This window comes from Athene noctua, chromosome 1, assembly GCF_965140245.1.
Source record: "Athene noctua chromosome 1, bAthNoc1.hap1.1, whole genome shotgun sequence".
In the NCBI taxonomy this organism is placed as follows: domain Eukaryota; kingdom Metazoa; phylum Chordata; class Aves; order Strigiformes; family Strigidae; genus Athene; species Athene noctua.
This window is the reverse complement of record NC_134037.1, coordinates 125,214,668-125,286,756: the sequence shown is the minus strand read 5'-3', so window position 1 is coordinate 125,286,756 and position 72,089 is coordinate 125,214,668. Positions and strand designations below refer to the sequence as shown.

The following is a 72,089-nucleotide window of genomic DNA, read 5'->3' as shown; positions in this document are numbered from 1 at the left end:
AGAATACATAGTCCAACTAACAGTCTTTCTTGTATTTCCAATGATGCATCTAAATCCTGATCAAGAAAACATTGTTGAGTCATCATTCTCATACTCTTCTCAACTTGTTCTTGCTCTTCTCAGCATTATAGTCACTTGATTGGGATAGACTTAGAATAAGACAATGATTATGAGGGATAGGAAAAGAGCAGCTGATGGAAGTGGAGACGATGGAAGATGGGGCAGAAGGAGACTGTGAAGTAGTAAACCCATGAGACAAGAGCAGAGCAAGGTACATTGAGCACTGGACTGTTTTCAAACACTGCTTTGGGCAACTGCAGCTGACACTGCTAGCTGCGTAGGAACAAGTTGGCAGAAGGATACCCTTCCACAGACGAGAATACTGCAGCAGTTAGGAAATCTCTACCAGGTCATGAATCAAAAAGCCATACTTGTCCCTACATATCTGGGCACTGAACCCCAGCTGGCACCAACCAGCTTCTTGGATTTTGAAAGCAGTAGCTTTCTGGGACTGGGTGGGAAGACAGGAGGTAGAGAAGGAAAGGGAGGGAAACCCAGTGAATGATATTTCAATAGCACAGTATTCTGTACTTAACTGCTCTCTTTGTAGAAGAAAAGCCATCTGTCAGTTTCCTTGGTAGCCTACTGCTCCCCAAATCAATTCTGTTAAATTCCGTGTTAAAATTCCACTGAAGCTATTTTTGGTGTTGCCGATGGGGGGAGAAAGGCCGGGTTTGTTTTGACATGGGAAGAATATAGATACAACTTTTTTATTCTTTTAAAGCTGCCATCATAGCAACATGAGTAGAAAAGTAGATTTAATTCTTATCCTGCACTATTCTAAAGTTTTCTTTGTAAGATAGTCAGATTTCTTAATATCTTAGAAGAAAGGACTAAAAATGCAGCTCTCTGGCCTATTAGAGCCCATAAAGGTTTTTTATGTAGTCAAAAAGACTCTGAAACTACAACCTTCCTCAATGGTACTAGCTGGTCTTTGCTATCCCCTATTGTGGTAGTAACCTCCACAGGATTTCCCCAAGGGGCATAGGGTCTCTTCTTTATGGATTGACTCAGAAGGTTCTCCAGGTGTCCACTGGAAACATTTGAGGTCTGGGCTGGAAAGGCCAAGCACTAGATTATTTGCTGGCTCATCCCAGCAGCTACTCTGCAAAGGCCACACAGCACCCTTCAGCTGAAGACATCCCAAAAGAGACTGTTCTGTCTTAAAAAATAAAAAGAAAGAAAGAAAAAACAATCACCCATACCACCACGCACAAACACCAAACAAAACCACCCACCCAAACATCCCCTGGTGTAAGGCATACAGTCATGGAGTGATACGGCTGACACTGGAGGTCCCAAGGCTATAAAGAACTCACCAATGGGCAGATAAAAATAAATGCAAAACCAGAAACTGGGTGGAAAACTTTTTAAGGGTAACAGAAAATAAAGAACAGTTATCCAACAAATGAAATACACACCACATACGTAGTAAATCTGGATGTAAAGTGGAGGTTCAAGACAGTCAAGAAAAACCAAGGTATAAAAGCTTGTTAGAAAACATGTTCTTCCCAGTGGTGATGATATGTCATAACCACTGTAAACCCTAGCCGGAGCCAACCTTGGAACCCAGAGAAACTATGGAAGGGCAAGCATAATGTCAGAGAAGAAGTAGGCACTAGGAAGTATCAGTGTGATGTTCCTAGCAGTTGTTAAACCACATCACCAGTGCTCTTACGCTTCATTACTGCTTTGAGATGAGTCAACACAGCAGCTATCTATGTATTATGGATTTAAAAGATTCATTCTTCAACCAGCCCGCAGCAGAGTTGAGAAAAATCCACTTGGGAAAAAAATAAAATTTAAAGTCAGAAGAAGAAAAGCTGAAAGGAAGCTTTGGAAAATGAAAATGACACCGACAATAAGATGTGACGAATGGAAGGACGTAAGGTCAAGTGTTAAAGGAAATCTGCAGCCATTTCTCTCAGCCCAACAGTTCACAAGACAGGAAGTCAGCTCAGACTGTAAACAAACTGTCAAGTGCAAGGTTTTTTCATTCTTTTAAAAAGAAAATGAAAAAAGGACACTGTACTTTGAGCTTATGGGTAGCTATCTTCAGAAAAAAAGGGATTAACAGGTCAATGACATATGTAATAAATATCCTTTAAATGCTATACTGGTCTTTCTCCATTTTATCCATGCCAATAAGCTTCTCTTATTCTTACAGACTCAAGCAAGCTTCGTACCCATTTTCTGCTGAGCACCTTAGACAGCTAGTAGATTTACCACTTCGCAGCCCACATACTCATTTTATGGCTGTTAATTTATTACTTTGCAGAATGAGCATTGCCAGGGCATGAAGAACATTTTTAGCATCCTCTTTATAGAAAACGATTGCAAGTGAAAACTTTAAGTAAAATTCAAATATAAAGAACCTGTGTGTCATGGTGCCCTCTCAACAGGTACTTTACTAATTACTTGGCATATTTCTAAGCAGTTTTATGTTGCGACTTGATTATTTGATAACATCTCCCAATATCTTCATTCCTCAGAACTAAAAATAGTAATTGTTTTCATTTACTGCAGTGTCTCTTTTGCCATTTACTTACAACTGTATTGAAAGAGACAAATTAGCCCAACAATATTCACAAAAACTTTAGTTTGTAAACATGAGGAAATAAGCAGTGAAAAGGGTACTTATCTAGAACAGTATGACTTTTTAAAAAATTTCTACTACGTGAACAATTGTGCACCATAATATCCCACAACAAAAAAAATAAGGCTCATCTCAGCTCACTTGAAAAACAGATATAGGACCCATAAGCCCCTTCTTTACAGGTTAATGCCTACTAAAGCCTAGTATGAATCCACTAGACTTTACTGAACTTCTACAAATCTTAAAAACTAATAGACATTCTACCTCATAATTCTCAAAAGAGTAGCAATTGGAGATTTAGGGAAGCTAGATAACAAAAATGAGGACCCAACACATCTCCCTAGACTTGTTTTTCCTCTAAAAATACTATTCTTTCACTCACAGGAGCATCTGTGATTCAGCTTAATCTTAGGAAATTTAAAAATTGCTTGCATAAAATGAAATGACAATGCTTCTCTGTCAATTAGATCCCATTTTTCTGAGCACACTGATCAGAACAAATGGCCAGATGTTTACATGAGCCCCATCTGGTTTGGATTCACTGGCCAAAGAGAAGTAATGTAGGTAGAACAGTATTTCCTTTCATTAACTATAAAGAGCATTATTCATCCAAAATACCTGCCTAATATTTCTCTCAATGTATTTTCTTCATTTTGCTAAAACCATCTTATATTAGCTTGACGTCGTGTGGCCTGTCATCACGGCAATTTTTACCATAGCAACCTATTATCCTACATAGTCACGTGAACTAAAGCTGAATGTGGCACTGTCCCTATGCATATGAAGTTTTAATTTAGGTCAGTATTCAGTGCTGCCAGCTAACAAAAGTGCAGTCACAGGCTGCCTCTCATATCTAGAGCACAGGGAGATGTGCACAGTGTGTACCAAGGCACTTTATATAAGGTGGTGTTTTTGCAGTGCCACAGGGTTGGAAAAACATTATTTATGCATCCCAACTTGAAATTTTGATTACTTTTTTTTCTTAATTGTTGTAATCACACTGCCATTTGTAATGGAAGGATGTGTGGATGAGCCTTATAGGGATGCCAAGGACTTCTATGTATGATAACCAGAAGAGCGAGTTCCTCTCTTGGCACCTAAATAAAAGGCCATGAGCAAAGCCTTTAAAATATACTGCTGAAAACCCCGCTGACTTATTCTACTGCTCAAGGGAAGCAGATAAGTTTTAGATTATAAATCCAACCAAACTTTATCTTGCATGTAAAAAAAAAAAAAAAAAAAAAAATCTAAGTAGTATAAAACAGGAAATTCAAATCTTGCAGAGATTAGGGAAACTTTTTTTCTTTGGCACTTCCTTAAGATGATATGAGCTATCCTGTATTTTAAAGGCTGACATGACAGGAGCTGTGGGACAATATAAGCTCAGCACCAGCAACTAACTCCAACAGGTGAGAAGGCATTTGCCTGAGCTCAACACTGTATTTCCAGTTGCCCCACAGTAGCTCACTGTTTCTAGCTGGATCATCAGTACTGAAAGGATGGCCACAAAACAATCCCTTAGACATAAAAGAGGGTAAAGTGAAACAAGTTAACAAGGACTGAATGGCTAGAAAGTATTTGGAAATTGAAATTATTACACAGGAAAAAAATTACACAACTGTAATATTTTCTTCTGATTTTTGTCATGGAAAAAAAAAAAAAAAAAAAAAAGAATTCCCAGAAATGGTAGAAAGGATTTCATATTATGCCCACAATGCAAAGTATTGTTCCACTGAGTAAAGAGCATCACATTTGAACATGTCTGAGGAGTGGGCAGGAGGCAGGGATGATCATGACAGGTTAGTTAACCTGACCTCAGTGTAAGGTTTTAGAAGATTCTGAGAAGGGAAGAGAGACAGAGAATAAACACAACAATATATAATAGAACATAATTAAGAGAAGAACACATTTCCAGAGGGTCATTTGTAGAATCAAAAGCAGAAGTCTGAAGTACATGATCTCTAAAGACCCCTAAAGAGCTTTCCATTCCTCCTCGGGTCCAGCAAAATCATTTACTTATCTTTCCTATGGCTCCAAGTGGAAAGTGGAGCATTGATTCTGTTTTTTGGGCAAATTCTCAAAAAGCAGTCTCTCACTAGAAAACTCTATAAATTCCTGTTGCTAGGGAACCCTACAAGCTTTTAGTTGTTGTTTTGTTTTTAAGCTTCATTTCCTTTCCAATTTCTCCTTCTCGATCCTTTTAATCACAATACAATCTACAATTAGCAAAGTGGTACAGATGAGTGCTCTCCATTTACAGAAAAAACCTCTTAAAACCTTAGCAGAGATTTCCAATTCACTGTAACAGTGCCTCCTTACTCAGAGCACTCAAGGTGTCAAGCAAGCTTTAGCTGAACTCCAGATAAACCAGAGATGTAAAACAAGTAATATCCAGCTCAGAGCATATGTACTGGGTAAAAGATGTAAAAGCTGAGACATACTAGAAAAATATTTTATAAGTATCATCAGATTTAAATGAAACATTGAGTTACACACAGTGTATGGGAGCGAAGTCAGGAACATTTCAGTCTACTAAAAATTAATCTAAATAAAGAAAATCTTCCAGGAAATGTCCTGCTATTTCTTTCTCACTACATGGATCCACATGCTCCATCCTCCAGGAAACCACCACTACTGCAGTCAGAGCCATATTTTCTACCGAAGCTCTTCCTCATTTCCTGTTCCAGGACCATTTTACAGGTGACCATGTGTAGAAACACACATAGATTTAATTTGTTGGTTTTATTTTCAGCTATCTTTGATACTGACCATAACCATATTCTGTCCCAGCATTTCTTCTGAGTTACATAGTCTTCAGATAAGATTTCAATTTGAATAGTGTCCATTTCCAGTTTTGCCTAAAATCTGTATGCAACAAATTTTATCTCTTAAAAACCCATAGGAGTTTTTTAAAACTGGTTGCCAAGAAAACAAAACCACACTCCTTACAGGTTGTTTGTACCCTCAGAACCTGCTGCTCATGACACTGAGCCAGAAATTGCTGGTACTGAAACTTAAGATCAGACTTCCCAGTTCAAAAGGGCTGAATGTCATCATAACTCTGAAAGTGCCCCTGCGATGACAAACAAATTATATTACTCTTTCTGTAGTTTAGTACTGTGCACAAAATATGCTGCATCTGGAAAACACAAAATCCACCCTTCTGGTTAGCTGTTTTTACAGAAATTGTCGTGCTAGGGAAATTATTTTATGGAATGAATGCTGAATGTTTAACTCAAAAGCAGACTCTTAGCTTTGACTAACAATAACATCTCTCTCCAAGTAGCAAAGACAAGCCCTTTTAGCTCTTTTTAAAAGCTCACACACTGCCACAAATTTAATAAGACAACAAGATCAAAGGACTCTTAATAAGCCATTGAATTTCAGCACTCCTTGAAGCTCAGGAGAGCAAGGCTACATCTACAGAATTGCAGTGTTACTGATTTAGACTTGTCTCCACCAAACAACAATTTGATCATGTCCAAAGGGTATTTTTGCATTGTGCCAATTTGTCTCAATGAAGCCACAAGGAAAAAGGAAAGCACAAGATAAAAAAACATCAAGGAGGAGACAATTTGTGAAAGTGAGAATATAATCAGTAAAAGAACCCTACCGCTGCACACTGAATTGGTTTTTCCCTTGGCCACAGCTATATAGTATTAACAGCTTCAAGAATCCAAAATAAGACTAAATCCATAATTATGGTACATCACCTTCCAGCTCTTGAGAAACACTGCCAGTTTACTTGGACACTCAAACACCTCAGGAGCATAAATCCAATCCTTTGCCCAGCCAGATCACATTCAGATGGCATCAGGTGGCATTTTTGCCAAAATAAATGGATGGGTTTCTCTTGGAGTTCCCAACTTAAGTGGTTAGATACCCTCTATTACTCACTACATCTTCTCATCTGCACGCAGAGCACGCTGAAACAGCCAAGACAGGAAGCTTTAGGAAGACAGACACTGATGTTTTTTAAGGTACAACTTTTGAAAGTACAGATATAGGTTGCATGGATATTTTTAATAGTTTTACAAATGTTAAGAATGCTAAAAAACTGTTCTTCAAAATATACCAGAACTCCCATTAAAGTTTACTTATGGCTTTTGAGGGTAAGAAGTTTTGTACCTCTGTAACAAGCATCATGTCTGTAGAGCAGAGAAGTGTCACAGCACTTCTCTGGTTGGGACTTTCATATTTAAGAAGTATTCATGTAATTCTAACTCATATATTATTAAAATCCACCATATAGGTAATGTAAAGCTTTATCTTTACAGACAATGAAAACTTATTCTACGTAGTTATTATGCTTAAGCGTTTTAATGCCTTTGTTTAGTCTGAGATCTCACAAGCTACCACCCAAGATCAATACCTTCTGGAAAATTAGGATTCCTACCCAGACTTCATGGTAAGATATGGCATGATACAGAACCTCCATGAGACCACAAAAAGCACTATCAACCGTACAACAGTCACTGATGTTTCAGTGAAATGCTTATCGATAAGTAGGCAAACAGGAGTGACTTGATAGTGTATTACTTTAGTGATAATCCACACCCCATATATTTTAACTCACCTTAGGAAAAGGTCTGTAGGAACACAGTTACAATCTTGACTCCACTACAGCCACTGGTAAAGGCTACTAGAGATATTAAGCCCTGGATTTAATCTTTTTAACTGACTGCTTCCTGGCCACCAATATTAGACTTATGAAGGCAAAAATAAGATAAACTGTCAAGTCTCTTTGGAAGCTCACTGCAAAGATTTATTTACTCTCCAGTTTCCTGACCCTTCTGTTACATTCAAGGAAGGTGCCTTTGTTTCACAATGCATCAAAATACTCATGTCTTAAATCCCTGCAGCTTTCACCAATATCTTCCTTCATTTCTCCCAGTTCAGTTTCTGTGTTTCTCTATGTTCACTACCTTTCCTAATTGCAGAATGACAGGCAATATTTAATCATAGAACATCGCTACAGCTGAAATACTAGTACCAGATTTTTGTTCTTATACAGGAAAGAAAAAACACAAATCACATTTTTTTAGAAATATTGTATGTAATTTAAAATTAAATAAGGGCCAGATAATTGCCTGGTAGAAGCACAAACTCCATTTCCTTTGGACTTCGATTTTTCTCCAATTTTCAAAATTACAGCAAATACAGAGAGATGTAAATAGGACATATAATAATGTTTCAGTGTTTCTAGAAATGATAGGCAACCTGATACTAGTGCATTGTGTGATGAAACAAAACTAAACAAAAATCAGAAGAGAGGATTTCTAATGGCTACCTCTAATTTTTTTTCTCTACTCCAAAAGGACAAGAGCTTCAGATTACAACTAGCATTAGATAAAGGACGAACTTGAAGCCATATTAGCTATGCAGGCATCTATTTTCATTGTTCCTTCATATATTTCTGCACTAGCCTGTGCTCTCAAAAGTCAAAGCTACTACATCTGTATGAAACAAACTCCAATTCTAACACAACCTGTATTAGAAATTTTTGTCTCCAGTACTCAATCTTTCAGCCTAATCTCAGTGTGATGCCAAAATAGGAAGCTGTGAAAGGCAAGAACTTCTGTAGTTTCCCAACACCCAAAACTGTTAAGAGCTACTTTAGTCCCAGCACAAGGCTAGAGGACCCCATCTCTTGTTCTACATTTAACCAACTACAATGACTCTTAATCCTTTCTTTCCTACACGGGAAGACTTAATTCACCTGAAGATCCTGGGGATGCCAAACATTCAAAAGTTCTCCCTATCTGGAAGAAAATTTCAGCTGGCTTACAGTGGTTTTGGGGGTGCGGGGTTTCATTGTTTAGGGGAGTTGTGTGGATTTTTTGTTTGATTTTTCTTTTTTGAAATCCAGCCTTACTGATACGAAGGGCATACGTTACATGAATTGTTTTGTCAGCAGTGGAACTAACATCAGCTGACAGTTCTTCTCCCAGCATAGTCCTTGTGCCCTACCAAGAGATACCACATCAGCTAAATACTTCTGATGGCAGATCTGCTAATTTTTAAACCATATCTACCTATTCCTGTTCATATGCAGATTTTTATATGAAAGTATATATGGCATATACATAATGAGAAACATATCAAAACTGTCATTGAATAGCTTTTCTTTGGAATAGGAGGAGGAACATTTGCTTGTCTTGATTTTTTTTAAAACCTGATCATTTCACATATTATGTTTCAGGAAGGGCTCACATTTGAATCAGTGTAACCAAGGAAATGGTAACCTTCGTGAGGACAGAATGAGCGATTGGCATTATTCAGATCTGTTAGAGACAGAGCAATCCTATATAAACATAGTGGGGTTTTGTCCAGTTTCACAGCATCTGCTCATTTAATAAGCATACTCTATCATACTCACACATGTGTTTTTGCTGCAGTAATAGCTCATCATTGCTCAAGACATTGTGATGACAGCACTGTCACACATTTTCCATACTAATAGGAGTCACCAATAGATACCAGATAAAATGAAAAGGTAAGAATAGTATTTTGGATATTTGGTTTTCCCCAAAGGTATATCTTAACAGCTGGAGACAAGAATTACACACGGATACATGAAACAAGTGTGTTCACCAATCTCACAGTAACATGGTTGAGATCAGACAGAAATATAAAATCTGGATCTTCTGTGGATTTTAATTCAATTGTTTGTGATGCCTTTAAAGTATTCTGTCAAAGCCCAGAAGTACAGAAGCTGACAAAAAGAAGATCTGGCAGTTTTACACAAGACAAATCCGAGCTATCAGAAATGCCTGGTATATTACTACATGCAATCAGTGTTCAAATAATTGTTTCTTTCCACAGCTTGTGGTAACCAATATAGCACAGAGCCCAGATGCAAGTCTTAGCTGAACACACAGTGCAGAACTCTGAAAACATTTAGTTACAAGTTTCTGCTCATACACTTGGAAATCAAGTTACATACTGAAACTATCCATATGCCAGCCTAGTCTTCCACTTGGATTAACAGACAGATGATTTTGTATTCCATCGCAGACAGAATCACAGAATCATTTAGGTTGAAAGAGACCTTTAGGATCATCACGTCCAACCATAAACCCAACACTGCCAAGTCCACCACTAAACCATGTCCCTAAGTGCCACGTCTACATGTCTTTTAAATACCCCTAGGGGTGGTGACTCAACCACTGCCCTGGACAGCCTGTTCCAGTGCTTGACCACACTTTCACTGAGGAAATTTTTCCTAATCTCCAACCTAAACCTCCCCTGGCACAACTTGAGGCTGTTTCCTCTTGCCCTATCCCTTATTACTTGGGAGAAGAGACTATCATCCACCCGCCCACCCGCCTACAACCTCATTTCAGCTAATTGTAGAGGGCAATGAGGTCTCCCCTCAGCCTCCTTTTCTCCAGGCTAAAGAACCCCCGTTCCCTCAGCCACTCTTTTAAGACCCTTCTCTAGACCCTTCACCAGCTTCACTGCCTTTCTTTGGACACGCTCCAACACCTCAGTGTCTTTCTTGTAGTGAGGGGCTCAAAACCGAACCCAGTATTTGAGGTGTGGCCCCTCCAGTGCTATTACAGGGGGACGATCCCTTCCCTGTCCCTGCTGGCCACGCTACTTCTGATACAAGCCAGGATGCCATTGGCCTTCTTGGCAACCTGGGCACACTGCTGGCTCCTGTTCAGCCAGCTGTCAACCAACACCTCCAGGTCCTTTTCCATCAGGAAGCTTTCCAGCCACTCTTCCTAATTTAGACAAAGACAAGGTATTTAACAATTTCTACCTTTAGGAATTAGATGTTTGAAATGTACTTTATTAAAAGGAATCATCCTTCAGGAGCACTGGGAAAAGAGGGTGCAGGACAGTCTGAGCAGGATAAGCTATTTTTGCATATCATTTGCTTTGCCACTTATATACTAGAGACAAGTTCTCTATGTTGTTACAAAGCTAAGTGCACAGAACTGTTATCATCCCCCAAACAGAGATGTTACCTTTTTACAAAATACAACTTCACTGCAGCCTGGAAAGTTAATTACGGAAATTAAGAGCTCTGGAAGAAAACAATTTTGTGCTTGTAAATGCCATATGAAAACTCCACTCAAAAAATGCTTATTACTTATTATAGCAGGGATGTTTTCTGTCCCAGACTGGTGGTAGGGAAATGGAGCAGAGGTATGTTCCTAAATGAAGGAAATTGCTCTGTCAGAAAGGTTGCATGGGCCTTACAACAGTGACTCAAAGGAAGAGGTAGCTTCTCCCACCCCCATGCCCCTCCTGCACACCCCACAAGGCACAACATTTACAGTGGGGCACAGACAGTTTGGAAAATCCAACTTCTACATTCTTAAGAGCTTGTAAAATCCTGTTCTACCAGTAACCAGTCATGCCAAGAGGTAGAACTCCTAGAAGAGATCTAATTGTATTTAATTTTGCTCTGGAAACTACTCTCTGCTTTCAAAAGAGTGTGGGCAACCTCATGAAAATCATCTGGACTTCACAGATCATATTGGATCAAGCTGCTTGTTACAGACAGCATTAAATAGCATGGGATCAGGGATGTGTAAAATCAACTACAATAAAGTGACAGTAAATCCCCTGCTAAATAGCTTAACATCAGCCACAACTACAAGTCAAAGCAAGGCAGCTGGGCTAGACTCAGTATAGATTTAATGTCAAACCATTAATATGTTCTCCCCCAGAGATTTGCACAGGATTTTTTTTTTCCCCCAGTGGTAAGGACCAGTAGTGTCACTTCAATTACTCAGAAGACATACAATGGCTTTATGGCTCTAAATGAAACACCAGTGCTGAAGCTAGGCTCAAGTTAAATCCTGCTGCAGGAATAATTTCTCTGCCTTCTCATTAATAAAAATACAACATCATCAGTGTACTCTCTGGACTTAACAACTCTATTTTAAACATAAAGTAAGGCTGCCATTAGATAGTACTCTCCTCTATTTCTACTCACTGTTTTTAACTGAGGGCAAGCATATATTGATCATCAGCCTCTCCTTCCTTCTCTATTTACAGTAACTAACCTCCAGTCAAACACCATGCTTCAATTTATAAGAATGCTCACTCACTAGAAGATTTTCAGCCCCAACAAGAGCTGTGGTGAATATCTGCTTGATCTTGTCTCATATATTTTACTTGAGCCTTTATCCTATCCAGTATATACTTACATGGTGGTCATTATTTTTTCCTCTGAGGTCATTTAACAATCATAACTTCAAAATAACACTGATATATAGAAGGGCTACTGCAGTTCTTTAAAAAGTGGGGAATCAAGATGGATCCCTGCTCCTAACAGAGGTGCAGGCATGCCTAGGGCCCAGAAGAGGGGCACACAGCCCCCAGTTACGTTCCCTTCCTATACAACATGCATGGAAGGTCAGGTGCTTCACAACAGCCAGCACACTCAGGAGGAGGCTGGCATAGACTGTAAGAAAACTTGATGAAATCAAAATACCCTAAACAATATCTTTATGGAGACGCTGCACCTTTTGGGGAGCTGCAAAGACAGATCCAATTCACCTGGCATGCATATTTGCACAGAGATTCAAAAAGCATTTAGGGCACCATGCCTCTCCAAGTCAGGGAAGCAATATGGTAGTGTGGAGAGACTTCACCCACTCTATGTCGTTGCATATATTTCTTTTTAAACTCACCAGAACGCCCAGGGAGGTGATACTTCCCCTCTGTTCAGCACTGGTGAAACATCTTCAGTTCCAGGTCTTGTTCTGAGATACAGACATATCAGAGTGAGGCAGAAGATGGCTACAAATAAGAGGGGTTTGAAGAAACAGACACATGAGAAAAGACTGAGAAAGCTGGGCTTGTTCTGCCTGAAGAAAAGAAGGCTCAGGAGGATCAGTGTGTATATAAGGACGGGGTGGGGGGGCAGACAGCATTGTATCAAGGGAGCCAGACTCTTCTCAGTGCCCAAAGACATGACAAGATGGCCACTGCTTCTTGTTGGAGACACAATTTCCTGTAAAAAAAGGTTTAAGGGTGACAGAACACTGGAACAGGTTGCCTAGTGAGGCTGTGGAATCTCCACCCTTAGAGATGGACAATACCCCAACTGGACACAACCCTGAAAAACATTTAATTGACCTTGCTTGGAGGGAGGGATTGGGCTAGATGATCTACAGAGGTGCCTTCCAACCTCAGCTATTCCGTGATTCCAGTTGTAATCAGTGGGGAGTTACAACTCCCATGCTCTAAGCCACCTTCTCCCTTAATGCAGGAGCCTCGGCTCCCAGGTTAAATGACAATGCCTTTTCCACCCACTCCCCAGTCCATCTGTATTTAACAGCACAGAGGCAAACCCTTTGCTTTAAAGTCAGTTCTGCACTTCCGCTTTACAGAGTCACGTTTCTCTAATTAATGTTGGGGGTCTGTGTTTTGTTTTGGTTTTAAAAAGAAGAGTAACTGATTCTTTGTAACATCTTGTTCCTACGAAACAGAGCAGCACAACAGCAGGACATGGTCTCACAAGCAGATTGATAATACATTTCTGTAAATTAACAAGTTTCTTAATGCTCCATGTGTAAACCTTACAGAAAATAACAAACCAGGTAACATCCATTATTGGAAGCACCTTGCCCACAGCAGTAATTTTCAGCTTTTAATCCAGTGGCTCACCCCTTTACAAAGATTGCTTAAAATTTGTGCAAAACTGGTGGGTGGGAACAATAAGGTCTTTCAGAGCTGCAGAGGACGAAGTTGGGACTAATTATGTTTTTCTTGCCACTGTCTTTTTCACATGGCCCTATTCCTGTTTATCATCTCCTGTTCACTCCTGTTCTGCAAAGAGGTAACAGAAAAGCTGCTAGTTTCTTTTCAGATATTAGACAACTTCTGGAGACTAAGAAGAATAATAAGCCATTCTTATACCCTAAATATATATCCAAGATAGCAGTCTCACCTGGGCTGCCAAACAAACACAAGATGCTTGGACTCTCTTTAAAAACAAAAGGAGGGAGGTGTGGATGAGGGGCCAGGCACACGAGAAGGGATTTCTGGAATTTAATGGCACCTCGTTCACCTAAGGTAAAAAATGTCATACCAACATCGTTTGCCAGCTCTTCAGGGAAAATTTCCTCAGCTCCTTCCCCATCTCCTAAATCCAGGAAGAGCTGGGTCTTCCCAGACAGGCCCCCTCAAGCCGATTCCTGCTCGTTTGCTCCTAACATCTGCTAGCTATATGCAACTGCATCTGTTCATTCTAGTTCACTGGAAAAGGTCTATTTTTTTTCCAGCACGAAGCAATGCAAGGCAGAGTTATTGCATCTGAATTAAAGCTCTGATGCACTTAGCTAAGTTATGTACATAAACTGCAGAGAGAACAGAAATAAACATGAGAGTTGCCCTCATCACCCAACTCATGATAAGCACTCATCACAAACAAGTTTACCTTCTTCCTGCAAACATTTACCCATTCTATATTTCTGCTCTATTGCTCTCTGATGGAAAACCAGCACCTCTAAGCAAAATGTTGCTCACCTGCTTGCAAGTATATACCTGGAAATCTTCAGCTCGTTTACTTTGTGATATTGCATAATCTCCATACATGCCAAGGCTGAAACTCGACTTTTAGATGTTATCTGTCTTTAGACATGAGCAGCTTTTGAAGAGCTGTTCACTGTTGCATACTAAACCATGAGATATTTTGTGTTAAAATACTTTAGGAAAAGTAGACTTTAAGAAACAATGCAGAAAGACCATTCACCTCATTACAGTTTGTATGGCCATGCTGAAAAGAAAGGTGAGATGACGCTTTCAAAAAATAATTCTAACTTTAGACATCCAAACACAGGCCACCAGAGCTGCAAATCACCTAATGCATCCAACTACTCAGAGCTATACCTGTCAGTAAAAATGCTCTTAGGAATAAAAGCAACAAGAGTTTAAATCATCCCACTTGCTATTCTGTTAGTGCACCTCATTTGAAACACACTGTCCCTCACCCCTTCGAAGCTTTGTGCCAATACGCAGTTGCTGTTTTTCCCCCCCAGCCTTTAAAATGTTTATGTATTTGCCATCATAGCCTTTGATTAACTTGGCTGGACATTAGCTCCGAGCGTTTTAAAAGCAAGTCACTTGAGGTCCATGCCGGACTCACTCATGGTCTCTGATTCAGTGGCATATAGTGGCACTTTTGACTAATGTTAGGAGATTTATATTCAAGTCTGCCAGGTGCAGTAAGCAGCTCACACAAAGATTTTGTTCCAAAGAGGGCACCACATCAGAAAAAGCAACAGAATAAAATAATTATATTGGAAAGGTCCTACAGGGTCCCTAAGCCCCAACACTCGTTATTATATTTATAGAAAAAGTTATCCTTTCCATGAAAAGAGCAGGGGAGGCCAAGTCTCACCTCCCCAGTCACTCAAACCCATCTGCCAGATTTCACATGCTCTTTCAGAACACAATTTAGACAACCCCTTCCATTCCCATGAGTCTCCTCTGAACTGGTTGCTGTTTGTATTCAGTTGAGAACCAGCTTTATCATTGTTTGCAAAGGTATTAAAGCTGCTTTTGCTCTTCTTTAACTATGCCCAGTTTTGAAAAAAAGAAAAAATAAAATAAAATATTTCCCTCAAGCAGGAAAAACTATGCACTGTTAAATTCATGGCCCTGGAGTAGGCAGAGGTTTGTTTTCAAGTCTTCAGAGTAACCCAAGACGCCTTGCAAGATTTTTCTGTACTTCTCTGCAATGTCACTTTTTGGTTTAACTTTCTAACAGATTTAATTTGTACAGTCTGCCTTATTTTAGTATCTCTCCTACAGAAATAAATTTCTTAAAACTAACAATAATAGAAAATTCTAACTGGTTTTCTCTTTCCTGGTTCTTTCTGTCTGTCTCCTCTCTCCATTAAGACTTCTTGTAATAACCCGCTATAGTTCCTTTCTCATGTGGCACTTTACAATTCTATGGGACAACCAGATAAATGTGAATTTAATTAAAACATAGAACAGGTGGCAGTGTTTTCTGGAACAACCTCATTTTGGTAATCCAGACTGTTTTTACCCCCATTTCTGATTCCTGTGTCATCCTGCTATCATATCCCCCAAATTCCACCTCAGCAGCACAAACCCACCATCAGCTCACAAAAGTGAGCTCTCAGTGTGACAGTATTTCCTACAACCTAGTAATGAGTTACAGACATTACTCACACATGCATATGCAGACTACATGTATCTACAACATGTAACATCAAGCATCGTAAATATAAAAAAATATGTCCTGTAAGATGAAAATCTATAGAGCAAGGGCTGCATATCACCCTTTTACCCCCTTTCCAAGCCCTCCCACTCTCCGCTCCAGGGAAAGGCAGCATTTATATCAAAATGAGCTATTTGTTTATCACCAAGTTAAATACTAGAGCAACCATTAACACTTCATTAACACTTCTGTTTACCATCTAGACAGGAGATGGCTTCAAACAAACCATGCCCAAGGGAAATTAACATTTCTGAAAATTTAGATGCTAAACCAAACATCCTAATTAAGCTTTGGGTCACAAGAAAAGCCAGGGAGGAGGAGACCAGGGATGTTTGAGAAGGAAATACACATTTACATTTTTACATTCACCTAGTGTGAATTTTTTTTTTTGTTTGAAAGATGTCCTCACACCTCCTTAATAGCTGAATGATACAGAGAGAAAGAAAAAGAAACAAGTATCTCAGAGCTGGCAGGGCAGGTGGGCCTAATGAAGCTTTCCTTTCTGAAATCCAAGGACGGACACCCCATTTACTAGGCTAAAAGACAGGAACACAAGCCCAGATTTCCTCTTGCATTTCTCTTTGGGGCCAAGGCAAGGCGGGACCAGGTGGCAGCAATAGTGTTCCACTTCCAGGGCTGCAGCAACATCCCAAAGCTGAGCCATTCTTGCAGAACGTTCCAGTACGCTGGCAAGTGTATCCAGAAGGTGTGTAGGGAAGAGGAATAGGGGAAGATGATGAGTTGAGAGCCTGTAGTGCACTGGAAGACACCATAACCCTGCAAATAGCCTCAAGTGAACTGATGAGAGAATGGACAGTAGGATCAGAGGCCAAGCTGAACAGTCTCCCTGCAAGACCAGACCAGTTACCACAGAGGCACCTCCGATACCATTCTAAAGGGAGCTTCCTATCAAACAAAGCTACTTGAGCATTTCAGAAAGGACTTTGTTCTTGTTTCCTCTGCCCTCCCCAAACTGTGATTTTATTGCAGTATTATTTCCACTTTGCCTGCAATAATTTTAATTACATCTTCCTTCTCACAGCCAAGGTTATTATTCTAACTTCTTAACTAGAAATGCTTGCTGTCCTGACGCATCCTGGCCTCTAAAACACTGCAGCCTTTGCTGATCAGCTGTAAGGATTAGAAAAGTAAAACACCCTGCTTCTGAAGCAATCCTTAAGAGAGGGACATAAGACAGTTTAAACTACCTAAAGAATATTTTCCCTTTCGCTTTTAATCTCAGTGATTTCTTCTCTGTTTCTCCCATCAAACAAAAATCTCAGTAACCAAAAACCCACAACAAAACAAAACATCATTGAACAAGAGGGTAGGCAGATCCAAAACATCACACAAATTTCATCAGCAGAGATGAGTTTGAAAAATCATTGCTAGAGCAGAGATTGTTTAAGCTGCATCTCAGGAAAGGATGATTTTAAAATGTTTACACTCACAGCAATATTTGGATTGTAACTCAGTGGGGTAGGATTGTTTTCTACATCTTTATTCCTGATGAAGGACCCCTGCTGCAGAGTTGGAGACAATTTCATGGGGGTTTTTTGTGTCATGACTCATACAATGAAGATAGGGATGACACTGTAGAGAAATAGTTTTGTCTCCTCTCAAACTTTTTTATCCACTGCCTGACTGCATGACTCACTTAACATCAAGTACAAATATAATAAGAACTTACTCACTGAAAAATAGTTGTATTTCAGAGCTGCCTTTAATGCCAAAAGAAAGTGGGAGAATCTGGACTGGTAATTAGGTTATTTACGTAGTTATAAAAAATTGTGCACATATTTCCATATTTGTGACATTTGTAAGAGTCTGACCTGTAAAAACAAGTTCAATCCCAGCTGAAGCATAAAAACACTTGTTGCATAAAACCATGTTTTATTCATGGAGAAAGCACCAGCACTGTATTCCGTTTTTCAGAGCTTAATCAGCACTGTTTGCACTGAAGGAAATAGCAACATGCACTATCTTGAGAGAAACCCAATCTTTAGGCCCACTGCTGATTGATTTACATTTGTGAATCTTGCCATTTATTCCAGCTTGTGGGGCTTGTGAGTCAGCCTGTCATGAGCCAGATAACAGGGCCTTCACAGATCCATCTCTACAACACAACACAGGAGAATTCAAGAGAGGGGTGTAACAGCACATGGGATGAGCACATCCTCTTCACTTGGACTGTTTCCTACAACCTGTTCTGACCAACACAGAGATAGTGTAGCTCTAACTCATTTAAGGCACTAACATCTAGCCAGCTCCTGATAGAAAGCAAGCCCACAGGTTTTGCTGTATCTGCTCTTTGTAACATACTTCAGGAGCTCAGCATGGCTGAGCATCAGAGCCTTTAAATTCAACCAAGAACAAGAGGCACTGAATGAAAATAAGTAAAAAAATTATAGAAAAACAGTGGTACAGATGCCCATAATGCAGTAAAGCAAGCAAAACAAGTCACTGAAAGAGAAGTACCTTTAAACAACCTGTCAGATTTTGATCTACCACAAAAAGCCATCCACAAACCTCTCAACTCCTAATAAAGGGGTAAAAAAAAAAAAAAAACCAACCAAAAACCAGTCACCGAGTTGTTCTCCCAGACAAATCTGAACCTAAATCATCACTGGAAGAGCAATTACAACCTGTTTTCTGGGCTGCTATTTCAAGCAAAACTGCATAAGCAGAAAAGCAACCCTTCATTTTCTTTAGCATCTACACTTTCCTGGAAAGTTCCCTCTCCCAACAGGAACCCCACATTGCTGTAGCTCACAGCAAAGAATGGAAAGTCCCAGCACAGAAGCAGAGGAAGGGGCAGCCATGCTTTGTTTAGCGATGGGTTAGGATACAAGCAAAAATGGCTTCTAGGAAATGGCTCTTCAGAATGCATTTACTATGCCACACACTTCGTTTCTCTGTATTATTGAAATATTCTTCAGCCAAGCTACAGCAAAGTGTCTTGTTTGCTTGAATCACTACCAGTGACAGCCAGAGTACTTGCGTTAACAATCATCCTAATGGTTTTTCTCTGCCAACCCTTTCACACTTTCTGCTGTTAGATTTTTTTTTTAACCTTCCAAGAATAATTTTGTAAAGTGATCGATGACATTTGTAATATTTAAACAAGAAAGAAAAAGTGCTTTGATGCTTCTTTGTCTGTTTGTACTTTTGCAGCTTCAATGGAAAGTCTACAAGCTGCCTTTTGTTTGCTAATTAATTTGCAGCATGGAGAGAAGAAGGGTTAGCACATGGCAGATAAGCTTTACTCTAAACATGAAAGGAATCACATGGCAGAACATTCAGGCCCTAGGTGAATGATTTCCATGCTCTTATGAATCAGAGAACCGTCTCAGCCATAAATTACATTTCCACAACAAGAAGAATGTATGCATGTCCCAGGCTCTATCTGCGAAGGAAAACAGGCTCACTGATGCACTCCCCTACTTGTCTGCTTTAGAACACAAGTATACACCGGAAAGAGTTTCCAAATACAAAGCAAACAATTCTTTTGTAACACCCTCCCTTTTCAGTGACCAGTGCTGTCTATGCTTCCCCTGCTATTTGATTTCTGTATGCTGTCTTCTAGGAAACTGTGTGGTCTTAAAAAAGGTGTTACTCCTGCCAACCTGCAAAGCCTCAAGTCTCCAGGCAGCTGCTGTTAACCAGCCACATGGTGCCCATACTTCAGTTTTAGCCAGTTAACAGTATTCCTCAATCTAGTGGGAAATCAGATTGTTCATTGATACTAGGAAGAGAATAACTGGACTTTATTACTGACATTTTAACAATCTGTCTGCTGCTCACTTACCAAATGCTGCTCTGGGTGTTGGGGTTTTTTTATACTAACAGGTAGATGTTCACAGAGGATGTGCCAAACAGGTGCATTGTAAATTAAAGGGGCACCTTTAACACAACTCAGGAGTGATGTCAGGTGCTCCAGTCCACCCCACAGCACACAGAGCAAGAGAGGGGACAACATGGCTCCTCCATCAACATGTGGCCCTTGTCCAGGTCCCCCACAGGGCTGCAGCCACACACCTCCCCTCATCAACCTGCTTCATAGTAGGCAAGTGAGCTGCCAGCTGGGAATTCGCTGACACTGCAGGGACCTCAAGTCATGAACTGCAGAGTCAACTGCAGCACAAATATCACTGACTATAAATCAAGGAAAATCTAATTGAAACCAATCTAGCAAACTAAGCATGAAGTCAATGCAGAGCTGTTTCCTCAGAGGAAACCCAACTGCAACTTGGAAAATTTATTTTTTCCACTTTTTTAAAGCTATAATCCTGAAGTGCCAACATAACCTTGTCATAGATACAACAGTGAGGCAGTAGGAGTTTGGAGCAGAACAGACTACACACACACAACAGGAAAATGGGAATATGCTACTGCTTTATTGAAGAAAAACACCAATATTTGAATTTTCAACACACCAGAGAAGGGAAAATAATCAGATATATTTTTCCCATTTCACCTTCTTCAAAGTAGCCAATAATTTACCTTTTGGGTAAGAAGCAAATAGAAAAAAAGGACAATGATTAAAAGCTATATGCTGCTTTTTGGCACAGATGTTATTCAAAACCCACTACGTAACTGCATTAGATTATGTCTCTCAGTGCAATTCTAGTGTAGCAATTCAAGCTGAACTTTCAGAATACTTAGGTCTATTACTAGGTCTACAGTATCCATTAGAAGATATCAGCAAGGATCTTGGGTACGTTTTATCTGATCTCCTCTGTACCAGTTGTGAGCACAACAGCAAGCAATTCCCTTGCTGAGCTAGTGCTTAGCTTAGTCTCATCTGCCACCCAGTGGCTTCCTGCCTGTCCTGCAACCCATCAGCACAGTTTCTCCTTCAATCAAGCTCTGCGGAGTAAACATTTTTGTTTACTCAATGGAGTACAACGACAGCAGAAAGCCAAAGCCTGGTAGCACACTTGAAACAAAGCCAAAAAACACTTTTGGGGGATTTTCTGATGTTCTTGCACCCGAAACTAAGCTTTCCTCAAAAGCTATCAAGGTCCAGTGAAAACCCTCATAGTGAAGATGGAAATCCTAGTTCAAGTCTGAGGGAATGAGACTAGCCTTCAGCATAATCACCAAACTTGTTTCCTTCAATTCAGGTTTTAATCCTGAAGCAAGCAAAGCAAGGACTTAAACTCTTTTTTCCAAACAGTGTGGCAGGAGTCCCAAGCTACAGAAGTCTGGAACACTCGGGTTCAGGGGTGGTTTTATTTGGTCATCAGAAGCATTAGAAGGTGTTACTTTTGCATCCAGAAGTGACTGGAAGTCAGTCAGTTTTTTGAGTTACAAACAATTTGAAGAAAAATTGTTATTCTTCCCTACCAGAAAATTCCCAACCAGTACCTGAAGCAGCACCTTTGTTCCAGACCTAACTTACACTCCATTCTGACCATCTTAAATAAGACTCTGTAGATATGCACCTTATTAATTTTATTTTTGATTGGCTTTTATTTTCTTCGACCTCTCTCAGATCACCACTGATAATGCCTCTTATGTCAGGAAAGTGCTTTTGCAAGTAGAAAAACTCCTGCTCTAAGTAACCAATTGTTAGGACCATCTGTGCAGATGACCTTGACTTACGCAGCCTGTTTGGTGAACATGCCTTCTGACAGACAACAGTAATCTGGCCTGTACATTTAATGCATTGCAGTAACTACTTGTATAGATGTATTACAACAGTAGCCTACCTCTGCAACGTGTTCTTGTTCTGCATCAATGTTCTACAGCTGTGGTTATAAACTCAGTATTTAAAGACTCCTTTTTAAATTCCATCCCTTTCTCTCTCTCCCCCTCCAAATAAAACCCATCCTTCCTGAAATGCTATCAGGAAAGCCTTTCATACATGACCTTTCACATTGTATTCTAAATGCTTTGTGCTAATGAAATAGCTGCATTCATACAGACACAGTTTAATAGATCTCCAGGGTCCTTGGAAAATGGAAACAGGGAAAAGGCTCCACTCTAAATTAGCATGTTGCAAATTGCCAGTAAGATTAAAATACATATGTAGTGCTAAAAATTAAATTACTGCTTCATTGATGAAAAGTCAATCTACCTAAAACCTAATGAATAGCAAAGAGACGGGGGAGAAATAAGGGCCCAGCAATTTTGTAGCTCAAAAGCTACCCTGACTCTTGGATCTGTGACATAAGCTGCTGCAATTTTCAAATAACGAGGCAAAGAAGAGCTAGCACATGAAGTCATCTACCACCATCTAATCCATATGCATGAACTCCCAAGTTAGAAAGAAGGTTCACAGCATATTAGTGAGTTTTATAACTATATATATAAGAAACAGCTGCTTTTCTACTGCAAACTGGATTTTCTAAATCAGCCCACAGAATAAAAAAAAAAGCACATCAGGTACTCTATAATTTTTCATGTGGCTTTTTAAAGCCTGTATTTTCAAAGCAAATATACATTTCGGTTATACACAAATTAGCACTTATCAGTTAGCTGTGCAAACAAGCCAAGTTCCAATGGAAGAAACATAGCACAAAGTGTCTATAATATGCATATCACCCCCATTAACACCATGCTCTCCATGTGTCTAATTTGTGTATCTATGTTTAGCAGGCAAGTTTAGTGTGTACAGGTACTGGAAAATAGTGACTAAATTCGGTGTGTGGTCAACTGCTCAATTCTATACAAAGAAGACTGTAGGGATGCTCTCATCCCATGGACACAGGAACAATAGTTACTCTGGTGGCAAACAAAGTGCAAGAGAACTTCATTCTCCCGTTTTCTATGATTCCGCCCTTCCTAATTTTAACTTCTTTCAGAAGATGCAAGATATTTGCACTGAATAGAGTGAGCTTGGCTTCAAGAGCAAGAATGCTAAAGGCCAAGAATATGGCTATCATTGTGCTGAAGAGACAGTCTTTTGGGGAGTGCTGTTTTAAGAAAATAACAATTTTAATTCATCCAAGCACCAGCAAACTAATATCTGCAATTTAGAACTAGGATGTATTAGGAACTGTATGAAGACAACGCATTTACTGATAAAGGACATAGTGGCTCTGTGTTGCAAAAGGCCTCAGTCTCTTCACCAAAATTAGTTTAATATTGTGAAATAAAACCAGGTTAATTGCTTCTGCCATGGGGACACTGCCTAACCTTGCTCTACCTTGAACAAATAGCTTGGCTTTACTGTGTTGATATCAAAGTCTAATCAAATCAAACCTACAGTTTGCAATTTCTTATGGTCAGAATGGTTTTCTTTCCATGAAGATTTTCATGGCCGCTAAACGAAAAGCAGAAATTAGTTTGTAAGAAGTGGTTTTGCAATAGGCCCTATTCTTTGATGTGGTCACCTTCTCATAGTGAGCAAACATAGCTTTGTCATCCTTGGTTGGCACTCACCTTCCCAGTGAAAGGAGACAGAGATCCCTTTCTGACATAGCCAACATCTTCAACAACCTCCCCACTTCACAGGTTGTTCCAGGGCTCAGTAGTTATCTCCCTCTCTTCTCCAGACCATGCCAGGCTGACATACAGTGAGGATCTTCACAGACTACCAGGGGCAATTTTCCCAGACATCTATGCTTCCAAATTCTAAAAAGGCTTTATGTGTTCCCCCTAATACCTGTCCACGGTAGCAAAACCAGAAATTAAACCCACTCATTTAGACCACACAGTGCAATTTGTTTCTCATCTGTAACATGTTAAAAGTAGTTCCTATAGAGACTGCAGTGAGTAAACTCTATACAAATATTTCTGTCAAAACACAGTTTCCCCCACTTTCATCCTGATGTGACCACCTTTATTTCCAGCCTTTCTTCCCCCTTCACAGCCTTTGACTCAGTATGACCAATGCTAATGCCTTGCTTCACCTGCTAACACCTCTATTCCCTCTTCATGAAAATCCCAGATACAACATGCCATTGTCTGAATCCTCCTCATCCATTACATTTCACTTCACATTTTAACTTTCTACCCCACCACAAAGTCCAAATCCAGTTAGTTCTCACTCAGCTTCCAAATAATCATTTCCCTCCCTTAATTAACAAAAAAAAAACCATACTGACTTTTTTTTTTTTTTTCACTGCCAGTTACATTGATCTTGGAATCCCTTCCACTGGTTTCCTTGCTTCCTCATTTTTAAATTTCTACTTCCAACGCCTGACACTGATTTTTTTTTTTTTTCCTGTTAATATTCGTTGAACTGCTTGTATCTCCCCAAGGTCCACTGAGAAGATGTAAACAGAAATCTACTTTGAGATTCTGGATCTCATTCTGGAGAGGACCAAGTCAAGAGAAAAGAGGTATTTTTACTGACTGTAATTCATCTTGAGTAGCTACAGTATATACATGAAGAACCATCTTTTGAAGCCTCAGGGAACCATTTGTATGAGATGTTACAGTTACTGGGTGACCTGGTCTCTCTGCTCAGCCCTGTTCCCAAACTCCTTAAGTGGCACCTACTGCATTTTGCCATGTCTTGCTTTGCCTTCTCCATTTTCAACTGTAAAGTATAAGCAGGTACAAGGAATTGTTCACCTCCCCTTAGGGCTGCTGCTATTTTATAGCATAATCTTGACTTCTCCTGCTCAACTGAAAACTGTACATTATGCCAAATTTCAGGCACCATTCACAAAGTAACTCTCCCATTTCTCCCTTCCCAACTGTTGAACTAGTTGAACAGTTAAGACAATGCTGTTTAGTTAGGATCTGTGGTCACACCTACACCTTAAAAATGAGTGCATACTTAGGTAAAAAGAAAAACAAACTAAAAATCAATCCTGAAATAAAAAGAACAGGCCCGTTAACCAGGTTGCCAGGGAAGAATTCTCTGCCTTGTAATTAATGCTTTAAGCCTCGCTTGTTTAGAAAAGGGGGAGCACAGACCCATATCCAGGAAAATAATTAATGTAAGGAAACTATAGTTTCAGACCTCAGAAAACCTAAATGTCAAAAAAGCTACACTGCATTTCTTTCAACTAGATCAATGAGCACATTTTAATTGTCATGTTTGTTTACGTAAGACTGTACAAGCTGTCAAGGTCCATCAGCACTAGATGGAAAGCAACTAGTCACCCACTCAGCTCCACATTGCTGACGTATTTGGTATTGCCTTGTCTAACAATCCTTGACAGCTCTAGAGGCAGGGGCCCTTTCTTCCCCTATATGCAAGAGGTAGTTTATGGAAAAAATAGTCTCAAAACTAAGCAGCAGCATGTTTCACCTCATCGGCTCAGTTTCACTTTTCTGCTCATGAGGACCATTTTAACTGCTTGTGTAGAATACAAGACAGTCCAACACTGCCTACAGCTTGAAATGTCCATGGAGTTTTATTCGCAACTGTTGACATTGCCAGTATTTAAACTCATATGATTTGTAGAACATTAAGACCAAGACAAATCGCTCCCTTTCAGGAAAGTCATCTGGGCACATGTCTGAAGTATTTCCGCATTGAAGAGCAGCAGCTTGCAAAGTTACATAGAAAATATCTGTGGAAGTACAAGAGAGAAAAGCTCTTCCAGTACCACATTAGATACTCCACAGCTGCAAAAGAAACTTCTTCCCCCAGATACAATTACTGATTTCAGCTGAGTCACTGTGGAGATAAACTTGAGTTTGTTATAAGGCCTCTTCTATCTAATGCACTACTGACAAGTGATGAATTAGACCGAGCAAAACAAGCTCTTCCCTGAAAATGAGTCCAGCATTCTAGAAACACAGTAATTAACTGTGTCAAAGTCAGACAGCAAAACCTTGTTAAGTCACCAGGATGGGAGCAGGCAGTAACAAAGCACACATCCAGCTCACAGCTCCAGGAACCCTTTCTCCATACAACACACTGCTCACTTGTGCACAAGAGATAGGGACAGAGTCCAGCCTCTTTCTTCTCCTTCCAGGTGCTAAAGTCAGAGACAGAAGCTTCCCAAGTTCCTGCCTGTTTACAGGTATATTCCCTGGTGTGGTCTCAAATTTGATCTCGAATCAATCTCTAAATTCAAGGGGGAGGGAGAAAAAGAGAAGGTGCAAACAAACGTTTTTAAATGAAGAAAGGAGGAAAAGAGGGTACAAGGAGGCATTCCACAGAGCAAATATTGCAGCCCTTCTATTCAAGGCACTTGCCTTTCTATATATTGTTGCCAGGCAGTCCAGCTGCATTCCCCCCATTTTGGGTGAATCCCTAAGTATTTTCTTTAGTTAAGAGAGAAACTTGTTTATAGGAATGTCTGTAGTCCACTCATGGAAGAAAATGGAAACCAGTAACTTCACCAAAAAAAAGCTTTTAAAAGCACAGAACAACAAAAAAAAAAAGGCTCTGTACCCAGTGCCCCTTAACTGGTGAACACAAAATGCTATGCTTACACATTCACACACAATGTTTTATTTGGCAAATAAATCAAGCAGAGCTTCTCCCAAAGGAGTCCATAAAGGCAATCAATCCACAACAAAGCAAGCTGCATAAAGATTGGCTGTATCTCAGGCTCTAAAGCTGAACAAAACAAGGAGAGGGACTGGAAAGCCTTGCAAGAGAGCAGTCATGATTTCACTGTACTTTGTTATCTACAAATCATGCAGGTAGCACATGGACTGGTCATTGGAAACTGCAACTTGTAGAATGAGTGAACAACAGCAGTTACCACATGGAAAACATTGCCTAACTATCACAGCTACCAAGAGTTAAGAATAGGTGTCAGTCAAAACAAGTCCAAAACCTAGATTTAGATGGTAAAAAGAAAAAAAAAAAAGAAAAACCAAAAAAACCCCAAAAACTTTCACTCTAACCTAGGGCACAAACTTGTTGAATACTTTTAAAAATAAACAAACTTCAGTGGAGAGCAACCAAGTGTACTTTAGTTTCTACAGTGTCATAAAAAAAAATAATTTTCACTTCTATAATTAGAAAATTATTCTTTCATACACAGGCCTTTTAACAGAATTGCTCTTCTTTTTGAAAATTAATACCATTAATCTTGCATATAAGAAGGAGTAGCTGCTTGGGGATACTGCTACATGAAGTTAAAAGAATTGAGTCTGGAGAACTCAGGAATTTTAATAAAGGACATGTAGGACTTTTATTTTACTGATTATTACTTAAGAGATTATTTGCATTTTGTGGCACTCCTAGTGTGGCAAAAGATGCCTTTAAGTCTGAGACAGTTGGAGCCTAGCACAGCTTCCCTCAGTGACACATGGGACTTGCAGTGCCAGCTCTATCTGCAGTGCTTCTTTGCAAGACCAGAACAGCCTCGCCCTGCCACACCCAGCACTACAGGGCCCACCTCGGCTTCTTAAGCCACTCAGGCTGCCCAGCAGCACAACTGCTCGTCAGTATATTGTAATTATTTGGCTGATGTCTTCTCAGAAAAGCATACAATCAACAAAAATCTTAGTATTATTTCCCTTCATTTAAATATTTTGTACTAAATAAAACCCCACCCTCTCAATAACGTGTTACTCCAAATTATAGCTTAGATAACAAACCAACCAGCCAACACTAGAACTACTATGAAAGAAATACTGTCTTCTCTGCCTACATTCATAGCACTCTGACAATGCCAAGATCAATCTCTTTTTCCAAAACTACAGTGCAGTGTTACTCCTCCAGATGCAATTGCTATGTGCTTTGAAAAAAGCACAACTTCAAAGTCTGGGATTTTCAAACTGCAGCCTTAAAAACACCAAAACAATAATTAATGAATAATAAAAGCAAAGGGAGAGTTTCCTTTTGTAAGACATTTTTTCTTCATGGTGCCTGCTAATTCAGAAGAATCTATTCTCTCTTTCCCTTTGTTCATTCCTTTTACTATCTTCAGTTTTGTTTCCTTGCATTTCTGTGACCCTACAGACTTGCTTCTGTGTTTCCCTTTTGTTGCATCTTCCCCTGAGTCAGGCTTAGTAATTGCTCTTTCTTGCAAGCAATCTTTTTTTTCCCCACTAAAAGTGCTAAATGAGCACTTTTAATCTGCTATTACTCTGATTCATTTTAAACAGGAAGGGCAGGTAAAGACACAGTTCTTTCCATTATTGTGGCTGGTATACAATAATGCATTAAAGTCTTGATTTTTCTCATCCAAATACAATATAATCTAGGAATAAGTGTACATATGAAGATCTGTAAGTATAAGCTATCCTTTACTGAATTTTAAATTGAAGCCTTCTAAAAACAGGATGCAAGCAATTTGTAAAATGATTTCAGCAATTTTCCCTCATTCACTTTAGCTTTCAGCATCTACAGACCATCCCTTTGGGAAAACAATTTCTATTTAACTGGCATACAACAAATATTATGTTGCTTGTGTATACAGAATCTTAAACAACTACAAATGAAATAGGAAAGGATTTTGATATATGACCACCAACTCTCAGATAGAAATCTCATCAAAAGAAAATGTGCTGCATAGAAACATGGCAACAACAAATGCAAATCAGTACAAAGAATTATTTAATAAGATGACACATATTATCCAAAAAGCAGCAGGCTTTTCATCCTCCACATCGTTCTTGGTTTGCTAAAGCAAATGCAAACAGCCCTTAACAATTTCTTTAATCTCAGTTAGTTATATAGGCAGAAAGGAGAGTGGACTAGCTAAACAAGAGTGAAAAAATTCCATGCATTTAGGATAATAAAAACAAAACAAAAATCTAAGCCTTCACTCAAGCCTTAGAAGACCAGAGCTCTTTATCAGGATTGTAGGAGTCTCATACACCCTGCTCAGAAGCATTCCCAGCTGCTCCAACCAGTCAATGAAGTTTTCATTCCCCTCTCCTAATTCCCTTTTACAGAAAAAAAAAAAAAAAAAAAAAAAAAAAGCCAAAAACCTGAGCAGTGAGGCCAATATCCAGATCTATCAGCTGTTGCTTTATGTCTAAAGAGCTATTTCCCTTGTTCTGAAGAGACCCCAGCTCACAGAGGTCTAACCCTAGTCAATCTCATGCTCCCCAAAATGAGCCAGGAATGATGCTGCACAGCGTGGCTCATGGACAAGTTGATTGTTTTATGAAAGGGTGACCAAATGGATCCAGCTGCTCTTTCACTGTATCACCAAACATTCTTTTTTTCCTTCCTCTTAATCAAGTATTTGATGGAAAGGTTGTTAAGAGATCTTTCCGTTTAGAAGCAGCTTATCAGCTTGTAATACTGCAGAGCCCAAATTAATCTCCTTGAATTAAATCAATACTGCAGCTGAGACTGATGCTATTGTTACTGATTTTATTATCAACTGAAATTAAATTGTGTTTGATTTTAATATAAGTATAGAATTAAAGGATATTTTAGTAAAAATAATTTATTTTATTGTATTTTGAATCTAGCAACCGACTGCTATTCTAAAATCCCCTGTACAGCCCTGTACCAAGGCTGAAGGGACTGGTCATGATTGTTTAGTAGGAACAGTTAGAACCTAGGTAACAAAACACGAGGTGATGTGTAATCTGATTTATAATACATGTATAGGACTAGAAGAATGCAAGTAGTTGTCAAGGTCCAGGATTAATGGGAACTGAGGGAAGTAACCATAACAGCTTGCAGGTACCTGCCAAGAAAACCGTGTCCTTAAGCAAAAGGTAATTCCGGCAGGGGGAGATCGTGACCACCGACTCATGGACCACCTACTCACATTACACCCCAGACCCATTTCTAGACATTTGTAATCTCTACTGCACAGAATCGGAAGTAGGAGGAGAATATGTTAATGATTTCTTGGAAGTTGTATGCTTATGTATGAAGACTTAATGAATATGTATGAGTAAGTTCTATATAAGGTGTATGATTCTAGTGCTCAGCACGTGTTGTTGGTGAGAGCACTCCCCTACATGTCCGGCCGTCAATAAAGAAGTGTCTGCTTGTCTGCATCAAATTGGTGTCGATAAGTTATTTTTATCCCGGATTTCGGTGACACTATGACATAATGGATACAGGCTGAAAGGGAAGTATAAGCTGAAAAGAAAAAAAATCACATAGTGAATAGTCAGAATATAAAAGAAAGTTGCAGATACCCTAAACCTAATTCTTTTGAAATGAGGATCTCCAGGCACATACACCCCATTATGCTGGAGGAGGCAGACCAGCACACAAATAAAGTAGACTTGGAGTTTTACAAGCAGTAAACCAGAGCATCAGATGCTAAGAATTATTGATCCCTTAACATTACTGTAGCCTGCAAAGTGCCTTTCTTGAGCACTCACAGGTTAAGGCAAAGTAACTATGAATCTTCAGCAGCCTGCCTACCGTAAGGGTAAAAACACAACCCCAACATAAACCCTTTGCTAGTAGGGTGTTCTGTACAAAGACATCTTGTCTCTGTTCTGAAGTATCAGTTCAAATTGTCTCAAAAGGCTTCAGCAACAGTCCCTTCTGACTTCTCAGAGAAAACTGCCTCTTCAGCTCCATCAGATTCCACTGAACCTAGGAACTATGTAAGCCTAGTGGGAAGCAAGTTGTGGGGAAACCTCCAGGAAGAGCTTTTAAACTGCATATATCAACAAATCACAGTGAGATTCAGATTACCAACACAGCTCCGTGATACTGCTGCAGGCCTTTCTAGTGCAGCTCTTGCCAGCACATCTCCTGGGAAATCTGCCGTTACCCTTAACACTGCCAACCTTTGACAGAGCATTGAAACAGGAGTGTCAGACCAATAGCAAGAATGATGAAAACAGGGATAACATTTGGGTGTGGTGGGTCTAGCCTTATCTAGTACACAGCCAGATCAAATGTGATCAGCTGCCCTGTATTTGTAGATTCCTGGTCTTTGCAATCAGGAATCCATGAGTCAACAATCCAAGTGAACCACTGGTCATGGCACAAACTTTCCCCATGCTTGGGCCATACTTACTCAAATTCATAAACTGTAGTTTCAAAAGTTCACGTAATCAATTCTGGCTCCTGAAGTATTTAAAACAGGAGTGCCTCCACAGTGCAACTCAGTCAGTAAAACATCACTTGGATTTACAAAACAAAACCAGTGTGCTGTCAGCATTTTCCAAAAGCATTTGAGTCAGTTACTCAAACTAAGATGATAGTTACTGCACTACCACCTGCAGTGAGTCTACAAGGCTCAGACCTTCATTTGCACCAGAGAAGATACTTCAGCCTCTAAAGTTTAACAGCAAGGACACCTAGAGTGCAAGGCAAGTACTAAATTCGGCTACTTGAATTAGAGCTGATCTGATATGCAAATATGACTTCAAAAGTTGTTATGCAGTGTTACTCTGTAGAGGGTAGAGTGCAGGCAGCGTGGCTGAGACATCTTAACATCTCTGCAAAATTACGTGTTATCTTTGTAACTAGGTAGCTCATGACAGTGGGAAACCCAGAACCTTCCTATGTTCAGGTACTCAAAAACCAAGCTTACCCAGGTTTTACTAGAACAGCCTCTGCAGCCACCTATGGCAGCAGTATGAGGCAGAAATTAATCAACTGCCACATGAATAGCCATAGAAATAAAACAGAGCCCAGAAAATGCATCTTTAAGGCACCTCACACCATGTACAATTCAGAGAAATAAACAGCCTGTTTAATAACTTTCGTGACTCTCCAGCACAAAGAGAACAGTTAACACTAGATGTGCAAAGCAGAACTTAAGTGTTGATCTAGCAGCCTAATTCTATGCCTGGAAGAAGTGGTGGCAGCACATGCCACAGAACAGATCACAGGTTTTAACAATGTGTTCCTGGATTGTGTTTCCCTCAAAACTGAGGCCTCCAAAGCAACCTATTTTAGTTACCAGCAACAAAAGATCTTCTCTTAATTGTGTATTACTCACAACCTTTTGTGGTAACCGAGAGACTAAGCAGGAGGTTTGTGCAGAATGGGGTCTACCCAAAGCAGAAGAGGAACAGCTGCCCAAAAGGCACATCCTGCACTCTACAAGTAGAGACTAAGGCTACGTCTCTGAAGGACTGGATTAGCAGTTCACAGCGCAGTCTCAGTAAGAGGATCATGAGTAATCCATGCCTCCACAAAGGAGAACAACCTATTCTATACCTTTCTCTGAGAGCTGATTGTTCAACTCCTCTGGTTGAGGCATGCCGGCTGACACATAGAAAACAGAGCCATTTCAAAATGGATGAAGCAGACTTTCTTCCTCTTGAAGGATTAATAGCTTTTACTTTCAGAGTTCTTCCTCCTTTGTCAGTTAAGATCAGAAACAAGAGAAAAAGAATTTTATTAAAAAAGGTGTCCGGCAGGATTAAAACAAAAACTTTCTCCTCAAAAATTAGAAGGGGTGACTGACAGTACCTGTCAAAGCTTCCTGACATTTGGACTTGCAGCCAGCTCTGCAAAGGCATTTAGTTTTCTGTTTAGTGGTACAATCGCTTAGAATCTCTTCCCTGCAGGGTTTGTGAAAAACATGGGAGAGGTCAGCATACGTACGTGTCCATCTTGGCACTTCTAGTTCAGAGACAGTGCCAGCAGTAGAAAAAGGTAAATCCATTTGAGGATAATTTCGGGTTAGAAAACATGGCTGATTGTATTTCTGTAGGTTCTTCAGTCTGTACTCCTGTAGAATGACAGTGATACTCATACTGCCAAAGAAGGGGTTAGTAGGGAAAGTGTTCATGGCACATGTGGAACAAGTTATACCTCGAAGATAACCAGGTTTTTTGTGTGGTAAAAAGACTGATGATGATTTTGTGAATCTCAGTAGTACTTTAGTGAAGAAGCTGCTGTGAGATATGACAAGAGACTGACAGCCTCTCCTTGCCTATAAATCTTAGAATATGCAAGATGTTCTTAAAAACTATGAAAACAATAGGGGATTCAAATCACTTTAACATTATTGGAGAAGGAATTTGATGGTGGTATCAAATATGATAAGAGGGGTACAAATTCAAAGTCTTTAAATCATAAGCTGGCAGAACTGTTTAGGGTTACCATCATTCATATTAGTGGCTGAATCTCATGGTTTTTTCCTAGTAGAGACAGAGTAGCAATAGGTGTTTGTTTCGAGGACATCATGGCAACCCCAGTGTATGAGTGGATGAAAGGTATGAATTGCACGCCTCAGAAGACTGTGCCAAAACCACCAGAGGGTGGTTTTTGCATGTTTGTTCCCTAGGCTACCAATAGGAATGGATGGCTGCAAGTAGCTTCATCTTGTTTATAGAAGTTACCTGAAAAAGGAGGGGAAAAAAAAAAAAAAAAATCAAATAATCTGACTTCAGAATTTCAGCAAAAACTGACCAGGCTGTGTCTGCAAGTGGATGAAGACACCAACAAGGCTGGCTTATAAGTGGGAACTTCATGATGGTCACGCTGAGATGACCATGGTGCCACACATTAAGTACTCAGAACTCTGCTTCTTTAAGTTGCATTGCAACACCAACAGAAAGCAGGAGCAATGAGTTCCATTACATCATGGAGACACCTAATCCATGCTGCACTGTGCCTCCCACAAAGAGAAATGCTTTAAAAGCTGCCAGTCTCCCCAATCGCACCAGCTGCTCTTCACACACAGCCAGCCATCAGCAGCTACCAATCTGAACAGAATGAGAGCCACTGACCGTGCCCTGCAGTCAGGGGCCTTGCTACTGCCAGATTTGAGTTTCAGCACAGCTAGAGCCAAAGTGCCACAATCAGCTCAAGGTAGAACAGAGTAGAGCTGCAGAATTCACAGCATGAGGAATACTTAAAGAAGAATATCCACCGCTCGTTGTGCAACAAAGAGTTACAGTAGGATTCAGTTGACAGGCAGAGGGTGGGAAATGATCGGTATGTATGTTTGCAGAAAGAGTCAAAATAAGCATTTTTCTACTACACTTTTTTTCTTCTCTGTAAACTCTACTAGCTAGATACTAGAGCAAAGTAACTACTTTGAGAAAGCTCCAGAGCAGGCCTGCAAGACTCTCCATGTTCACCGCTCATATTCCAGCAATTTGAAGCAACTCCACAAAGTGTCAACACACACTAACACTTATTCAGAAACTGTATGAGCTTCCAAAATCCTCAGTATTTCCCTACTGTCCAAGCATGTTGTCACGGATGAAAGTATTGACATGGTAATGATTTAGAAAAATAATCTAGATTTATTAATAACTAATAACTATCTGTCAGTACAAAATAACTCAGAAAGAAAAGCGACTTATTCAGGTTCTAAAATGACAATATTCACTCTAGCTTACTTAACGGTACCTTAATTTATACCCATATATAAATGCGCATACACAAAACAGACATATACATACAGAAACAAAGGGGTTTGGATTCGGTAAAATGAACACAAAAGGGACAAGCACACAGGAACAAGGGTAAGGGTACGTACCCACACACACACACACCCCCAATAAACAGGTGAAATAGAAGCTAGCTCAAAGAAAATTTCCCTCTCGAGTTTAGAGCAAATACTGACAATGCCTTGGCATTCCTCAACGGACGATAATTGAGACTCGAGCAGGGGGACTTCGCCCTGGCCTCCTGTCTGGAGCAGACGACACCTGAGAGGCGTCCCAGCTCAGGGGAGATGCTGCTCACAGGCCCGCTGCGATCCAGGAGAGCTCGAAGGGTCTCTCTGGTGGTCACAGTTTATAGGATCCAAGATAACTGACTTTTGTCAAATACTATCTGGTGCCTTGCAGCTGTTGCACAAGAATTTGATGAACATGCAACCCTGTTATTGTTCCATCTGATCACATCCCAGGCATAGGTGTGTCAGGCCATCAGGAGATGATGGGCCATTATAACCTTTTCCAAGCAATTGGTGGGGGCAGGAGCCAGGCTCCTCAAGGTTATCAGTCCTTATCTCCATAGATTGGTGTATGGCTCGGGGAAATGTGGATGGAATCACACCTGGCACCAAGCAGCCCAACAGGGAGGGCAGGGAGGGGTAAGAATTGCACCACCACACATGTCTAACTCACACAAACAAAAATACTAGCTAAACAGAAGAATTTTCTCAGCAGCATATTATGACTTTAAATTTTACATACATGTATGCTGCAAATACCAACAGCCTGAACCACAGAATTATTAATTTTTTTTGCCATGGCTGTTCTGAGTATCCTTGAATAGCTAGCTCCTTCTGCACTTTTCTCTCACCCTTAAAACAAACAAACAAACAAAAAAACCACAGTGTTTTGAACAGAGCTCTGTAATTGGAACAAAAGGTGGCAGTTCAAACCCTTAAGAATATGTAGCATCTGCTTACTATTCTACAGTACAAACAAACCACAAGCTACAGAAAAAATTTTGAACTTGTTCTGGCAGAAAACCATGTGTCCCCCAGGGAAGGAGGTGGTGGCAATGCTTTAGGGACAGAGATTCTGCCATCTTGCCTCTATTGATTAGGTTTACTGACATAAGGCTGCTTCTTCACACACAGCTTTTCCTGTTGAAAAGCACAGCACTTGGGCCACAACACTCTGACCTTTTCTTCCAAGTTAACAGCAAGATCCACGAGTTTGTCTACACTGCAAAAAGCAGCATAAGGAGGAGAGCCTTGAGCTAGCTAGAACCAAGCTGTGAGCATTAGAGTTAAAACACTGGTGAGCTGCAACAGCTATTTATTGAGTTAAAAGATAGGACTAATTTACAGTAGTAAGGTACAGGTACAGTGTCACACTCACATGACCAAGCAGCTTTAAGAAGCCACATCCATGGTTTGGAACAACATGATTTTGCAGTGTGTGGATGTAACTAAGTCTGATGCATGCTGAGTATCCCTGCAACACAGAAAGTGAAACTAGGCAGGTACACTAAGTAGATTAAGCTAAAATGGCTGGGATGAGTTTCACAAAGCAACCAATAGATTCTTCTATTCAAAGAGGAATCCATGCAGAATTACTAAATGCAAAGACATCACAGCTCTGATTCAGGGAGTGTGGAGACGAACCTGGCACCTAACACAAGATTCTTGAATGCACAAGCTGCAACATCAGTGCCTTGTTCCCTCTTCTTGGGCCATCTCCCATGTCAGGTCTGCCTCTCTCTGATCTTTTGAGGTTCCAGGCACCTCTCTACCTCTGTCCTCTACCCTGTCTCACTGCTTCCTTTCAGTCCGCAGTTCTTTCAGCCCCACTGGCATGATTTGAGCCAGGAGACTTTACTTGTTAGTACACTCCTTTGTTTACAACACAGTTCTTGCTCTGAGTTACAACAGTGATCTCACAGAGAGCTTTTCTCAGACTGTGACCATGGTGGATAAAGTACCCCTCATGACTGAATTACTTCAAACGTTACCACTGTACCTTTGCAACCAAATGTCCCATGCCCCCTGAAAACTAAACCCAGGTTCTAACATCCACTGTCTCCTCCCACAAAACCCAGGCTAAAAGACTAATTTTAGCAAGATGAGTTATATGCCAAGGGGAAAAGGCAACATGACAGTAAGCAGCCAGATTTACTGTACAGCAAAAGACATGAGAACAGGTCTACAGCAGAACTAAAAAATGATTACCGATCTTTGCTACTTGGGTAAGGTCTAATTCTCCAGGCACTGCTTAACCCCTCTACTTGCACAGTCTTGAGGAGTTACAGCCCAAATGAAGACGTTTTACCAACACTCTACAGTTCCCATTATACAGTGTAGTGGGATGACACATTAAAGACCTCATAGTGACTTTGCAATCTTCTGCTTTTCCATTTTGCATACTGCTACAGTCCTCTATTCTCAGCTTTCCCCAAGAATTATTACTTCGTCCCTCTTCTCAGAACTGCCTTGCCTTTTGAATCACTGACAATTATTATTCTTAAGGGGCAATATAAAATGATGAGGACATTTACAGACATCATTAAAGCAGACAGTTTATCATTTATCTATTACATCTCCTTCTAGACATTTCAAGGCACAGTGTGGAATATTGCAGAGAGTCATTTGTGTATCAAAAAAGATACAAGGAAGTTTAATGCTTTGGCTGGCATCATGATCAATACATGCTGTATAGTATATTAAACTAGCCTGACTCTACACCAGACCAGTGCTACCAATTTTACCCTTTTTAGCTCAAAGTGTTGGAGACTGCCTAAAGAAGAACCCAGGCATCAAGCCGTATTTAGTTTGCACAAAACTGTTCCCAAGAGTGCCTTGGCAGTTACACCACCTAAAAAAACCCCATTCATTGGAACAGCTAATGCACATTCCACTCTACACAGAGACTTTCAAAATCCACTAGAACTCAGAAGGAATTAGGAGGTTTTTCCTCCTGTGAAACTTTTTTACTGAGGAATTTCTCTGTTCTGCACCAGAAGTGGGAACCATCCCCTTCTGCCACCAATAATTGCCCCTTCAGAAATGAGGACAAGTAGGATGCAACTCATCAGAGTTTTAGCCACCAAGAATTAGAAATAGGATTTCCCTGTACCACATCTGAGTGTCCAGCCTCCTGGGCTATTGTATATACAGAGGAATTTCTCCACCTCTGGCTTCCAAAAAGTCTGCCTGAGACTTGAGCAACCTCCAGCCAACAAAACATCACTGAAACCGGTAGATTCATAACAGAATACTGACTGGTGTGGGCTATACTCCAACACAGCCACTAGCAGATGGACTAGCAGCTCTTTTCTTCCACACTGCTGTTCAAAAGGTATGCCATATGGGAGGGAAGAAATCTAATCCGACTGGAGTTGGGTACTACACCCCCAAACTTAGTCTGCTCCTTAAGCATTTTTATATACTCTTGTGGCAAAAATACAGTAGTGGAGCCCACTCCCCTTTTATGTGAATTCCCCCCGTCTGAAAAAAAAATCTTCGGTGAAACCCTCTAAAAAATAATCTTAACCTCACTGCCACTGTCTGAAGGCCTGACCATAGGCAGTCCTTTGCTAAGGTGTATATGAAAACAAGCATTACAATAGACAGAAGAGCTGACTTTAAGCTACATTCTCACCACATTATCAGATAAGACAAGTTTTACAGTCTGCATACTTATTCATGACTAAGTATACCTTTGCATTTTACACTCTTCAGAGACATTCACACCTTTGTTTAAGTGACAATAAGAAACTCAGGTATTATGTATATATATGTGCAATGTTGTTTACTAAATACTTACAGAGTTTTATCTACTACCATATATTTCAAGCTCCTGCTTTTCAGGACCTGGCAGTGTAATTTCAGTCTGAGCAGAAAGAACAATCAGCCTCACACTGGTTCCCTGCGATTTGTATTGACATAACACTATTCATCCATCCCAAAGCACTTTTTTCCACCCACCCCTGAAGAAACAGCTATTTCTAAACCTGAAAACCATCAGTCTAAGCCATCTAAACCACAAACCCATCAGTCACCCCTGAGAGCTGGTGACACAGCCATACCACACCAGTTCAAGCAAGCCAAACAGGGGTGGGAGGCTGTAAGGGAAGAAAACCCTACAGACAGGTCAGTGTCAGACAATGGATGATAAAGCATCTCTCCTTTTCTCTTGCAAAGGAAAGAAAGACAAGCTATCTTTCAGCTTAAATCAGGTATTTCCAGTAAATAAACATAGATCAGGAATAGTTTAATAGCAGACATTCTTTTAAGAACCAGCTCAGGCCCCAAGGTTAGCAACAATATTCTCCAGTTATTCTATTCCTTATCTGGCTACTCCATACCAGTGGTTCCTAAATCTCAAGGTCATGAAAGATCTCAGATTCATATTAGAAAGGTATCTTCTTACAACAGCCAGCTCAAATAAGGTACTGTGCATGTCAGAAAACAGAAGAGCACAGGCCATCCCATTTCAGATGAGAAAGCCCAACTTTTCACCTCCTTCTACCTCTGCCCTACATGCCAGCCTAACTTCCTCCCTCAGTCTGACTTTACAGCCCCCAATTTCCCTCTCACCCTGCCAAGGTGGTGATTTTTATAGCAGCTGTTGTTCATCCCCCATTGATCCCAGTCAGGGCTTCAATTAGCCCTGCACCATGGCACCTGGGATGTCATTTCCACTCCTCCAAAGCCCTCATAGTTGCAACATGGAAAGGAACTCAGCACCTACCACCTGCCTGCTGTTTTCTGTGGCTGAAGTTTGTTGTACAGAAGCGGCCAATATGGTGGTAATGCTACCCCACTGTGGGTACAGGTGCCTGGTGCACTCACTGCCTCTATAGCACAGGGCTAGCATGCCTCAGGAACACACAGCGCTCTCCTTGTCACAGTGCGTTGGCCTGACAAAGGTGTGGTCACAAGAACACGTCTTCATTGCACTAAAGCCCTGTGTGAACTCCTTGTCATCTTTCATGAGCCCTGAGGCATGTTTATTTTCTACAGATAACAAGAATCTTACAGCAGTATATGCAATTAGGAAAAAATCTCCAGTGTAAAATGTTAGTGCCATCACAAGTAAGAAGTAGATGAGCATGTGTGAATCCTTCATAAACTCAGCTGTTGTTACCAACAAGCCCAATCAGAAACCTGGCTTGCTGCTGTGCAATTTGAGCACGTTCTGCAGAGAGACAGTGAGATGGGACGGGGCCTCCAGCCCTGAGAGGAGAAGCTGTGGGAGCTGGACTTGTTCAGCCTGGGAAAGAAACGGTTTCAGGGGGACACAAAAACAGTCCCCAAGTGCCTACAAGGGGTTTATTAAGAAGGTGGATCTGGGCTTTTTATTGAGGTGCTCTGTAGAGGAAAAGGGACAATGGACATAAATTAAAACTTGTATCAGCAATAGCGTGGCCAGCAGGGACAGGGAAGGGATCTTACCCCTGTACTCGGCACTGGTGAGGCTGCACCTCAATTCCTGTGTTCAGTTTTGGGCCCCTCACTACAAAAAGGCCATTGAATGTCTCGAGCGTGTCCAGAGAAGAGCAACGGAGCTGGTGCAGGGTCTGGAGCACAGGTCTGATGGGGAGCAGCTGAGGGAACTGGGGGGGTTTAGTCTGGAGAAGAGGAGGCTGAGGGGAGACCTCATCGCCCTGTACAGCTACCTGAAAGGAGGGTGCAGAGAGCTGGGGGTGAGTCTCTTTAGCCTAGTAGAAAGCGACAGGACAAGAGGGAATGGCCCCAAGCTGCACCAGGGCAGGGTTAGACTGGCTATTAGGAATCATTTCTTTCCAGAAGGGGTTGTTGGGCATTGGAATGGGCTGCCCGGGGCAGGGGTGGAGTCCCCATCCCTGGAGGGGTCAAAGAGTCGGGTTGACCCAGCGCTGAGGGATCTGGTGGAGTGGAGTGGAGAATGGTCATTGTGAGGTTAATGGTTGGACTGGATGATCTTCAAGGTATTTTCCAACCTCGATGATTCTGTGGGAAAAAAAAAAAAAAAAAAAAAAAAAAAAAAAAAAAAGAGGGGCGGCATTAGATAAGTAAGTCGTTTTCATCATGAGCATAATTAAGGAACAAGTTACCCAGAGTCTCAAGGTTTTCAGGACTAGCCAAATCCGTGAGCACTCTGATGTGGCTTCAGTGTGACCCTGCTTTGGGCAGGAGACCCCCGAGGGCCCTCCCGGGCGGGGTGTCCCTGTGATGCTACTACAGCCCTTGCCGGAGCCAGGCAGGAGCCGCCGCTGGATGTCACCCTGCGCTCACCAACGGCGCTGCTCCCGCCAGCAAACCCAGACCCCGTCCCGCTGCAGCCGGAAGGCTGCCTTAGTTACAAGCTTTTGACTTCAGGTAATGATTTAGGAGTAATAACTTCTTCAAAGCCCAACCTTGCTGAAAAATAGACAGAGGTTTAATTTAAAAGCTTCTGAATCCCCACCTAAGGTTGAAAACTTAATGCTATCTTCAGCCCAATAGATGCCATGTGGTCGTAAATCAAAAGTGCTGTTCGAGGCCACATCAAGAGTCCTACACAGCCTTGTTTAAACGCAAAACCAAAATACACATCAAGCTGTGCATATATTTCCCCCGTGAACAGAGACAGACTATAAGATCTTGTCATATAAATAGCACACGCTGCACGCAAGGTATTGTGTATATATTACTAAAACATTTAACAGTGAAACCCCTGTGATTTCTAGAAAGAAGCTGCAAGGGCAATAATCACTGTAGGGGGAAAAAGAAAGAAACTAGAAAATCAAAAGCATCCTCTGCTGGATGCTAGCATAATATTGATTCTCCTCTCTTTCTCCTGAAAGTCAGTTCCTGTTTATTTCAGCCAAGTACGCTACAGCATGAACACTTAGGGGTCTGAATGGCAAGCTGTGTTGTTCTGAAACAAGCATCATCAAAGAACGTGAAACGCAGAAAGCAGATCTGTGTTCAGTGTCAAAACTATTGATCTTTAACTGTCAACTTCACATTAATAGCACTGCCAACTGCAGCACTCAAAAAGTTTTCTACAGACATCCTGTGCTCCCCTGCCATTTCTCCCTTCCCTGCTTCACCCAGATTTCATTGTCTAGGACCGTTTTGTTCACCTTTGGTGTTTGTGCTGTTAAGATAAAGGTTGTCACGCTTCCCTTCATTTGTGAAGTATAGGAACTTACTTTCCTCTAAAACTAGGAAATTCTCATTTTTCACTTCTAATAATCAGGCCTTAGCAATGGGAATTTTAAGCTAATTGTGAAATTTGTGATAAAATAATGAAAATTGCCACACCGAAAATAAAACCAAGCAGCAATTTAATTCAAGTGAATGAATAACAACTGAGGCATATTGTGCATCTTCTTTAGAGTGAGAAGACCAGGTCAGACTGCAACATCCCCATGCTTCTGAACACACACACTGTCCCTTGCCTTCTTGGTGTAACATTTACACAGTGAAGAGATTGCCCTCAGAGAGGCAATGGCTGTAAAGATCAGGAATTGCTGCATTCATTGTATTACATCCCTGGTGACTAACGAATAGAGTCACAGTTCTCCTGTGGACAAGTTTAAAAAAGGATCCTGCCAATAAGTCACATAATAAAGCTATAAATTTAACTAGACTATCATACCAGAGTTCAGATTGTAGCATAGGTCCCCTGTGCTTGTGAGATGACAGTTTTACACAATGTGGATGTATAAAACAAGTACCTCTGACACTGTGCAGACAAAAAGGTGCTATAAATGTTCATTAGATTGGAAACCATCCAACAGTTGCATATAAGAACTTGGATTCAGTAGATGAGTAGCTTTGCCAGTACAATGCTTCTTCACATCCAGATGCTTTATGAATACCACAAAGTGAACCCTTATCTTACTTTTCCTCAGAATTAGATTTTCAAGTAGCAAAGACAGACTTTGATGGCCCTTGAAAGCCTGCTGAGTTATTTTCTGCATCGGAGAGATCGCCGCACAACAGGGCCTCTCATGGCAGCCAGGAAAAAGGCAAAGATAAATAAATATATACTGCCCACATTCTGTCACAATGGTCCCAGACTTGCCGTAACTGCCAAAGAAGTCATAGCAGGCTGTTTTTCACCAATACTCCAAATGCTGCCCTTTGTGCAAGCTCTAAAAGGACAATGTATGAGTAAGTACTCCCTGTTGTATGCATCCTGCACTGAAAGTATTCTTCTAGCTGTTGTTTTGCTATTGTGAAGTATCCATAGCTCATACAACCTGGTTAAGGAGCAAACGGGAGCTGAAAGTAGTTATGTCTGCAAGCTTTTCTTTACAAGGACATGGGTTAAGGATAAAGTACCATATCAAGGACTAAAAACACTGGTCTCACTTTATACCACAGAAAGTCTAGTTCTCCTGGCTTGGAGCTCCTGCAGTGGAGGAGGAAACGACAGTATCTTTGTGGAGAAACACATACAAAGCTTTTTACATCTGCCTCTTACACATACAGGTAGAACTGTCAGCAATTATCTGAGATGATGATTGGAAGAAAAACTCCTATTTTCCAACAGCGAGTGCTAAACCTCACCTCACAATTTTCATTCATGACATCCACAGTGCCCTTCCATGCATTTTGTGTGTTGTCTGCAAACACCTACCACCACGCATACTCTTCTGGTACTCGCAGCTTCTAATGTGTGCCCAGGTGTAGGGTTAGTTTCCATCAAGTCTATGTAAAATGAATGTGTACAATTGAGAACACCTCTCATCCTGGAATACTGTGCTGAGTAGGAACAATCCAGCAAAAAAAAAATACACTTTTCTGGTTAAAATGTAACTATGCTCACAGCAGACCCTGCTGAGGGCCTTTGACAAATTCAAGTATTGCTAGTCCTAGAACGTTTTGTCATTCAACCTCTCCAGAAAGTTGAAATTTTACCTAAAGAACTCACTTTCTGAGGCTGAACTGACAGCATGGAGCCCAAATACCACCACCACTTTCAGTCTCAGGCATGTTTAACTTTGAGTGACACAACCTCCCATCCTGGGAGGCTCAGCCCAATGGCTCCCCACATGGGCCGAACAGGTGACAACCCAATTCCATCAGTGAGGTGCGATGACACAAGCAGCCCAGCAGTGGCAGGCTGACTGTAGAGCCATAGAGGGATCAGCAGAATACTACCAGTTCTCCTACTTGGAAACGAAGCAGAGGCTACCCATCTTCTGTACCAGTGCTCAGGGGAGCAGCTGGGCACGGTGCTGCCTCCCAGGCAGGGGAAGCCCTGGGCAGACACCAGCCTCAGCCTTACCCCAAGGCTCTGAGCCAGTTTAAGTTTGAACATGCCCCAGACCTGGCACACACAGCAGGTAAGATACTCTTTTTGACACACTGCTAAAGCCCATATTCAGTTACTAGCAGCAATTTCTCCGTTGTTGAGTGGCTCTTACAACAAAAACCATTGATTCCAGCAAGCCACATATGACTCACCTAAGGAAGGTATTTTTAATATCTAATACAAGGTATAAGGTTATAGCAGAAAAATGCAGGTCAAGACCGCGCATCTAATCCCATACATAGCATATTTATACCACACAGGTTTATAGTAATTCAAAGTCTATTAGGTTTATTAACAAGTAACAAAGTATACGCAGGTAAAAAATATCTAAACAAATCCTCTGAGGGACTATTTCCCCATCTGCAATCACTCCCTTCAAATGAAAACTTTCTCATTTTGAAGAAAAACTACTTGTTGCACAAACATCTATTATAGGAAGGGCTGTGTGTTCAGGGAAGGTGTCCATGTTTCCTCCTGTCAACTTTCCCTGGTAGCAGCCGAGAGATTGCCCGAATGCTTTCAGCACTATTCACAGAAGAAATCAATGTCCTGAAAAAGAGAGTTAAAAGGAAATATGTTTTGAGATTACTAAAGGATTCATGTTCCTTTATCACCCCCCAAAGCTACACGAATAGATGCAAATACAGAATATACAAAAATGTACTCAAAGTACACCATAATGTACTCAAAGCGTTCTGGAAAATAAAAAGGTCTTTTGTCTTTTGATTCCTTTTGCATAGCTGGGATGATCTGCTCCTGCCATAAATTTTTTAAATTTTTTATTAGGCAATACTACCTTCTCTCATAATTTCAAATGATTCCTTTATCTCCCTTTTTTGTTTTCTATTCCTACATCCATACTTGGATTTATTAGTCCTATGTAACTCTTTATCTTTAAACAGTTCCTAATCAAACATGGAAAGGATGCCTTAGATTGAGGCTATGCAACACGCTTGCTATGGAGAAATGTGACTAGAAAATAAATGCCAGTATTCTGCTTGAAAGCTTCCAGTGTGGGATAGACTTCCACAGCATATTGCTTTCATCTGACTTCCTGCGATTATCTTATACCATTATGTAGATCTCGGTTCTGCTGCAGGGAATTGCCATCCTGTGGTGCTCAAACTGTATGACATTTATGTTAGACCAGCGCATCACATATAGCTGTCCACTGGAAGCAGAACAGGAAACTGTTTCACAGCAGATGCTTACTGGTAATGAAAGTACTCTCATCTTGGCCACCAAATGGCCAATTTTAAGTGATCAAGAGAAGGCAGGCAATCCAACACTGCTTTGTAGTACACAGAGTCTATTGTGTTGAGTCTGTTGTATTCAGTGTGATTCAATGGTTCAGAAGTAGTAGCACTGAGGGGAAAAAAAAAGTCTCCTAAGATTTATTGCTCAAACAGCAACCAACAGGCATGGATTACCCAGAGCTGCACAAAAAGATGCTGAGAGAAGTTCACAGGCAGAAACATTTATTATCAGGGTTTGTACCTGATTGACTCCAACAGTGAAAGTTACTTTTTGGGGAAAAAGAAATAAAAATAAAAGGAGGGTCAGAAACCCAGAGGCCCCCAGAATACTGTCCTCTTTCAGGCTTCTCTTCGGTGCAGCATACCACTTTTCCCCATCAGTTGTTCCTCTATGCAATGCCATTTGTGTGTGTCACCCAGTGGTTCCATGAGGAGCAGGCACCATGTGCTCATTAATCATTAACATTTGGGCATCATCAGGTCCCCCAATACAAACGTCAACCCCTTTCCAAGGGAACCCATCATAACACCAGTATCAGGCTTTGCAGATGCAAGGCCAGGAAAGCAAGGTAAAATCATTGCTAGCGGCTTGGGGGAATGTCACAGTGCTGTGAGCAAGAGACCAGCTTCTGATGGGCAGATGGAAAGCTGGTGGCATTAGAGGCATCAATGTCAGCATGCAACACTTGCCCTGTATAAAACAGCACCTTTAAGGGCTACTTCTGGAGCAAGCAGCATGTCCATACACAGATTGGTAAAGATGTGCTTGTAGACTGTTTTAAACGTGAACTTAGAGCCAGATCCTTAAGGTCACATTTGCAACACACAGCTGAGAGGAAAAGCATGTGCCAGTATGACCCTTCAAGTTCCTGCTTAGCAAGAATATGAAGTAAGAGTGAAACAACTGTGAGGCGAGTTTTGCAAAAGAAAATTACTTTCCCATTAAAGTTCTGCATTGCAGTCTGACAGCAGCCCATTCCGGACCCCGAATCAGCCTGCAAGCAAAAATATCACTTTAACCTACCTCTGCTTCCAGTTCAGCTTGCCGTGCAAGCAGACTGGCTGTCATATGGTTGAGAAAAGAGCTTAGAAACATATTTTAGTGATTCTTTCATGTTCTGTGACTAATTAATTGCTGGAATGCTTCTGGGCCAAACTCAGAATAACCTAATGTAGTATCAAGAAAAGCAATCACTTACACGACATTTGTATTTCCTCAAATAAAACCTGTCTGACACATTATAACACAAATCCTAGCAACTATTAACATGAAACAAAATTCTTCCTTTCACTTATTTCCTCTGTGTTAATGAAACCCATCTAATAATGTGGACCTAGGATGAAAGACTCCAAATATGATTTCAAGATTGACACACTAATCATATTTTGCCATATGCTTCAAACAGCATATAGCTAAATATTCAATATTGATGAAGGTAATTACTGTAAACCTACCACTCAATTTGTTTTTAAGCACATAAATAAGCTACCAGTGTTAGATGTGAGCCAAACCATACCTGCCTCTGAGAAAGGACCCTTCTCTTCCACTCCTCTGTGAAGCATTTCAGATCTTTAGTAAAATTACAAATTGTGTGGTGTATGAGACACTACTGTACGTAATCAGGGGCAATCACCCTTTCAGAAATACAGCCTACTTATTCACAGAACACTAACATGTTTTCAAAAGCTTTTAAACTCAGCTTTTTGATGTACCAGTAACTTTGTTACAAGAAAGCAAGCATGCTTCCAGTAAATCAGAAGTTCCATATGACAGTGTCCAGCTATACATACAATTAATAGAAAGTGCACTTGTACACATTACTAAAGTATGCATCACAATATCCAGATTCTAAAAAAGAAAGCTTTGGGTAAAACTTGTGTGGCCTTAAAGGAATACTATTCAAATCAATAGAAACTCTAATAGGATCAAGCCCTTAATGCAGCATTTGTGATGTCTGCAATATCAGAGCTTATGTTACGGATTTTATTGAGGCTATTCGGCCGTATAAAGGCCCAAAGATTGGATCCCTAAGCATCTGCGATATGCTACCATCAACTGCCACAATTATGATTTGTTTTTACAGCAAATTAGCATTACACAGCCAAGTATAATTATGTAGCCAGCTGGGTTTTTGCAAATTCCTTACCGTTGTAGGAACAGTCTTATTTGCTTCTTGATAGACATGTTGTTCTGAGACTAAACTGCTAGGGAAATAACCAACTGTCCCCATATGGTCTTCATACTGTTCTCCGTAAACCTTTAAGCAAGGAGATGTATAATTAGATACCTTAAAACAGTCCTCATCTGGTTTGAGCTAGTTCATAATTTAGTCAAAAGCAGTTACTAATAGTGTTTCTTTCTTTGGTTTTAGATCTCCTAGTTTCCAGTTCGCTGGCACATTAAATGAACCATTAACACAAGTTCTGATACACACAGACATTTTTCTGGAGTAAATTAATACTGCCTGTAGTTTATCTGGAATTTTTTAATAAATGCAGCTAATATTTATCTTCACTTCCCTTAAATTTATGACTAGTTTTATGACTAACTGTGATAAAAGCTTTTTCCTCCATAGTTTCAGCAAACAGCCACAGAAAAGAACCATTAAGCTCTTCTGTTATGGTTCAGTTCATAATTACTGTACAGTTACTGAAGACATTTAATAAAAATCAACCCCCCCAAAACTTCTCAGTCAGTTTAAGTTTAAACATTCACTTTGCAAACTAAATCGTTGCTTTAATATCCACAATAACTCAGCATTAGCATCCACAGAAACACGTATTAATCTACTTCTCATTTGCTCATATACGTAAGAATCTCCTCTTACGCTTCCAGCCCAGAATTCTCCAGAGTCTTTTTCTTTCACTAGTTTTGAGTAAACATAAATCAACTGCCCTTTTTTAATATTAATGAATCTGCAGTCTGGAGCATTATAATCCTCTTCTGCTCTGGCAAGGGAAATGGTATCTAAAAAAAAAAAAAAAAGAATGAGGTGAACAAATTTAAATACATATGTACTTTTAGAGAGAGAAATATAAATGTTTGTGGTTGTATGCACACATGTAAAACTATTCCTACAGATAAAAGTAAGTTATCCTGAAATTAATAAGTCTTCAGGAATTCGTTTATCTATTCTCCAGTAAGCAGAGTAACAGCTTAAGAATGTCGCATTTCATCATAGTGGAAGTTACAATCCTTCTCTCTACACTTACTTGTCACTTGAGTGAAAAATTTCCTTTACAAACCCCTTTTTGCAGTAAAACTGCATGTGACATTCCACATAAACCCTCCCACTCTGCTTTTAAAGTTGACAATTCAAATGTAACAGAGCTAAATAATCAGAGTTGTTTCCCTTGCGCTACAGCATCCAAACTCTGCCGTCGTTTTTGAGACTATTTTGTCCTCAAAACGTAGAGCAAAATTACTTACAGACACAGTCGTCATCAGCACACAGCTTCTTGGTGGCAAGCTTGTCCATAAAAATTCCAGTTACAAGAGGACACATTAATCCGAGACACAAAAGTAAAACCACCAAATAAACACGTTGTGTCATTTTTCTTTGCTGCAGCGCTTGCCAAACACGCGCTGGGTCCAGCGATCCCCGTCTTTTATGGAAGAGGCAGACACCTGGACAAACACGCCGGGCCAATAGGAAGGGGTCGGGGCAACATTCCACCCCACTAGAGAAGCCGCAGGCAGGAGGAAGACCTCAAGGTCCACTCATGAAACTGAATCCCTTCCCAAAGCATTAACATTTCAATCAGCAACTGTATGATTTAAACACTTTAAGCCTCTCTGTAGTTGCCCATAGTCTTAATCTTACCTCAAGCAAAGTCTGGGAAGAAAAATTAAGTCAGACCCTGTTAAGCAGCAAAGGAAATTGCATCCTTCCAAATCCTTCAGTTCTTCATTTTCACAAATGCTCACTGACAAGCATAATCTTCACTGAACTGTAAGCCCTCAGTGGCAGATTCCCCTGTTACAGAAAGGACAGACTAGGACCCCAACACGTGGATGCAAACGTAAACAAACCATTAGGGAGTTGAAACCCAGTAAAAAGGCTTTGCAGGTCAGCCTTTTAAATTCAAAGCCTAAAAAATTCAAGCATTGCATACTTGTATAGGCAAGATCCCTTCTGCAGGGAGACACCGTCAGAGCAAAACACAGGTTATGCCAGGACAGCAACCGTTTCGCTTTTATTTACGTGGCTGAACTCAGCTGAATTTGCAGATACAAGATGCTGAACAACACACAGTGCCACAGGCTGACTTAGAGGTCTTCTTTACACCTTGGAAAGGACATCTAGAATTCAGCTAACTTCCCAAGATCTAGTCCTAGCACACCTGAGGCAGGACTTGTAGGGAGTATTTCGATTAAAACAGATGTGCACACAAGCACCAAGGGAACAGCCACCAGAGGTGCTGCACTGTGATTCACGTTGTGGCTATCAGGCTACAAAAGGCTGGTCAGGATCAATCCTTAACAGTGACCAAGAGCAAGTTCGGAAATTCCCAAAATGGTGCTCATGAGAACCAGTACTTCCTAATTCATGAGGCAGACTGCCTGTACCAGCTTTTGGTCCACAAGCAGAATAGAGGAAGCTGTCAGCTGTCATCAAAAATCCCCCACTTTCTTTTAAAGAAAGAGCATCTTGCAATTTCTAGCACCCCCTTCCTATTACAGCTGACTTCACCACATTCTCTCATCTTCCAGCCCGTCACTCCTTCCTCCAACCTCCCACATGTAGTGTCTTAACGGCCTTTGCAAACAGCTCTACACAAACCCTTCTAAGTGAATAAAGGTGAAGAGTGGTGGTATGCAATGGCAGACTCACACACACAGACTAGTAGGATGCAAGGACAGCATAATTAATACCTATAAAATTATGACCACAGAAGGAAAAACATAAGGTTCATGATGGAATAACATAGCTTTTCCTCCCTTACAGGAAATAATTTTTACTTGCAATATTAGAATACTTGTGAAATGACCCAAACAAACAACAACAACAACAAAAAAATCACTGAAAAGAATGAAAAAATATGTATATGGATAGGACAGTAATTGAGATGACTGTGGAAGGAACAACATCTTGCAATGTACTCTGGGAGCGGAAGATTAAAGATTTTTGAGGCCTCATGCAAAAAAAGGTGGCTTATATAGCTAGTTTTATGCTTATGGATAACACAGCACTTGCTCAGAAATTGAGGGGACAAGCCAGAACTATGAAGTATACCAAGGTGTTACAAAAAGCAATCATGCTTCCCTGAAGGTGCAGCACTTTGTCCAAATAACAATTTTAAGTCAGATATCAATTGTTTCAGAACACAAGCTAGGAGAATCAGATGCTCTACAACTACAGCCGAGCCCACAACACAGAAAGGGACTGCACAGAGCCACCACCATAGAGGAAACTCCTGCTCCCACTGACCAAATGACTTTGGAAAAAGAAAAAACCTCAACACTTGCAATCTACCTACAAAGCAAAACATTCTTCCTTGTAGTTTCTTGCCTAAACATCAGTTACTGTAACACTTGCCTGAACTACTTCTAAAGGAAATCATGCTAACTCTGTCCCATTACTTTTTGTCTGAAAGGGTAGCAGCCTTATAGAGAAAGTGTTCAAGAAGGGAGAAGTGTGAGAGACGAGAAACCAGGCCTGTGAGAAACTAAGAGAAATAACCTGGGAAAGCAAAAGTTGAGGCTGATTGAAGAAATGTCTCAAACACTCACAAGACAAAACTACGAGTCACAGGGTGCATTCTGTGGAGGCTGAAGCTGATAACGCTGCCCGATGTAGCTGGGGGAGAGAGCCCTGTGGAGACAGGACGGCTCTCCTCTGGGGCACCTGGGCAAATTTCAAGGGCCATGTGTCCAGTGAATGAACTTTGCTTCATTATCCACAAAATGCATATTAAAGTTGACACCCCTCAATATGCTAACGAGGGCTGTCATGATCATGCTAATTACATCATCCCATGAATCACCTTACCCCTCCCTATACATGGGATACATAGGTCTGTGGGTCGACCTAGGGGACGGACCCAAGGAAATTGGGTATAAATCAAAGTGGGGAAGAAAGGACTCTCTCTCTCTGCCCCCCCGGCCATCTGGAGAGAGCAGTGAAGCAAAGAAGACGGATGCCAGCAAAAAAGACGGCTGCCTCCTGGAACCCTCACCGGCAGGATCAGCGCAGGAACCCAGACAGGTGATCTGTATTTCCCCATTCCCTCTATCTCCCTCTTTTCCTTTTTCTGTTAAGAAATGCAAGGCATATTATATTGCTCACCACAACTTGCTATATACTTAGCCAATTATCGTGTGTTCAATTAGTACATTGTAGGTAGTTAATAAATGCTCGAACTTGGAGACTTGTTGTCCGCTCCAACTGGGGATTTGCGAATCTGAGTCACTTGTCCCCCTCATCTGAGTGGGACATGACATTAAATTGGCGTAGTTGGAAGGATCCCCTTCAGTGTTGGAAAGTCTTGTGAGATACTGGTTCTCTATCCGACAAACTCAGACAGGGAGAACTGGGAATTGGCCCCTCAGCTATAAGCTGGGAGAGGGTCGGAGGGATACCGATTCTCTATCCGATAAGGACAGGGAGAATCGGGAAGTGACCTCTCAGCTCTAAGCCAGGAGAGGTTCGAGCAGTTGCAAGCCATGACTGGCCAGGAAATGTCGGTGCTTGACTGCTCCCCTAATTTTGAGAAGCTGAAGGAGTGTAAGGCTTGTCCTCCTCCTTTAGTAGAGGTTTGGGCCCACGATAATTGGCAAAATCCAGAAGCAGTGGCAAGCTATATCAGTGAGCTTGCAGGGGTGAAAGGGTCGTGACCAGGCAAAGGAAAAGCTGTAGTGTGTGCTGTATTAGGGGTAGCACTGACTGCAGCCCAAGAAGATGAACATGTTAAGAAACAATTAGAAAGGGAAATGATCGAATCCCTACAAGATCTGGTAAAAGCTCTCCAGGATCAGTTGGTCGAGGAACAGACAGTTACTGAACAAAAAGCTAAACTCTGGCAAGAGCAAATTGAAGTTTTGAAAAGCCAGTTAGCTGATGAGCGTAACACCACTCAGTGACTTCACACAGCTATGTTAGATGCCTTGGACAGAGAAAAAAATCTCACGGTCTGAAAAAGACATGAATGAACAAGAAACCTGCAACCAGGCAGATCTTGGCTCTGTTCCAGATAGTGAACAGGGAGTTACAAGTCTGGCAAAATCAGCAGCCAGACCCTTGTACCCAACAAAAGATTTAGAGATAAGCCGAGAAATTTATTACCCCAAAAATGAGGGGGCAAATTTAAGACCATTAATTAAAACGGAGACCACTGAGGGTCAGGGTGGAAGAGCTCCACAGGTCACCACTCGAACTACACTGTACCCAGCGACTAAGCTTGCAAAAATTCAGGAGAAATATATCAGATGAGCTCAGGAAACTGAGACTGAACATGTGTGGAGGGTATCTTTGACTGGTGGCGACCAAATTTTGTTATCAGAAGATGAGGCCCAGGGGTACTGGGGGCCAGGGGTTTTCTTAGTTACTGATGACCAGAGAGAGCTGTGGTCGTTAACTCAACAAGCTGCTTATTGGGCTGGGAGCCTGGACCCCTTGGAAAGGGGGGATCCAGTATGTATTGAGACCCCAATCATAAATCATTTGACTGAAAGCCTGCAGAAGGCTGACTGTCTCCAATTAATGCATGACAGGTGTTTGGTTCCTCAGCAGCCTGCCCCGATGCTATTAATTGCTAACCCCGATCAAATGACTCCCCTGATTCGGGGCTTGCCAGACTCTTTGAAATCACACACAGTACAATTACAAGATCGTTTGTGGATTGCATTAGCCCCACAGGGCAGGAGACAGGGAGGGGGAGAGCCCAAGACTTGGGGAGAGATAGCTCAGGACTTAATACATTATGGCCGGAGAATGGGCCTTACCAGGGAACGGGTAAGCCAAAGCCCTCCTTACACAGAATGGAAAAGCAGGAAAATCTGTTTCCTTCCCCTCTGCAAGTTTTAAGAGCAAAGAGAAACCTCTTGTGGACTGAGGGAATGAGACAGGGGATTCCCCAAGAGTTAATGGATGGTCTGCCTACTACAGTTTTAGAAAAGCTCATTCGAGCCTGGAAAGGCAGAAGGAAGCTGCCTCCCCCAGCCAAGCAGATCTTTCGGACGAAGGGAGGGACAGAACTGAAAACTAACGAGATGGTGGTAATTGCTTCTCAAACACCAACTGCCCCTGAAGAGGACTTGATTATAGGGTCAGGAAACTGGACATGCTATCCCCAGTAAGTGAGCCGGGGGATGGCAGGTGTGTCCACTTAAGGAGGCTCACAGAGAACACTAAAGGAGACTTGTTGATTACTTTTCCACTTGGCTCCCTTAAAACTCCAGTTACGTGCTCAGGTCTCAGCACTCCAAACTGATGTTGCCAAGTGGAATGGCATAATTGCTGGCAAAAAGCAGATTTGGGTTACAGATGTTTTCAGGGACTCTAAGCCACAGTTGACTGCTCGGGTGAAATGCTGGTTACCTGGGAATGAAACTGCAACAGAAACTATTATGATTCTGGGAAAATTTCCCACAAATATCCTGGGATTTGACCTATTGAAGGGACAAGCCTAGGTAGATTCAAAAGGAAGAAAATGGAAATTTGGGTCCCCAACTGCTCTATAAGACTTTTACAGCAAATGCCTGCGCTTCCTCCTTCTAAAATTGTTAATGTGAAAAAGAGACTAAAGACTTTGCAAACCCGCTCCATTATCCTGGACAACCTGTTCTAGTAGGTTTGCCTACTGTGGGGCAAGTACCCCTAACCCTAAAAACTCCCATCAATATCTGTTCATGGGTGGCTACTGACGCCCATGGGAAAGAATACCGTATCAATACCAGGGGGATTTGTCCCTTCTTTCTAATCATCATTGTTTTGTTATGCGTGTATTTGTTTTACAGGATATTGATCCTGGACGACCAGAGACCTCTGTTACTTTTAGTGCTTTCAATAGTTATAGGCATTATTGGCTAGTTATTATCTGTAATCTGCTTACATTGTTATATAATTTGTGGAATCATACCTGCTAAGTGTGGAGAATCCACTTATTGGAAGGCTAACTTAGAGTTGTGCCTTAAGTTACCTTATTGGGAATCACCTCCAAAATTAAGGAAGCCTGTGAGTCACCTGTGACTGCACACTGGTGCTTACACATATCATATAACCAACAGCAAGATGAAGTAATCAAAGACTAGCTGGAGGGGTCTGGTCCCACAAATTAAGCATTAACAAATTGTTCCTGAATATTAAATTGTATTCTCATTTAAATCCTTATTGACCTTCTAATGTGATTGTGCAACCTCAAAGTTTTATAAAATTTATCTTAGCATTTATATGTACTAACAAGGTATGCCTTTAAGGAATTGAAGGTACAGACCCAACAAACATCTAGGATGGCGTTGCAGAATCCAGCTAGCATTGCTGAAGGAACATGGACTGTGTGGTGTGCTGACTCTGACTGAGGGAGAATGCTGCATCCCCATCCACAATGCCATCACCTCTACAGAGGAGACCCATGCCACAATGAAGACGACTGCCAAGAGGAACAGAGAACTTTTTCGACAAGTGAACTGGTTTGATGGATGGAACCCTGGGTCATGGGTAACATCACTGGGATCCTCAGGACTCACAGGGTGGGGAAGACAGCTTGTAAATACTAGTATTGTAATATTGCGCAAAGTTTGCTTTTCATAGTATGCCTTGCAGCAGTTGGATATATACTCTCTTACCTTCTGTCTTCTTTTCCCTATACCCTTTGAGATCACAATGGTCAAAGAACTTGGAGTGTTTGAGTCATGGGGTGGGATGTGAGAGACGAGAAACCAGGCCTGTGAGAAAATAAGAAAAACAACCTGGGAAAGGAAAAGTTGAGGCTGATTGAAGAAATGCCTCAAACACTCACAAGAGAAAACTATGAGTCACAGGGTGCATTCTGTGGAGGCATCTCCCCTGATGTAGCTGGGGGAAGAGAGCCCTGTGGAGACAGGACGGCTCTCCTCTGGGGCACCTGGGCAAATTTCAAGGGCCATGTGTCCGGTGAATGAATTTTGCTTCATTATCCACGAAATGCATATTAAAGTTAACACCCCTCAATATGCTAACAAGGGCTGTCATGATCATGCTAATTACATCATCCCATGAAACACCTTACCCCTCCCCATACGTGGGATACGTAGGTCTGTGGGTCAACCTAGGGGATGGACCCAAGGGAAGTGGGTATAAATCAAAGGGGAGAAGGAAGGACTCTCTCTCTCTCTCTCTCTCTGACCCCCTCTCCCTGCCCCCCCGGCCATCTGGAGAGAGCAGTGAAGCGAAGACGACAGATGCTAGTGAAAAAGACGGCTGCCTCCTGGAACCCTCGCTGGTGGGATCAGCGCAGGAACCCAGACAGGTGATCTGTATTTCCCCATTCCCTCTATCTCCCTCTTTTCCTTTTTCTGTTAAGAAATGCAAGGCATATTATATTGCTCACCACAACTTGCTATATACTTAGCCAATTATCGTGTGTTCAATTAGTACATTGTAGGTAGTTAATGAAAGCTTGAACTTGGGAGTCTTGTTGTCCGCTCCAACTGGGGATTTGCAAATCTGAGTGGGACGTGACAAGAAGTAGTGCAACATAACAAGCACTGTGCAACCTCCTCCTGTCAAACATTAATCTTCAGGGGTCTCATTTCAAACCTCCTGGCCAACATCATGCAACAGCTACTGCAAGAGTCTCCAAAAACACAATCATATGTTAAGTAAATGTCATTATTCTCTTAACCTAAAATATCTTTCTAGGTCTTCCATCACCTGAACAAAACACTTAAGCTTCTAAAGTGATTTTTGCCCCCAAATACTTAGAACAGTTACAAGTCACAATACTACATCTGATTACTTCACTGCATTCGGTGTATTTCATGTCACACAAGATCTATAAAGGTTTTGACAAATATAAAAAACCAACAAACCCAGAAGCATTAGGACATATATTTTCGAAAAACCTGCTTAAAAACAGACCATCAGGCTCATATGCATTCTTTGTGGAGACAGAAAGTTCTTCCTAAATCATTTATTAAAATCACTGGTAATAGGGCTGGAAAGAGCAGAAGAGAAGACAACAGATAAACTTTGTTTCTTCTGTGGGCCTGCTTCTACTCCCATCCATCATTATAAAGACAAAACCAAGTTGAACAACAGTGCTGTCAAACTATAATTGATGTCTACCCATACCTAGGAAAAAAACCCACTAATGATAAGTTGTTTTTCTTAAGTGACAAAATTATTCTCGTTGAAAAGCAGCTGTCCCCTTGATAATGAGGCTGAAGATTGAGTGTTGCATTCATTCTGAATATGATGACATTTAGTATTCCTGCTCACGCTTTTTGCTCTGGAAAGACTGCTACTTCTCCAGCACTTGCTTCTGAGAAATGAGTGTCACCTCAGAAGTAGTTAAACTAGTACAATGAATAAGCCCTGCAAGGCTAGAAGATCAATAATAAGACAAATTCAAGGAAAAACAGGGCTTGAAAACAACATATACTGAATTTAATTTTATAAAAATTTACTATCCAGTAGATCTGTGGAAATCCTACATCTGTCCTGGTTGTGGTGGCAATCTTACACATGTCTTAAGTTTTCTGCAGGGAACAGCAAACTTGCTAGCAAGTATCATCACATGAAAACAACAGCTATCCACAGAAGTAATTTCTAGGAGCATCCGGTTATTTCTTTGCATAAGTGATTTTCATGGCATGAGATGGAGTAATCTTGAATCCTTGGAGAGCATCTCGAGCAGCTCCTGCTTGATTCTCATTTTCAAACTCCACAAATGCAATATCATGGCGCCCAGGCACTAAGCGTACCTCTTTGAATCCAGGAAACCTTTAAAATAAGGTGAAAGAGTCAGAAAATACTTTCTAGTTTGATACTGCATCTCTCAGCAGCCATAAGACCTTATCATAATAAGACTTTATACATCTACTAGTATAATAGTTACTACTAATGAAAGATTTAAACTGAAGTTTTACATGCCCAGTCCATAGAACCATGTCTCAATTAAGGATCATTATGTGGCAGCAATTTAATCAGTCTTGCACACATATGGAAGCGACTAAAGCCAGTTTTAAACTGCTCCTGCTGTCATAAAGTCTTTAATATTACAGTCATCAGCTTAAATCCAGTGCAGATTGATAGTAGATAACTTACACAATCAAAACCAGCTACAAAATAATCGGATTTGCTTTCTGCACCAAGTCATCAGAACTGACATCTGTAATCTTGGCAGTAAGACAATGAACTGAAATACCTTCAGAAGAAACTCTTATTTCTAAAAAGTCAGCTTGCCGACTGAGAAAAAGCATACAGAAGAATAACAGAAGAATTCAGAGAAGTCTTTCTATTCAAAACTTACTGATTGAATAACATGGACAACATCATCTCATTTGTTTCCTCAGGCAAGTTATTAAGGAAAAGGATATAGTTTGGTGGGTTATCAGGCACCTGCAACAACAGAAGATCAAAGCTCAGAAGATTACACATGGCTATCTGTTCCTCTGCATCTGTCTGCACGATTATTTGAACCATGACTTGCATATCCTTGGTTTTGCTCATAACACCGCTAGCTGGACTTCAGTAATCCTTTCATGCAGTGAGCAGACAGAGCCCCTTGGTTCTTTTACAAGGAGGTATTAATTCAGAGAGGCTCTTATTTCCACAAAAGTCACAGTAACATATTGTCTCAGACATCCTGTTTAAACTTGACAACTCAACAGCTGACAGTACTCTCAGCACTGACAGGGGTGGGACCCAGGTGCCTAAGCATTGCCTGTAGTGCTGTCCAAGACACCTGTAGGGCAGTGGAAGAACCTAAGACAGACTTGCATCCTTCTGGAAGAGCCGTGAGAGTCCAAAGGAAATACCCTGTTCATCTGCAGTAGTACCAAAATACTGAATATCCCTGGGCAACTGAAACCCACAAACCACACATGGTTTTACTATAGTGCTCTATTCAAATTTATTAATCAGAAATCCCATAAGATTTAAAGCTTTACAGTCTTTAACATTTGCCCACTAATATGAATTTGCAGCAGCAACCCACCAGACTCAAAGCTGAGTAGTCAGTTTGCTGACACTGGACTGAAAGGCTGGAATCTCCCTAAGTCATCAAGGAGATCACAAAAATAAAAAGAAACTGGACACCACAACTTCAATTGTCCCAATAATGGTGCCAAGTAAGTTAATGCCTCAGCAGAACAATTTCTGTCAGATGATGGAAATATTCCAGACAGTGCCATTTGAATATAAACTTCTGAAGTTCAAACGAACACCTAAATACTCAGTGTTGTGCTCCAACACAAACTGACATACACATATTGTGCCTTGTTACAAATGATACCTGAAAGAAAACCCAGACTGGTAGCAAGACGTTTTCCCCCGTGGATTATGTATGCAATTCTCAGTGATGGTACTCAAGAAAGAGATGCAGGGCAGGCAAAGATATTGTTCTATAGTATTTGCCTTACTACAGATTCTGGCTCTTTAGTGCCTCCACTTCTAACACACATGAATCATTTAGAAGGTCACTGAGCAGACAAGACGAGTGCAGTGTAAATTGTTGTTGCTACAGCTCCACACAATCGTTTGTAAAATAAGATACTTATGAGAAAAAAAGAGGAAGTGAGCAGAGGACATCCAACTCCCGCAAAGAAGCTTTTAGGCAGATATTCTGGCACCATGTGTAGTTTTCCTTCTCCTTTTCTACTACTACAACAAAACAAGTTAAAGGGAATTCATAACGGGAAAAAAAACCTAAGAAACCTTCAACTGATACTAAGCACAGTCCAAATTTAAGAATTGAGTAGGATTTCTTAATAGTGCAGTTTTCTGTATAATGAGAAACCGCAGTTTTCATTTCATGCCAACCAGATACAATAAAAGTGGGGGTTCCTTTGTTTACTGTTATCTAAACAAATGTCTCACAGAACAAAAAGGAAGCTGTAAAATATAATCTCAAGTTTCCATGTGTAACAAACTATTGTTCATAGAGAATAATTTTAAACATTAGTACTTTTAGTCACAAAAAAACCCATTACCTGCTGATTCTGTGCTGCTGTCCCTGGAGCATTGGCTGAATTTTGTGTTGCTCCCTAGTAAACAAGTACAAAATAGTTTTACAAAGGTGTTCTGTTAGAAATATGTAAGCACAAATCACCATGTTTCTGTACAACTCATGAAGTATGTTCAGGTTTTTTTAAGCTACAATCCAAGGAACATTTGTTACTTATGAGATACTTCCCAAAGGGAAACAAAGAATGTGAATTTTGCTGAATTCCATAAGCAGCCAATCAAAGAAAAAACTGGAGTAGTATCTGATCTAATGGCCAAGTCAGCAGATACAGCAAATCACTCCACACTATAAAGTTTTGTTAAATAGACAGGAAGGAAGCAGTTTTGAAAATGAAGGCCTAGACAGGACATACCTAATAGAGGAGAAAAACAGGTGTTTCCACTGAGGACTCCAGTTGAGTAAGGATAACTAAAGCTATTATCATTATAGCTAGTAGCAATTACTACTTCTTGATTTGTATGTAACAACTGATTTGTTCCTAAATCCTGAGAAATCTGAATATTCTACCCAGAAAATGATGCTTTCTATGAACACTTTTGTCTCCTTGATAACCAATTTGTACCTCAGCAGGAAATGCAGTTAAAGAACACCACATTCAAACTCCATGCCTTCATATTTTCTGCTATACTTCAGCACATAAATTACTAGATGTTGTTAGTTTAGGCCCAGTCAATCCTTAGTGGAGATATATTCTGAGCCAAATCCTTTTCATATCCCTGTAAATGAGTTATCTTGTTCCCATTCACCATTCTTCAGTGCTCACACAGTAAACAAAGCATTAAAGGGAAGCACTGAAGGGAAAAGCTGGCTGAGCACTTGAAGCTGGCTTTAAAGATAACCACAAACCCTTCATTTTTTTCCTTTTTAAAAAATAAGATCGTTTCTACTTTGATTTACTGTACCTTTGCTTTACATCTTTATTTTCACCTGGCAATAGGAAAGGAGGAATAAAAATAAAAAAAGGAATAGCAAGGATTAATCAGCCCCCTCTCCTTCAACTTCTGTTGAGTTCTCAAAAGTACTAGATAGCAATACACTACAATTTAGGGAATTGGGAAGTACTAAAAGACAATACTTAGTCCTAAAAAGAAGTAATTTAAAATAGCCTTTGCTTGTTTTTTCTTTTTTAAACAGAGAAGTAGCTTACCTGAATAACCTTTTTATTTGCTGCATTTGCTGACTGCTCCAGAGATTTGGCCTTCTTCTTTTCCTTCCTCTTTTCCTTATCAGCAAAAGTACCACGCATTTTAGAGATTATATCAGAGTCTGTTTTCGCATATTGAATACGCTGTTTAAAAGGAAACCAGTACATTTTGCAATGAATAATACTGAACATTTTGCACCACTTTCATTAGCTGTGTTCTACTGTGCATTTACACATTTTCACAGGAATTTCTTATATTAAAAATAGTTATAAACTGTAGGTATGCTTACAGAGCATCTAATCTTCATAATTAATTCTGAACATGACTATGAAACTCAAAAAACCCCCTAAAATGGAAACTACTAATTTTGACTCACTGAAATCGGAACTCTATTCATCTAATGGGCATCTTTTTAACATCTGTCAAGGTAACAGATGTACAAAGCAATGTAAGAACATTTGACAAAACTGGCACCAGCTTCTATTAAAAAACCCCAGAGATTTTTAACCCATTTTAAGGGGAGTTAAAAATTTTATGGTCGTTTCTCAGATCTCTGCAGAAAACTGAGTTCAGCAAAACTCAAGACTTCCTAAATAAAGGTAAGTACCTGCCTTAATCCAAACTGGATTGCATAAATTGCATCAGCAGCATAACTGTGCTAGTTTTCTGACAAAGGCTGCCCAATGTACTAGTCAGAGGGCTAAGCAGATTGAGCTGTGAGTATACCAGTGGGCAACATCATCTATGCACACAATCCTATTGCTTTTACTATCAGAGACTACCTCAATACAAAATTTCACAGCAGCTGAAGATTTTTCTAATGCTTTTGTTTAGTGCTTAGATAGAGTATGCATGCTGCAGGCAATACTCAAAGAGGGAAGTACACCTGAAAGCTCATGAAGACTTAATCTTTTTATTTCCTATTGAGGCTTACTGAGCAGAAAATTCTTTAAGGGTAAATGACAGAACTGGGCTTGCGCAATTCCTTATTAAAGATTCTAATAAAATCTGAACATGTTACTGAAAAAAAGCTTGTGGCTCAGCAACACACCTGCCTGTGCTCTCCTTAATGTTCAAAGCCACAAGCTGAAAGACAATATTAATATATCCATCCATCGCTGAAGTCACGTGGGCCACGTGCACGTATCATTACACTTCACAAATAGTTGCAGAATTAAGATATGTGTAATTATCCAAGCAGACAACATGTCAGTTGTTGTGCTATTCTACACATTATCAAGTATATTTGCTTCAGGGAAGTTATACTGAAATTCAGTTATTTGGTTTGGTGATCTGACAGATGCACAAGTAGAACCTGCCATCGATTTAAAAAAAAAAAAAAAAAAAATCACTGGTCACATCTATTCATTTCTGGAAAGTAAAACTGCAGAGATCTTCACCCTACCCACTTTTACCTCAAAAGGGAAGCTAGCTATTTATTACTAATATAATAGTAATTAAGGTTACTCTAGAGAAATTAATTGAAAGAACCTAATTTCAATAGCATTACAGAATGAATTTAATTGGTTCAACATAAGACATGATGAGTAAAACAGAAGAATTGAAGATCTTAAAAACTAATTCAGCACAGAAAAACACAAAGGCATCACTTAGGAAACATAAATGCCAAGCTCAGCGTCTGTGTGTGTTTCAACTACAGTCTCTCTGGCATCTCTCTAGCTTGCATAAATACACGCGTACATAAATATATTCATCAGGACACGACGTGATTGAAAACAGTACTATTACAAGTACACATGATAGTTCATTCACAAGGTGCAAGTACCACTGCAATTTTTTCTTTCAAAAGCTAACCAAGTAACTCACCATTGGTTTTCCATAAAATGGAAAGCCTTGTAGTTGTCTCAGAGCATTGGTAGAGGATCCAAGTTCTTTAAATATAACAAAAGCCTGTCCTCTCATCTTCATTGTCTTTAAAGCCACAATGTCGACCACGTGACCAAACTGTGAGAATAACGCATACAAGGACCTTTTCAGCTCTGTTGACAAAACGAGAAAACACAACAAGTTACATGCAAATGTCCACTTCCGTAAAGTTTTCTGTCCTTCAGCAACAAAGTTTTTTGCCATCTTTAGCTCACAAAGTGATACATTACATGTATTTAGTCAAAACTGTTGCATGAGTACAAGTTTATTGCCCCAGTTTTTATAAGTTGCTGTATAACGCTTGGTTTTACACCTCAAGCATTCAGCTAGTGAAAAAGTTGTAGCATCATCCATTCTATCATTCTAATAGAGTAAAAATCACACAAAGGTATGTACCTACATTTTTCATACACATATATATACACAGGCTCTCAAACATTCAAGAATGATACATGACAGCCAAAGACTGATCAGAAAATCAACACTGTAACATTCAATAGTAAAGAGATATGACTTAAAACAAGAACATCCCAAAACAGAAACTCCTTAAGGCTAATTAAATTTGGAAATTTTGAGTGTTTTATCAACTCTCTCACACACAATAAATAATTTTTCATATTCTTGAACCGAGTGTATTTTCATGCAGTCACTCTGAGCCTTACAACTGCAATGGATTTCTTTTCATTATTTAAAGTCACCTGACTGTTCTGCTGATTGAGGATACCAATTAAACTCAAGACACAAAGTACTAGGAGTAGGGGTATTTTACTGTTAATCATTAAATAATTAAAGGATATAACCAAGTAATACAGAAAATAAGCAATAAGAAAATACAGAATAGTACACTTAATTATTACTATATACAGTCAATTATAGAAAAATAAGAACAAGCAAGGCAATGCACCTAATCATTAGTACATGATGGGAAGAAGAGTGATCAAGAAAGATCCATCACCATTTGCACATGCTACCAACACCCAGACCCGCAGTTGCTGGGAGTCCCAGTTGCAGCAAGTATCTGGAGAACCTTTCCCTCCAAGTGGGAAGTCCTACACAATGCATCCATCATGTAGGTGAGGCATCCAAAGCCACAGCAAGCGGGTCTTATACACCAAAAATCAGCAAGCCAGACTAACTTGCAACTTTTTTTTGAGTCGAAACACTTGGTTTCATCCTCCTGTTGGATTCCATCTAAAGCCTGGCCAGGGCTTGGAGGGGAGAACCAAGAGAGTTTCTAACAAGGCCAAACTCTTGGGTTCTCAGCCTTGAACAAGGCTAAACAAGGAAAGTTGGATACACAGTCTCACGGCATTTCATCCTGTATTCATAATGGTTGGACTAGATGATCTTCAAGGTCTTTTCCAACCAAGACGATTTTGTGATTCTGTAATCCTCACTACTAATTACATTTTGCCTAAACTACATCTTTCACTAGTGAGCATACATATTTTGTTAATGATCAGATACTAATAATAAACACTAATGGTAATACAGATTTTACTAATAGCAAATACTAATAATGGCTAACATTTGGTTGCAAGGTTCATCTAGAGGTCAACTTTGTTTTGGGGCCTATTATGCAGGCCCCAGCACTACACTAACTACATACTAAATCAAACCTTAATCTTATCAAGCTAAATAAATCCCCTGTATTGCATAACCATTCTAACTCACAAATCTTACATTTAAAATATTTCAGCCGCATAAGAGCACTGCCTCTTATTTACTGCTGTTGAGACTTGGTAATACCAGGCCACTGCCACCTTCTCCAGCCGTTCTTGACCAACCACAGCACTATTTTTTTAAAAAAAGTTGTCTTATCAAAACACTTTCCTTAAAAATAATTTCAAAACCTGTATTAAAAAAAAAAATAAATCACATTTTTAAGCTTTACAAGTAATTTGAAACACTCCACTTAAAAATTATAACCACGCAATTTCATAATGGATACTTACTAGTTTATAGGGCACTTAACATACTACATCACCAAGTTAAATGTATTCAGCAGAACCGCCTTGACAAGTTAATAAATAATTTCTCAGCAAAGCTGTTTCCACTTTCAGATCTTTCTCTGAAGCACCCTGAAGAAACAATTAAGTGCTGCTAGTCTGATACAGCCACTGGGTTCACAAACAATAATAAACTCCCTTGATCAGTTTAGATCACAAGGTAAGCATGAGTATTAAGTGGATGGTTCTATGCAGACATTTAATATACAGCCAGATAAGGGCAAGAGATTTATTCTTTTTTTAAGCACACTGAAAGAAGCTAAGATTCCTTAGCCCAAAGTCATCTCTCTCCCCAGAGGGCTGCAGTACCTGGAGGGCAGTGTACCTAACAAGATGACACAAAGCTGGCTAGCTCGTGCCATGTTCATGGCTTCTGCACGGCACTGAAACAAATGAGGAACAAAGATGTTCCTATATTTCAGTGAGGGACTACTGACCACGAAACGTCTGTCAACAGGCGTCTTTGCATCCATCGGATATTCCGATTACTGCTAGTGCTAGTTATTCACTGATAAGCAAACCTAACCTAGGCAGCTAGCTACAGAACTACAGTGGAGAGACAATGAGAAGCTGCCTTGGAAACAAGGGCCCTGGTTTACAAAAAGAAACATTGTGTTACTCGTGTCGACTTCAGCTGCTCCTTCATTACAAGGGGCCGTTTGCCGAGCGCTCGGTGCACGACCACCATCCGAACGGTACTTCCGAAAGCCCCGGGAGCCCCTTAAGCCACGGCCCTGCCAGAACGCCAGCAGCTGGAGCAGCAACGAGTACACGACCAGGGGCAGCAGCCAGCCCCACAGAACAACGCCCGGTTCCTAAAGGCCAGTCGCAGACACCGATACCTTCTTTCTTAATCTTGTCATTGATGTTGTTGATGTAGATGGTGTGGTTCGGCCTGATATCCATCCTCTGCGGCGACTGCACACCTGCCTGCGGGCAGAGCACACGCGGGAGCCGTTAGAGGCGGCTGAGGCGTGGTCCGGACCGCCCGAGATGAGGAGATGCCAGCGCCAGCAACTCCCCAGCAGCGCCGCTCCCCGCGCCGCAGGACCCGTGACGGGCCCAGGGGGCTGCCCGTCCGCCCACCCTCCCGTTCGCCGCCCCCATACCCTACTCCTACCCCCACCCCGGCGACGGCCGGTCCCGGAGGGCAGCCCAGAGACAGGCCCAGAGATAGCCCCCGAAGCAGCCCGCCATCCCGCCCAGGCCGAGCCCCCCGCCACGGCCCAGCTCACCTCCTCCAGCCGAGATGCCGGCCGGCCCGTCCTGCCCCGCGCACGGACGCGGCGCAGGTGGCAGAGCCGCTCCCGCAGCAATCGATGTGCCGAGCGCCGGCGCCTCGATGCGGAGCGGCGCATGCGCAGTGCCGCCCGCCGCCCTGCGCAGCGGCCGCTTTGCTGCCGCCATGTTGGTTGAGCTGCTGGAGCGCGGCCGGTGCTGCCGGGTTGTGCTCGCACGCTAAGGGCAGCGAGATAGATGGCGAAGCAGGTCACAAAGCCAGTCGACAAGCAGCTCGATTTATGTAACGCGGAGTAGTAAACTATGTCGATTATTTGTTCCCGGCCCTCACAGGGGAAGCAGTGGGTAGGCCCCGCCCCGTGGCGGCTCAGGGCCGGGAACCTCTGCTGCGCCAGCGGGTCTCGCTGGGCGCCTGTGCCTGGGCTGCCAGGAGAGGTGTCCTGCCTGCTTCAAGGGCTGGTGCAGCCCGCAGAAATGCCTCGGGGAATTCAGTCTGGTTTTGAATTAACCCCAGGTGAAGGAGGGTTATAGCTGGTGCTTCGCGGGAACCAGGGTGGGGCTTGAACTTGGCCGAAACGGAGATTTCCTGCCCCACGTTTTAGCTTTGTTTTGCTAGAGTAATTAAGTTAGATGTGATTTTTGTGTCCTCACAGTTAACACCAGATGGCAATTTGTGGAGAATAAAGAGAAGCAGTAGCTTGAAAGTGCCTGTAGGCATTAGCTAACGTTGGGGTTTAGTTTCCAGTATTGAAAAGGCATTGTATCTGAGCATGTTCGCTTCTTGAAGGTACTTTAGAAATCCCTGTGGTAGTGGTAGCTCAGGATAAATAAACAGTAGAGATTGAGGTCGCAGCCTTTGAATTTTTGGAATAATTTTGTGGGCTGCATACCTTCACTTCTATGAATAATTATGCAGGCTTTTTCAGAAACCATTCTAAGTTGCAAAGGTTTCACCTGGTTGCATATCAAAACATTCCTTGCAGGGGAAGCATAATCAGATAATTCTTAAACAAATTATGTTTGGGCAGTTCATCTTTCTAAAAAGATGGGAATGCTAGTTAAAGAGTTCTTGATTCAGTTACATGCCAGGGGAAAAAAAAAAGTTACTTTCATATTCTAGAGTTTGCTTGAGTATAGAGAAAATCTGTTATTTAGGAAGCTTATAAAGAACAACATAGATTGAGTTGAATATAGAAAATAAAAAAAAAAAGGCTGTTGACTGAAATGTTATTTACTGGTGGAGGAGGACAGTGTGTTCTTTTTTAGTTTACAGCAATGCATGGTAAGGGAAATGGTGTGGCAGTGGGATGCCACATGCAATGTGTACATGCCACAAATTAAAATGAATTTGTGTCAAGTTTTAGGGTCCTATTTATTTATCTTTGTTTATTGTCTTAGATGTAGATGTTATGTAGCATAACTTTGAAATCCAAGCATGAACAATACATTAAAATACTTTTTTAGAAAGGCATTGATCAGCCCATGTCCCATGTAACTTCATAATTTAGTAACAGTGTTCAACATTACTTATTTGTCATTGAATCAATGTAGCTAAGGGATTTGTCTTGTAGAATCCAAAATACTGACATACTGTAAATTATTTTCAAAATAAAGTCCTTAAATGGTTTACTGAGAAGACACTAAAGAAAACAAACACACAAAACCCCTCAACGTGACACAAAGAAAGGGAGAATTCATGGCTTCTATAATTCTTCCAGCACAGCATGCCACACTCATACTTCTTCAGTCACTTTAAGCAGAGCTGATTTATTCTTGAAGAATTTGAATGTAATAAAGCAGAAAATCTGTGTCCTGCTCCTCAGGTGGGATTTCACACTCTGCTTGCCAGTTCAATAGCAATGACATTCATTTTTCCGGTTTGTTTTCCTCCCCGCCTCCCCAAGGTTTGTTTGTATTACTTTTGGTTTTTTCATACCCAAACAGAGAGGTATAGCACTCTCATACTCACTAAAATTGTTATTTGTTTAAAAGTCCCTGAAAGCTTGAAGTATTGTAAAAATTGAAGTTTTTTAACAAGACTGTCCATAGCAACTTAGTAAGCAACTGTAATTCATCACCAATATAATGGGCTGGAAACATACTTGCAGATAGAACAGGTAGCTTCTTTGTCAGAGATTGTCAGCATTCGAGAAACAAAACGAAGAACACAGGGTTCTCGAAAACACCTTTGTAGCCACTGCTCTCCCCCCTTCCTGCCCTTTGCTCAAGGTCAAGGAAACCTAGCGTCTCATTATTACTGCTGTTGTTTGTTATGAAACCTGTAATAAAAACTGAGGGTTTTTTCCTTCATCTTCCTTTTCTAACTGAAACGCAATTCTCTGAACTAAGCCAGGACAATAACCAAGAGCTGTGATAATGGAAGCTTCAAGCATTGTGCAATCCTCGCAGTTTTGGTTGGGTCCACGCACGATGCTTCACGCTTTTCACCGTTGTTACCTTCCTGCATGAAGATTGACGGACAAGTAAAAGTTACTCTTAATTTAGCAGTATGGAAATATTTGCATCTCACCTGTGTGTGTGTGTAATCAAAATCACATGCTAGAAAGAAACACAAGTGTGCTTTGTGATATGGGAAAGAAACATGAGTGTGCTTTGTGTTATGGCTGGGCTAGTCTTCAGTATTTTGGTTCTACCCTTTCACTGATGTGTTCTGCTGTGTCTGGGAGTATGATAATACAACACATCACTAAACATGGGAACATGGACAAAGACAGTGAACAAAATGACAGGAACTATGGAAATACTCTGTAGCAAGTGCAAGCAGTGGTGCTGTGAGCGCTTGCAAAGTCAATATACACAAAACCTCACATTTAAGACAGAAAAGGTTCTTTGAAGGGTGAACAACTTTGGGATCTATATTCAATTGGAAGGTGCGAAAGAGAAGGAATTGTGCCCTATAAATCAGTGGTTGCTGGGCAGTTGTACTGCCTGCCATCCACCGGTGTAAATTTCCAGAAGGAGCTGAGGAGGCTGCAGTGATTTACAGATTATTGTTCACAGGCTCAGGATGCATGATCTCTGCAAACTAACAAAGCAGAGTGAATGGACAACGTGATGGCAGGAGAAATTTAGTATTGACAAATGTGTGGCAGAGCACTTGGAAAAGCATCATTTGAACCACCTGAATTAACTGTAAGCTCTCAGAAAGAGGACCCAGCTGACCCCCTTTGAGGGACAATAAAACACCCAGTGGTAGGGAGAGGCAAACCAAACACCATATGGAAGGGGAAAAATGTACTGCAGTTCCTTTAATAAGGCTGTTTCATAATCACTAAAAAGATACTTGAATGCATTACTGCTTGATCTAAAAGAAAAGAACCTCCACAGATTTGTCTGACATTTATTATTGGCAGTTTATACTTTTAATTATTAAATACGCTGCCTGACAGACCTCTCAGATAGATGATGTGATTTTGTCAAGGGAGCTTCACCAACCAAAGGAAGAGTACACCATCACAACCAATTATTTATTACTGTTGTTTCAGAGGAAAATTGTTCTGTCATGATCAGTACAACTGTTTGCTTGTTCTCTTGACCAAATCACCTTTCTTCCTTACCAAATCCACAGGAAAAAACAGCACAGCAATTTATTTCTTTGGAAGTGCTTCTACTTTAGGGCAACAAAAACCAGTTGCATTGTTAAAAAAAAATTACCATTGTTAAGTGAACTGGAATTAAATTTTACATACTTAACATTCATAGTTAATTAGTTATATCCAGCATAAACTGTGGAATGAGGATATTTTATCTTGGTGTTTTGTCAAGTATGTTAGGAAAAAAAATTTAAAAACACTAGAACTGGAAGGGGGACTCAACAGGTCACACAACAAGCTTGTTTAGGAGAAGCCATCTGAGCTCGCTAGTGAATTAGTCCCTTTCCCATCTCAGGTGGGTTTCTGAAATTTTAGGGCCCACCAGATGACATCAACTATCACTGCTCTATTAATACCTAAAAGTTTCAATTAACATCAGGGCTTTTGGAAGCCAGTAACAGACTACCTCCCTGCCCCCCTAAAAAAACCCCAGACCCATAGGAAGAAGGGGGTCTGTGCCCCAGAGAACCTGCCAGACATCTGGCAGCCTCGTGTTTCGGTTCACTCTGCGGTCAGGCTCCGCTTCCAGACCTGCCTTTCCTTCATGGGGGAGCCTGTTCCCTCTCAGGCCAGTTGCTGCTGCTGACACTTGTAGGGCCTTGTGTCCCTCATGTTACACTGCTACTTCAGTTGCCTGGGGCAAAAGATCATCTGAAATCATACGTTGAACACGGCCCTGAACAGACAGCTCCTCATATTTGCTGTATTGATCGTCATGGTGATTCCGAATTAATTTGGGTGTGCTAATACAGTGAAAAAGATGAAATATGGGTAGTGTTTTTAATTTCTTTCCAAATTTGGTTTCAAATTAGTTCAGGGTGCTGGGATTGTCCTTTTATTAGTATTGCTTGGTGGCAGCGCTGTCTGTCCTCACTGTAATTCTTCACTGGGAGGAATAGCAGCACACTGGCTTGATTTATTATTGTGTAAAATACCTGCATTCCTTCCCTTTTTCTTTCAGTCTGGGTTATTTTTTTAGTTCTACTGGAATCAGCATACTAATGTAGTGTAAGTCATGTGAGTGTTTGAAATGGAATACTTCACAGTGGCAATACATGTGATACATGGCTGTATAATGAAATCAAGACTTACCTGCATAGTTGTATAAAATTGCCTGGTTGTTTCCATCACTTTTTAAATACACAAGGTGCCAGTTCTCCCTTGTGAACATCTTCACCCACATCAACACAAACCTATTTTAGCTGCAGCTCTTGCTGCATTTCCCTGGTGCATGAGTTCTCAGCCCACTGGGGGTGTTCTGGCTGCAAAGCTGGGAAAAAAGTGGATCAGTGCTCTGTACAACATGCTTACAGGGGACACTGGGTACGAGAAGGATGGGCTCTCACAGGGCACAAAGCTAGAAAACTAGGAACTTGACTGCAGAGCACGACCTGCTAGAGGAACAAGTATGGGTGATCTGTGAAGCCAACAGCATTTGGTAAAAAAGCCAGAGAAGGCATCGCTGTCTGTTAACAAGAAAATGGAGACAGAGGGGCAGCCAGACGTCTGGGAAGGATGGGCTAGGGGCCCTCATGCAAGCTACAGACACCTGAAGGACTGCTGGAGGTGGAGATGGGTGCTGGGAATGTTATCTGTGTCTCTGAGCTCGAAGCAGCTGGGAAATAGGAGGCTAGAGGTGATGCTTGCAACAGCTAGGAAGTTCAGCCTGCTTTAATCAGGATTACTGGCCTGCAGGCCAGGGCAGTGAGTGGCAATGGTGGTCTCAAATAGCTGGTGGCACCACTGTGGAGCTGAGGAACCCTCTCCCCAGATGGGGAGAGAACAGAGTATGTCCTGGATGGAAGGGCAAACCTGCCCTTGGAAACAGATTGACAGGGAAAGAGAGACAGGTTTGCCCAGGAGGACCTCAAGAGCAGACAGCTGGTTACACCAATCCTATCTGTGGATGGAAGTCTGCCCAGCTGAGGGCTTCCACAGCACTCACTGGCAGCTTGCTGTCAACATCAAGTGTGGGGCTCCATGAACAGTAAGATCCTATAAAGAAGCTCTTAGATTTCCAAATGCTTCTTTCTCAAGCCAGCTCAGCCTTGAAATTGCTAAGACCCATGCCAGCATCAAGCTATGAAGCCATAAATAAGCTTGTTTATTACTAGTCTTATGGTTAATAATTACTGCAGTTTGGGCAAACAGCAGCAGTAAGCCCCTTTAACAAGTTCTGCCTGGGCTGATGTTGAAGTTCTGCCAGTTCCCTGTGTGGATACTAATAAAGCTTGTGAGTTATTTTGATTGTCTCATTCCTTCAAACATTTATTGATTTAAATCATTTAGTTCTCAGTCACAGCAGAGACTGGGGAGCTGATGGTAAATTATACCATCTCTGGTACTTGAGTTGGCTGTAAATTTACCATATCTGGTAGACTCGAACTGGTTGTAAATTCTTTTAGTGCTCCTAAAGCTTGGCTGGCTGTGGAAAAGACTGCATGTGTTGTGTTGCCTTATGTTTGTTGTCATGCTGGGAGTCAGAGAGCCCTTCAGTGCTTATTTTTCATTTAGCCTCAGTGTGGTAGATCCCCTTCCAAGTGTTAGAGTTCTCCTGTGCCCTCCCCTTAAAAAAAAACTTACATCAACAAATAGTGTGGGTCAAGAGCAACATCAAACGCAGCTTCCGTCTCCTCTCCATCAGAATTCCATGCGGAGCAGCTCTGCGCACATTGGCTTTCTAAAAGACTCCGTTCTGACTATGATTTACACCATCTTGCCTTCAGTAATGTAAAAATAAATCTCAGCTCTGTGAGATGAGATCTTACCTGCGAATGAATAAAATTCCCACCTCCAAAGAGTGAAATGAGAACAGGTGCTTGGATATATGAACATATGAATCCTCTGGCTGAAAATTAAGTGTGCAGGTGGATTAAGACAATCCTTTCCACTGCACTTCTTGTTACAAAGTAAGGCATATTATGCAGTCAACATCCTAAATTAAAGAAAAATTTCCTGTTTTCAGTCCGAAAGGCAATTATTTCACATACAGCTGGTTGTAATTTTTCAAGAGAAAACTAGTAGTGTCAAACCCCCTTTCATTTAAGACTATTTTTATATAAATTCTATTAAATTTTTATGAAAGGTTATTCTTCGTAAAATGGATAAAACATTTGAACATTTTCAAGCACTGAAAGTTTTATTTAAAAAAGCTATCTTGTTCGTTTCTTGCAAGACAGAGGAACTATGAAGTCTCCCTATACTCCTCCTTTCTGCCTCCTTAATTCTGTGTGAAGTGATAGTTTATCCTGGAGAATCCCACTCAACTGATACGACTTCATTACTTTGAGGTTAGTCACTTTTCAGATAAATGTGAAAATGTGATCTTGCAGTTGCTATCCAAAGGTAAGTCTGTATTGCTGCCAAAGGTGTGATTTCCGGCACAGGGAGACATTTCTGCTCTAACAGTAATTTAGCTAGCTCGTGGAGCAGTAACATCAAGGTGACAAAAGCACAG

At 40.9% G+C, this 72,089-nt stretch overlaps 2 protein-coding genes across 2 annotated transcripts; both read right to left on the bottom strand.

The window, feature by feature from the left end:
* Positions 1 to 41,342: 41,342 nt before the first annotated feature.
* OTOR (otoraplin) lies at positions 41,343 to 48,317 on the bottom strand. The gene is made up of 4 exons (XM_074918621.1): positions 48,000 to 48,317; positions 47,398 to 47,537; positions 46,717 to 46,827; positions 41,343 to 43,862 (listed from the first exon to the last, which is right to left on the bottom strand). Exons 1-4 carry the CDS (start codon positions 48,121 to 48,123, stop codon positions 43,839 to 43,841), a joined length of 399 nt encoding a protein of 132 aa, XP_074774722.1. The 5' UTR covers positions 48,124 to 48,317; the 3' UTR covers positions 41,343 to 43,838.
* A 7,262-nt stretch (positions 48,318 to 55,579) lies between these two features.
* On the bottom strand, positions 55,580 to 65,082 carry SNRPB2 (small nuclear ribonucleoprotein polypeptide B2). The gene is made up of 7 exons (XM_074927108.1): positions 65,015 to 65,082; positions 64,622 to 64,709; positions 61,711 to 61,883; positions 59,886 to 60,026; positions 58,704 to 58,757; positions 57,023 to 57,111; positions 55,580 to 56,493 (listed from the first exon to the last, which is right to left on the bottom strand). The coding sequence occupies exons 2-7, from the start codon at positions 64,683 to 64,685 to the stop codon at positions 56,334 to 56,336; spliced, it is 681 nt and encodes a 226-aa protein (XP_074783209.1). The 5' UTR covers positions 64,686 to 64,709; positions 65,015 to 65,082; the 3' UTR covers positions 55,580 to 56,333.
* Positions 65,083 to 72,089: the final 7,007 nt, after the last annotated feature.

Coding starts and splice junctions, on each gene's coding strand:
- OTOR (XM_074918621.1), bottom strand. CDS start 48,123: ATGACACAACGTGTTTATTTGGTGGTTTTACTTTTGTGTCTCGGATTA. Junction 47,538..47,999: donor TGCTGATGACGACTGTGTCT/GTAAGTAATTTT, acceptor TTTTTTTTTTAG/ATACCATTTCCCTTGCCAGA. Junction 46,828..47,397: donor GAGAATTCTGGGCTGGAAGC/GTAAGAGGAGAT, acceptor CCTTGCTTAAAG/GTTTACGGAGAACAGTATGA.
- SNRPB2 (XM_074927108.1), bottom strand. CDS start 64,685: ATGGATATCAGGCCGAACCACACCATCTACATCAACAACATCAATGAC. Junction 57,112..58,703: donor CAGCAGCACAGAATCAGCAG/GTAATGGGTTTT, acceptor CTGTTGTTGCAG/GTGCCTGATAACCCACCAAA. Junction 56,494..57,022: donor TTGTCCATGTTATTCAATCA/GTAAGTTTTGAA, acceptor CTTATTTTAAAG/GTTTCCTGGATTCAAAGAGG.